The following is a 72,089-nucleotide window of genomic DNA, read 5'->3' as shown; positions in this document are numbered from 1 at the left end:
TGTCATTTTAGGGGGTTGTTGTCTGTGTATAAGTGTGTTTGTAAAATATCAGGAGACAGGGTCAAGGTGAGATGAGTAGCAGCATACGCACATACACACACATGCAATCTCATATTGTTAAAGCCAGTTGCCTGTGCAATCCATCACTAGAGGTGTGGCAATGAAGCAAATGGTTTTTGGGTGACAGTTGGGACTTGAGTTGCATGGTGACGGTTCACTGGTGCAAGGGCTGAAGCAGAGCTCTTCTAGATTTATCTGAGTTTTTTGAATGGTGTCACATCTTATTGTACCCGAAGACTGGGGTACGGAACAATGTCCTGCCCTTTCCCTGGCACACAGTCTACTTGCACAGAGTGCAGGTAGTAATACGCGTAATATGCAGATGTTCTTCGTCCTGTTTGAAGGCTGTCTTAAAATGTTCATTGTCTTGCTGTGCTAAGAAGATATGTCCTGTGCCATGAGTAAGGAGAAGCAGAACATGCACACAAGCATATGTTGCTATCTAAGCATGTTCATTCTGGAGTTCAAAGATGGTGGAAGCGGGAAAAGGTCAATACAAAATTGTATGGGTCTACTAGGAATTGGTCTTTCGTATCCGTCGAACATTACAATCAAACTATCCATCCCTTCAGGAAGTGCCTGATGGATAATAACATGTTGCCTCCTGGTTCAACAGTTCACTGAAATCTGGGTATTCCCTGCTGTGCTCTCAGGTTTAGTAGGAGAATAGCCTTCAAGGATGGGTAAGCATCTCAAAGAAGGAAAGAAGGAAAATCTAATCAGAAGAAAGCATGGAAGCAGGATTATTGTACATTTCATGAAGGTATATATAGTCTAAAGTACTGGAGGTATACAGTCCAGTCCCTAGTCTAGTTCAAAGGACTTCTTGGAATCCACTCTGGATAGTGTTCTACAATTCTTCGGCAGTGTCACAGGTGGCCTAAAAAACTCTGAGATTCATTTGATGCATGGTTCTGTAGAGGAGCAGGTGAACACCTTCTCCCTGGTCTCCGCCCCTTAGCACCATCCCATTCGAATGACAGATGAAGAGCCACAATTGGGAACCCATGCATGAATAATTGCAATATTCTGGTACCACGTTGAGTATATGAGAGGCGGTATGAACTCAGGCCACCATTTAGAGTGTACCCAAAAGCTGACATAGTGGAGGAATGCTACCAAGAAGGATGCCCCTTGCCGAACTGTCAAAATGCAGCCAGGAATAGAATGGAAGCATGTTAATCCAAAGTCTGACGATAGTAGTAGAATGTCATAAAGAAGATATAAGAACCTATGCTGAAAAGATATGAAAAAACATAAAGATGACAATGTAACTGGAGCACTAAGAGAAACATTTACCCAATGATCATGAACACAAAGAAGAATTAAGTCAATCACTGGTCAATAACTGTAAATACGCTGTAACGCAAGGTACAAAGAACATGTCGAAGCTTTCTCACAGAGGTATATTTTCAACGTTTAAGACGGCTCTTCAAAGAAAATAGATGAAGGTTTATGTCAATCAACCCAGCTACCTCAAAATACAAGCCTGTGATCCTGAAGTGAAAAGACAAAGAAGAAGCTGTTTTTCCCTTGCAAAATAAAGGAGTACATTTGCCTGAGACTAAAGATGCTATTTCAAGAGGTGAAGGCAAAGTACAAAGGAAGTCCAACGAGCAGATCATGTGCAAAGGACATATTTCTCAAGATTAAGAGGAACAAGAACATTTAGAGATGCCCAGTATAGGACCATTAAAAGTGTGCAAAGTTTATATGGGATAGAGTGAGCAAGTCTCTAAAGGCCAAGAAGAGCAACTGTGGCACAAGTCCTGTGCCTGTGCCCGGTACTCAGCCCAGCACCCGAGGAGCAGGAGCCCCTCACATCACTGCCAGAGCAGTGCCACCAGACGGAGCCTTCATGAAGCAGGCCAAGAGTATGCTACATAGTAGGTAAGCCACAGGGCTTCACCTTCCCTATTTTCTCATCCATGTCACAGCATTAGCAAAAGGTCAAGGATCGTGCTTAAATTGCTGCATTGACTGTTTGCTTTGTTTGGATTCTGCCCATTACTTGAGTGGTGTCCATTACCTTTGTTTTTCAGCCGTGCAGGCTGTGCCACCATTATATTGCATGCGGCATTTCACCATTTAAAGATGGCCGCCCCACCATTGTGAGCTTCCTCCCAGCTCTTGAGGAACTTCTACACGAACAAGCAGCCGCTTGATTGGCTGTTTGGCATCTTTATTCAACCTATGACGAACCGTGAGGCGTGAGTCGTCCCACGCTCTAAGGTCCAGTGTCAACAGTGCACAGAGCCAGAACCTATGCCCGTTCCCGCCTTATTACGCCTAGCCTCCTTGTGGACCTCTAACATTTGGTAAGTAGTACCTAACCCCTCACCCCACTCATCGTCAAAACCGGCTGCCAGTCTCCACCATTTGGTAGCCACCCCTGATTGAACCTGATAAATCCGCTAGTCTACTGTGTTTGTTGCTATTAGCTCTTCTTTCATGCCAGTCGGCTAAGATCATTACGTGCCACTCTGCAATCATTGATCGCATAACTGACGTGCCGGCCCATAATCGACCTGTGTCTATCTACCTACTGTACCCCTACTTATGACTGATCTGATCCATATGTGCACGTGCTAAGGATGCCGTACTGCATCATATTGTAAAGGTGTGACATTTATTTGCTAATATGTTACTTGCTACCGCTATCTAGCTCTGTAACTGTGTATCAATCCCCATGCTCTCTATGCACTCTTGCACACCCATAGCACTACCTAATAAGATCTATTATTGCTAAATGTGTTACCTTGCGCTACACTGTCATTCACTATTCCTACTTTGTGATTTGTACTATTTGCTTACCTAGGTTGTAACGTCACTATTCCAGACTGCGTACCCATTCATCCACTTAGGGAGGTTTGTAAATCACTAATATGCCTACCCTCAAATCTGTATGTGCGTACCTGACTGGTACCTCCTATTCCTGAATATTGTGCTTCCTGCTTCTGAATAGTTGTCGTTGGCCACCATTACACTGCCTTACCTGCCGCCGCCCCTGCTTGCACCAATCTCTTTAATCTAGTAACTTGCGCCTGTTAGTGTACAGCGCATCCATATTATCTAATGGATGGTTTCTCCGCCACTCGTGTGTTATAGCCTAGGTGCTAATGCACCTCTCACTCTATTATGGATTGACCGTGTCCCACCTGACTAGGGCGTTAATTTGAGCCTGATTCACTGAGCTCCCTTATTTCTACTAGTACCTTTACATTCCATCTTGTCAGATGCGTGCTAACACTCATTAATCTTATAATCACCACAGGCAGGAGTCTTACACATCATCACCTACAGCTGTAACATATCACTTTGGCCATAGGCATCCAACTCTGCACAGATTCATCCTGTGGTTGCCCACCATATGCTTCCAGCTCACACCACTATGTACTGGTGCTTCATTATCCTCCTTCATTTACCGTTCATCTCCACTAGACGCTGGACCTTTCAGACCCATCCACATACCGCCCACCATACATCTGCATTCACTACTGAAGTAGTCAACACCTACATTTTGAGGTTCAACAAAATGGTTTGTGCTAACCCATACCTTAATTATCCTGCACTCTGGTTACATCATTTCGCTACCAGACCAACACCAAATCAACCTTGCTCTACCACGAGCAGAAACCTCAGATTGAGCTCCATAGTCACCCCAATAAAAGGGTATTCATACCCTAAGGTACATGACAGCATACCTTCACCTCAAAATAATATTGGCAGCAACTCTGCTCAAATCAAACCACGTTCCTATAAACCTGGCACCACACTCAGAAATCTAAGATTAGGAGTTAGACTGTGTACTAAAACTCTTCGACCAAACTCATTGAAGAGAAATAAATATGCGCACCAGCATAACAATCCAGCTAACTTGGCTAATGTACCAGACATTAGTCCGGCCCCTAACACCCTGCATGATGCTCAACTATCCTCACAGAAAACACGCTCTAAGGACTCCTTTATCAAGGCAACCTTGGTGAATGCTAGATCCCTCCCAGCCCATGCATTGGACATTGCTGATTTCATAACTTCAGAAAAGCTCGACCTTCTTGCTGTTACGGAAACATGGTTAAATGCAGCATCAGGCCCCTCGTTGGCCTTAGCCATCCCACATGACTGCGCTATCGTCAGGTGTGAAAGAAATACCAACCAGGTGAAAGGAGGCGGTCTCGCCTTCATCTTTAAAAATACTATTGACATCAGAGTTATTCACAATGTGCAAATACCCTCTTCTGAATCTCTACCCATTAAATTACCTTTATCACCTAACCACACAGCAACAGTGCATTTTATCCACCGACCACCAGGACCCATTTCTACATTCCCCAAAGACATTGTGTCCCTTTTATCAACCAATGCCAAACCCAACTCGCAAAGTATTCTACTCAGTGACTTTAATTTACGGTTTAATGACCCCTTGAATATCAATGCCCTTGACTTGGCCAATACTCTATCAGATCTTGGTTATACCCACAACATTCATGAGCCCACAAATAATAAAGGAAGAACTCTTGACTGGCTCACTAACCTCAATTGCACAATTTATCTTATATCCAACGTACCTTGTATTTGGTCAAATCACCATAAAATAACCTTCTCTATCAAAGCCACCACACAATGTCCCACTACAAACATTGGCCCAGCCACCATCACCAGGAATAAGAAAGACATCACTACCGATAAACTCCTCCCTCTAATACTTCCCCCTTCTTAATAATACATCTTCTTCAGACCCCACAGTCCTAGTGGACACATAGAATCAGTCTATACTGAAGAATTGCGTAAACCTAAACCTCGTCACCTGAATTCCTGGTTCACCCCGCACCTAAGAGAGTTGCACAAAACAAAGAGAACTGCAGAAGCACACTGGAAAAAGTGTCCTTCAGCAACTAATAAAAGTTTGCTGAACTTAGCATCGTCTAACTACAAAGAGGCTGTCATCCTTGCTAAAAAAAGACACGTATAATTGGAATCTCCCATCGCCCCCATTGACAAATGTATTACGAATGCCCTATGGTGCACTAACATCCAGAAGGCTCTCCTGGATAAAATAGCTTTGCTACAATCTAAAATCAACGCTAAAAAATGCATGCTACTTTCTGACCCGGACTACAAACAAAATTCTATCAAGACCACTACCCCTGAGTTTGATTGTAAACCATCTATCTTCTCACCTCAGTCAACTTGGGAAGTGGAAAACATCATTAGGAAACTTAAGCCATCTAACGGCCAAGGTGACTCATGCCCCGCTCCTATTATCAAAGCAGCTGCACATGACCTTGCACCTTTTATCACTAACTTTATCAACGCCTCTTTTAAAACTGGATTAGTGCCTGACAACCTAAAAGACGCTTGGGTTATCCCTCTAATCAAAAAGCCCTCACTTGACCCAGCCAACCCGTCCAAATACAGGGCCATCACAACAGTGCCCTTTTTACTATAAATATTGGATGAAGCAGCATACCTGCTAATTCAGGCTAATCTCGAATCCAACAACTTGCTGGGACTCAGGCAATCCGGTTTCCGACCGAGACACGGCACGGAAACTGCCTTGATCGACCTCACAACCCAAATCCAAGTCTTAAAAGACAAGGGCAAATTAACCCTCCTACTACTGCTTGACCTCTCAGCAGCTTTTGATTTGGTCAGTCATCAAATGCTTTGCCACGATTTGAAAACAGCAGCACACTTCTCCGACTCAGCCACTACATAGATCAGCTCCTTCCTTGCTAACAGAACTATGAGGGTCTTCTCTCCTACAAACTCCGCTGACCCTCCCCTGTACCTTGTGGGGTCCAGCAAGGCTCGTGCGTTTCCCCTACGCTTTGCAATGTCTTTACAAAGCCTCTCTTCGACATCCTTGACTATCTGGGTGTTACATATACTAATTGTGTGGACAACACCCAGATACTCATTCCCATCACTGGAGACTACACAACTGACAGCAAAACCCTTAATGAAATCTACTCAGTGATACAAGCATGGATGGCACAACACGGACTTTGTCTAAACGACGATAAAACTGAGTTGATAATCCTTGGTACTCTTGCTAAACTGAACAAACTTAACACTGCCTTCAAATCTTTCACTATAGATGGCAACACTATCTTTGTCTCTAATAATACCAAAACACTTGGTATCTACCTTGACGCCACCTTATCCTTCACCAGACAAACTAACGCGGTGGTAACAGCATCGGCATACACCTGTAAATTAATCACCGCTTGCAGGCCTTTCATCACTACACCCAATTGCATCACGCTTGCCAGAACCTTGGTTCTGTCCAAAATTGATTACTGTAACCTTAACATCCCGACGAAGTCTCACATTTCTGACACCAGACGCAACCTGCGCTGGTTATTGGTTGAGCACAGAATTTCACTCAAAACACTTGCCCTAATACATAAAGTAAGGGCTAGCCTCGCTCCAGCATACCTTACTGACCAACTTTCTTCACATACATCCTCAAGAGCACTGAGAGCTACCCAAGCTCATACATTGTCCATTCTTAGATTCAAACTTCCAAACTCGGGGGGCGCTAGCTTCACAGTCCAGGCTTCCAAGTTATGGAACACGCTCCCTGCCTCCCTTAGATCAGAACCTTCCTTCCATCTATTTAAGTGCAATACTAAACATTGGCCTCAGGACTTGGACTCAGCGATAGCCTAGTTCTTTATAGTGACTTCAGAAGGCCTGATCATTCATACTAAATACTGTGTTTTGATTTAGTATACCGTGTACCATTGTCACTCTACTTGTCTCTATTACCTTACTTAACTTACGTTGATATTGAATGCTGTTACTGTTGTAAAATGTTCTTATAAGTTGTGTAACTTGGATATACATGAGCCCAGTTGCCCCAGGGCCAGGAGCACGTTATAAATAAGCCAACAAACAAGTGCACCCAGTATATTTGAATCAAATTTTGTTAAATGCACAGTTGAAATTGACAATTTTGTGGTATCTTAACACGTGGTGAAGAGTTTGCAAACAACGGCTATTCATTATACTTGAAACTAAGATAATTGTTTTCCTACACTCCCTTGAATTTTCCAGGACAGTGCATACTAGCAAGGTCAATCTTCAAACAGAGGACACTGGCATGAGGCCTACTGATGAGAGAAGGTAGACAAATTGTGAAAACAAGGGGAGAGCTGACCTCTCTCAAAGCACCTGGGTTTCGTTTCTATGTACGTGCTGCTAGTGAGCCGATTGTCCAAGGTTGGATTTGGGTTGCCAAACAATCAGAAAAGCCTGTCATGCACTTTTACATACAATGTCACAGATTACTATTTTGCTGCCATATCCTCTGCTGTAATTAGTGTACTTGTATGTAGAAGTACCTCAGACTGGTTCCTACAGAAAAGGGGCTGCCAATGAGAGACTAACACTCATGTATTCTATATGTAGACATGTTCCCCTAATCCAATGCCACCCCACGATAGGTATTTGAAATATGCCACGTAGGATGAGATCATAGATGACACATCTAGCATTATATAAGCTAAGTATAATCAAGAAGAGGTTGTGATCCTGCATAAATCAATTTGATGAATGACGATTAACCCTGCTTTTCTTCATTGAGTTAAAATCAGTATTTTACCATCTTTTTTGAGGCTGTCTCGTTATTTGGTCTGAGACATTTTATTGGTTATTCCATCTAGCACAATGAAGCTTCAAGGTGCTAGAGCACATTTCAGTTGCAGTGCAGATGGCTGAGGCCTAACCTAGTGCTCAGACTCCATGCCTATTGACGGCTCCCACCATGAGCCAGAGGATCGCAGAGTTTCCTGTTGAGAGCGGCACTTAAAGAATCACACAATCAACATACAGCCGGCAGGTCCCCCATTGATGAAATTCCTTTTCGGTCCCTGCAGGTGACCCGTGGACGAAGGGCGAACCCGTCGATTTTGGGACAGTCGATGCCGAGGGACTCGAGCTGAGTGATGGATGTAATTAGGCCATTGCAGCTGGTAAAAATATAGAGGGGGACTGTGATTGTGTTATGTTGTATATATATAAAATACATAAAGAGTAACTGGATTTTGGGGATTATAAAAGGAAGAGAGATAAGAATACCTCAAATTCACAGGTCCAAGAGGGATGGACAGGTCACACACTATAGCTCTATATTTGAGTATTAAGGATTCCTAAAGGCAGAGCCAATTATAAGAGCGTGTATCGGAGGGAGTAACAAAAAGAGAAGAGTTACATTTACTAAGACAGCAAAGGAGGATTTGTGTAAGGGGAATATATACATCATCTATTGAAAATCCACATATGTAAGGAGTATAATATGTTTGTATGAAGGATAATGTGTTTAATACAAATGACAAAAAATAAGAACTGATAGAAGAAATAAATAATTAAATAAAAAATGTGTTTTCCTTAAATTTATTGGACAAAGGATTGAGGTCAATGAAATAGCCAAAATATGAAGAAACCAAAATATAAGTATGGAAGACAGCTTAAAGATACTAAAAACCAAAGAACGATATAAAATAATCAAGAACCAAGAAGAATGGTGTCAATAGATTTTCTTTCAAAAAATTATAAACAAAGGTAGGGAAAATATTTAGATTTTCTGGAATATGAATGGTGATTGATGGTGCCTGCTTGAATATAGTAAAGCAATATATTTAATAAACTTGGAAGGAAGAAGCAAACATTGGGTAAGTATTGACAGTCTGAATTGACTTGTCATCATAGAAGAAACACCTCTCACACATTTATGCAGAACATTAAAAAGATATACAGCCAAAATTAGGCAGTATCATTCCCAAAGGATTAAAGGCATAACCAATAAGATATTAATTCCCTGACCTCCAGGAGGTTCGCTGTCAAGTACAGTATTATGTAATCTGGTGACGTATTTACATGCCACACATAACAGAAAGAAGCTAGAGAAAAGATTGGCAGTACTAGAGCTTTGAAACATGTACCAGAATGAGAAAGACTACTCAGTCTACGGAGATTGGATGCTTAATCAGCATAAAGGGGAAGATGTAATGCCTTCAGCTCCTCTTTTTCCTTCAGAGTAACAAGACATAGAGGATAAAGAGAAGGGATATTACACTCTAAAGGAATTGAAAGCAGCAGTAGGGTATCTTAAACCACCATATGAACCCCCTACCTATGAAAGTGAAGAGACTGAGGAAGAGAGTAAAAGCAGAGAACACAAATATATACAGACACACGATGAAAGTAAACAACGTGATGAGAAAAGGGACAGGCAGGATAAAAAGACAGAGATAGAGAAAGAGGGAGAGAAACAAAAAAAAAAGATACAGCTAAATGTACGGCAATAGTACAGAATGAATGGATGGGAGGACACATATTGCTTAAAATAGATGATAAAGCTATTGATGGGGTTTGAGAAAGAGAGGAAAGGGAAAAGTGCGATAAGAAAAAGAAAGATAAGAAAGCAGAGCGATTATACAAACAAGAAAGGGACAAAGAATGTAAGTGAAAAACAAAGAATGCAGGAAGCAAAAAGAGAGAGAGAGAGACTAGAAGAAGAGAAATGAGAGGAAGCAGAAGACCAAAGATTGAACATACGTAGGTTGCAAAGAAGGTGAGAGGAAGAGGAATTGAGGGAAATAAAGAGGAGAGAGGAATAAATCAGTAGAAGAAGGGGATTTAAAGATAATGAGATTGAATATCTATGCCGTAGAAGCATGATACCCATAGAAACCCAAAATTGAACAGAAGAGAAGAGAGGATCACAACCATCTGATGGAGGGTTGTGAGGATTATTAGACATGCCAACATGGAGAGAAGAAGACACAGAGACCATAGGGACAAGGATTGGGAAAATATATAGACAGATGAGGGATAAGGAAGCATATAGCACTCAAGAGGGTGAACAAGGAGCCTCCTTTAAAGAAACAGGAGGAAGATTAGATGTTATCAGAACAGACAATCATAGAACATTATCTTTAAGTAGGTTAGATCTTGATGATGAGGAAGAAGACTATAGTCATATGAGTTGAGGCGTAATAATGTCAGATGAAGAAAGGAAACAAAATGAGAGGATGTGAAAAGAGGGTGCATATGGATTTTCAAGAAAGTCAGGTGTAGATAAAGGGGTAAAATGGTCAGATTTGGAGGACCCTATAGGAAGAACTCCAGAAATAATACCATATACTGAACGACCGCAGGTACGATCGCACAGTACAGGGGATGCATCCCCTCCCAATCTGAGCAGACTAAGGGCCTTGCCAGGAAGAAAACAAACAGGTGATGATAATGCTGCCTGGAAAGCAAGGAGGGTTTGTAGGTATGACCAAAGACCAGGGTTTAACAATTCCCACTATTAGAGAAAGGAGGCGGCCGACCACAATATGTAGCATGCCCCCAGATGGATAAGGAACATTTAAAGTGTAAACTGCTGAGTTCAACTTCCAGTGTGGGAAAATGGATCAAAGAATTAGACGAAAGGACTTCAGGAATGACATTAGCTATACGCGATAAAAAAATCCTATTATCAGCTATCCTGGGGGAGAGAGCTGACAACATTTGAAAAGAGCATGGCATCCAAAAGTAACTGCGCAAAACACAATGCACGATGGAGCGCCGTTCAATAATTGTAGAGCAGACATATGGCGAGCACTTAGAGTACAATATCCAGATACATCAGATCAAATGGCGCGATAATGACTTGGAAGATGAAGGAGGATGTCGACCCCATTGATTTTATTCAGGATATTCAGGATAGATGGAGTTCGGAGACGCATGAACTGTGAAATTAAATGTTAGCATTATTTTATCACGTATTACGCCAAGGGCTGTCAGAGCCAGTTCAAATGCAGATAAAGAAACAGTTGCGAATGGAAGCAAAGCCATGGGCAGAGATACAATTGGCAATCATGCATTATTGAACAATTCTAAAAGAAAACAACAAGAAGAAAGCTGAGGGTAGAAAGCAAGAAGAGGCTAAATTGGTGCAGAATAATTTATTGAAGTTTGACATATAGGGAGCGGTGTTCACAATTAATGAGGGAAGCACGGTACAAGTAGTGTAGTTCCCACAGAAAAATAATATAGTCAATACTCAAGACCAGAATGGGTATAGTTTTATGCCAAGAAACAGAGGGAATGGGCCTTGAGGATGAGGAGGACGAGAAGGATTTCAAAACCCAGAAGGAAGGGGAGGATCTAATGGCAGACAGCCATTAATATGTTGGAGATCTGGGGCACACGTTTACCAGCTGTAGAGGGAGTGGGCCTTGAACGCTGTTATTTGATGAGGAGGATATAAAAGATCTAATTCTGAAATCCTCCACGTCAAGGGCAGCAGGTCCAAATGGCCTTAGATATCAAATTCTAAAAAGCGAGCCAAAACTATGGTCTTGGTTACTTTTCTGCCTCTTTGAAGAGATTTTGGAGAGCCGTGTGTTTCCAACATTATAGAAAACAGCTTTGGTCATTCCTCTATTTAAGGGAGGAGATCATCGAGCAGCAATAAACTACCATCCAATTGCTTTGCTCGACATTGATTGTAAAATATTCATGAAGGTGTTATTAAAGGAAATCTGAGCCTGGGTCGATAATCAGAAGATTCTGTCCCATTTCCAGACTGGCTTCAGAAGAGGCCTGTCAACAGCTCTAAATGGGTTGGTATTGAACCTGTCAAGTGAGCATACAAAGATTATGGGATCTCTCCCGTTGTATGCGACTTGGGCCAATTTGTCCAAAGCTTTCGACCAAGTGAATAGAAACCTGCGTTGGAACAATCTCAAGAGCTGGGGCATGCCAGATTCCTACTTTGCCATGTTGGAGGAACTGCAAAAAGATACCTCCATAAGAGTTAGGTTGGACGAATATGGTCATCTCTCTGAAACCATTAGGGTTGAGAGGGGGGGTCAGGCAGGGTTGTTTGGGGACCCCACTATTTTTCAATCTCTTTTTGGCAGACATGGGGATCTTCTTGGAGCCGTCCGCATTGGCCAGCCCAGAGTTAAACGGTAAGAGGGTCCATTGGCTGGCCTATGCGGACGACATTGTCCTGTTGGACAGAACAGCCATAGGTCTGCAGCGACTCTTGACAAAGTTAGGGGAGTATGCAGAACTAAACAACCTTATTATCAATTCGCTCAAGTCAAGAGTTGTGGATTTTAGGCATCCGCAGAGAAAGATTAATTTTTCTAATTGGTTCCTTGGGGGCCAATCGATCGAAAGAGTTGAGGTGGTGAAGTATTTAGGCTACAACATCTATGCCTCTCCAGCCCGGCATAAAGTGAAAGCAGATGTGGCCGTAAAAGCATCCCAGCTGGCCACTCAAATGCTAAAATTGAATATTAAGTATTGCAAGTTCTCACTTTTACCACAATATAAATTCTATATAGTAAAATACAGGTGTCTGTAATACTCTACGGTTTGGAGACAAAGCCGCTTCTCTGGTCTTCATACTGGAATGTGGTGGAGGGTCGAATTTGGAAGAAGTCACTGGGTCTGCCTCATTGTACTCAGGGACTGGATCCTAAGATTCGAGATTGGCCTCAAATCATTACATTGCATGGCAAACTGGAAGCTGGAATCACTTTATAGGGAGGTAATCATGGGAAAGAGCTGCACGCTATATAGGGACATTAGATCCTTTTTGAATTAATCAAAGTCACCTATGTTGTCTGACCTAGAAAAAAGAGTAAAGGAACTGCTGGAGAAAGTAAATCTAGATGCCGACACTTTAACCTCAAACCCGTAATGGTAAAAGGAAGACTGGAATTAAGTGAGTGGATGGAAACCATTGCAAGGGTAAGAGAGACACCATTTGTAAACCCTTTCCTCTTGGCAGAAAAAAAAAACAACTTGGTTGCCTTTCCAGCTAGCTCTTAAAATCCCCAGACAGGGCAGTAAGGAATGATTTCCTCAGGATCAGGTTAAACATGGTTCACTGCGGAGAAGTACTAACAAGGAGGAAATGGGGAGAGATGGCTATAAGACTGTGTAACGTGTGTGTCCTTCCATCTAACCAAACATTAAGACATTTATTGATGGAGTGTGAGGGAACATGGTCATACAGAATGCAGTGGCAGAATACTTTTGCGATTACTTGGTTTCCGGACTTAATACAGTTTTAACAGCCTCAACAGTTGGGTTTTAAAAATTGCAAAAATAATGGAATAATGTTTTCTTTGGAGTAGCAACTGTGAACTACTGGAAATTAGCTCATTTAATTAAATTATTCATTCCTTCTTTTTTCTTCCTCTTTTTCTTTTGATAAATGTATTCATTGTGGAAAAGTGTATATTATCTTTATCTTCTTCTCTTATTTTTTGTTTGTTAGATCATTTACTTTTATAGCTCTGCAGTCATTACTCCTCGATTTTGTTGTTGTGTGTTATTTTTAATTCTGTGTTTTGTAAAGGTTCATGCCAGAACCGTATAAAAATTAAAAAAAATTAAAAAAAATAATAATATGTTGGAATTGTGAAAAATGGGACTTATGGCTAGAGCATGTAGAAGCAGAGGAGGCATGGAACAACAGAACTGGCAAACTCCAAGAGGGGACATCAAAAATGCTCCACAATACAATGCAGATTCACACGGATATTATGCCAAAGATCAAACGCAAAATCAGGCATATGCGCCACGGATGCAGCAGTGTCAGCAAATGCCAGACACAAAGATCACAACCCCAGCAATTCCAGCAAGCACCAATGCAGACACAATCATTACAAGGGCAACAACAGCAAGCACCTATGCAAAAACAACAGGCACCCACTCAACAAATAGAATACATCCCACTGCAACAGATAGGAGCATCACAATGACAAATGGACATGGGAGCTTCACAAGTAGTAAAACCCAAATTATAGAGTGTGACTCTGTTGGGATGGAATCCTTTCACAGGTATGGGGATGAATTTAAACCCACAATAGGACAGCCCACAGGATGACCTGATGTGTTCATTACTATTTGTAAGACCAGACCCCCAAGAGGAACCAAGGGTCAAGGTGATGTTAGGGTGCAAGACGCTTGAATTTCTTGTAGACACTGGAGTGACTCGTTCCTTTGTCCATGAGGGAAAATATCCAATGACATGCATTGTGTGAATACCCAGGGATTTTATGTGGTAAAGAATTTAGATCCATTTACAAACAAATTACCCATTTCTATAGGAGAACACAACTGCTATACTCTAAACAGACACTGGTAAACATATTAGGATGTGATTTAATGACAAAGCTTAATATGATGATATATTTAACTGACAAAGGTATAGTGTATACAACCCCAGTGATATATTATATGAATGTGAGGGAATTTGTATTAGCCTTTACAGGAAAGAAGGCATTACAGGGAGTCCCTCTAGATGAGGAGGTATTTTTATATTGAGTGACTGTTTTATTATCATGGTTACCTAAATTGGCAGGTGCATTATTAAGGATAGCTGATCAATTTTTGTTCAGGCCAGAAATTCCTATGGATGATGAGGAAGGTCAAATTATTCCAATGGAATTAGAAGCAGCAGTGATAAGAGAAGAACGGGTGTTGCATCATGGGACAGATGACGAGGGAAGGGGATGGAGAATGGTGCTAGCCCTAAATGAAGGATATAGACTGACAGACTTGACAGATGAACAACTGTTTAGGGATGACTATTCAGAAAATGATTTTTTTCATGATAAGTCTCACTTATTGGGATTCAAGTTGAGAACATAGAGATGCAACAGAGAATGCCATTGGTGAAAAAGAAACTGCCATTTTTTCAGGAAGACTTGCAAAAATTCCCAAGTATTTAAGTATTTTATGGATCACAAGTCCTTACGACGTGGGCCTATTGAAAGGAGCAGAAGCAGTGAGAATTAAGTTTAAACCAGGACATATTTTGCTGCATGCAAAACAGTACCCGATGTCCAGAGAAGTGGATGACGGGATATTCTAAACTATATCTGCCCTAATTAAACAAGGCATTCTAGTACCATCAGATTTTCCATGTAACACATCTGTGTACCCTGTCCAAAAATCAATAGGGAGTTGTGGAGATTTATAAAAGATCTTCACACCCTAAATAATATAGTCAAAACAGAGTTTCCTTTAGTTCCAAACCCTGCAACAATAATGTGCAATATTCTGTCAAAGGTCAGGTATTTTACAGTTATTGATTTGAAAAATGCATTTTATCAATTCACCTGGATGCAGACTCACAGGATTTGACTTCCTTTACATATAGAACGATTTCACCTGAAACAAACTCTTTTGTCCCAGGGGTACTGTAAATCCCCTTCAATTTTGAATAGAGTTCTTCAGATAGACTTGGGAAAGGTTCAGCTCGAAAGCATCATAATTCAATATGTGGATGACATTTTAGTGTGCAGTGAGATAGAAGAAAATGTAGTGAGGAGTCTGTCAAACTTATTATGATACTTGCAGAGAAAGGTTATACACTAGACAAGGAAAAATTACAATATTGTCGAGAAGATGTATTATATATAGGACAGTTAATCTTGCGTGAAAGAACAAAAGTGACAGCTGAAAGAGCAGAAGCCATTATGGGAACTCTACAGCCAAAAACACTGAGACAAATGCAGCAATTTTTAGCTCTATGCAATTGGTGCAGGGCCTGGGTCTTTGACTCCAGTACATCTATTTGACCACTTTTAAAAGCGCTTAAAGAGGCACAGGTGACTAAAACTAAATTAGTGTGGACAGATGATATGAATGAAGGATTTAATGAATTAAAAAATGTGATTAGAACAGCTCCTGCACTAGTGATTCCAAATTATAGTGAAGAGTTTTACATATTTTTCCATTCAAATGGAGAAGTCATGATAGCAGGCCTTACACAGAAAACAACATTGGGACATGGTCCTAAAACATTAGCTTATTACAGTGGGATTTTAGATCCAGTTATGAAAGGACACTATCCCTGCAAACGATCTCTGGCAGCTGCTGTATTTGTCATAGAAAATGATTGTGTATAATTATGGGGTGTTCTGTAACCCTATTTGTAGTGCATGCATTATTTGCAGTTCTAGAAAAACCCAACATTACATTGACTACCCAAAGAGCACCAGGACATGAGTTAATAATCTCAAACCCTGCGATTAAAGTTCAGTGTAACACAGTGAATTCAGCAAAATGCACATGTGCATGACTGTGTTACATATACTGTATGCTATAATGATATTCCCCATGTTAGCGAGAATGCTGCAGGAAGGGGGAAGTGGTTTTCAATGATGGTCCATCTAGAATTCACAAAACAAATGGGAGTGAGACATACAGGATGATCAGCAGTAAAGAGGACCCGACTGGGTACATTTGAAGTATTGATAAGCAGAAGATTGCCATCAACCTATTTAGTCTAGGCTGCAGAATTATCCATGCTTATTGATGCGGTACGATATTTTGAGGATGAGGAAGTGACAGTGTAGTCTTACGCCGCCTATGTGATGTCAAGTGCACACGCAGGCCTACCACATTGGAAAAGGAGGGGCTTCCTCTGTGCAGACGGCACTCCAATGGAACATGCAGGGCTGTTAGACAAACTAATGAAACTTTAATCTTTCCAGAAACCATAGCCATTGTGTGAAGCGCACAGCACATTCAAAAAGAACATATTTAATCCCTTGTGGGAATGAAGACACAGACTTAGAGGCCGAACATGCCGCATATTATTCAACCATATTTATAAATGAGATGAAAGATACAAAGAAAGCGGCAGGGCAATGCATTTTGGTTAAAGAAGGGTTTAACATGGCATCCATTGTATAATTAATTGAGATACAAGGACGAGTATCACAAGAAGAAAATGGAAAAAGCGGGGGTGTACTTTATCCCGCACTGGGACAATTTGGAGGCAGGTCAGTACAGGAAAGCCAGTTGTGCCTCTAGTGTTGTGGAGAGTAGCACTGGAGCAGCTCCATTACCCAGCGCATGTAACTCGAGAGAATCTAGCTGCTTCAAAAGCAGAATACTGGTTCATTCTGAACCTCAGTGAACACACGGCACAGTTCATTGTAAACTGTATTGTGTGCCAGACATTTACGGCAGGACACACTTTACAAACAGTGAGAGGAGACATTCCTAGACCTAATGGCCCCTTCCAACATCTGCATATAGATCATGTGGATATGCCGCAAACATTTAATGGTTATCGATACATGTTAGTTGAAGTTAGTCCCTTTTCTAAATGGATCGAAGCAGGTCCATACATGCATCCTGATGCTGCATGCACTGCAAGGTTTCTAGTCTGCAAAGTATTTCCAAAATGCAGGTGTATGTGAAATTTTGCGATCCAACAATAGGCCGCACTTTGAAAATATAGTCTCACTCTTAGGTATCAAGCATAAGTTTGCTTCAGCCTATGACCCGCAAGTCAATAGGATATGTGTTCAAATAAATGGTCTTTTGAAAGAGAGAACAGCAAAGCTTAAATAAAATGAAAGAAGGGATGGCTGCATTGCCTACCACTTGCATTGTGTGCATTATGCTATCAACCTGTTTCAGGTGACCATTTAACACCCGATGAGTTGGGTGACTGGATGCAATATGAGAACTCTTCTCACCCCCCAAAACAAGGGCAAATACAGATGCCCACAATGTAGCGAAGGATTTAGGTGACTATATTTATGATTATTTGAAAACAATGACTCAAAGTATCAAGAATTAACAGGAGGGGTCAAAGTGAATAAAACTGACAGTTTGCCTATTAGTTTGGAAGAAACATTAAAACCTCCAGTGCTTTATCCAGGGGACCAGGTGCTAGTAAGAATGTTTGTGCGCACCTGGAATAAAACTCGATTCAATGGACCTTACGAGGTTGAGGGAGTAAGTCCTACTGCCGCGAAGCTCAAAGGTCGGCGTGCTTGGGTCCATCTGCATGATATCAAGCCCTAGAAGGGTGAAGTATTGACCTCTCCTGCACCTACCCACAGTGAACCAAGTATCTCCAGTGAAGCATGTACCTCCAGTAAAGCAAGAGAAGAGTGACAATGAATAACAACATGATCCATGACCAAGAATACAGCTAAAGAAAGCAAAGCATTTTTAGATTATGGTTGTCTTATGAACTGGTTAATTTACAGTGATCTTGGAACATTTACTATAGACAAGCCTAAATAGACAATGAGAGAAGAGTTTGAGCTCTGAAAAAAAAAGAAAGCAAGAAAACATTTCTGATCTTAATTCCTGATACCCTTCATTATATTGGTATATACATTTTTAGTTATTCTTTTTTCCTACATTTCTCAAACATATCCAGCTTTGATTCAATGATTAATATACATGGTTGCATTCCTGGAGAACCCTAAGAACAATTGGATTGTTTGGAGAATGATAATTGAAACAATACTCCAATTTCTGATATAACATTGATTTAAAAAGAGGTAACACATTTGCATATTCATGTAATGGAGAGATTTCAACATTTTAGAGAGATATTGCATGTAGAAAATTTATTGGTTTCCACGGCATATTGTTGATAGTGTCAATTGGCACTCTGGTTTGTACTTTTCTCATTATTATGGCACTGCAAAAAGTTATTTAAAAAATGATACAAGTATGGAGGGGGAGAATAGAACATCTACTATTATCCACACTATAAGCCCTGGTAGCTTGTTATATTATATAATATAACTAGAAGGTTATTTCACTTTAAAAGAAATGATGATGAAAACCATGAAGGTATATAGATGTACCTTGAGAATTTGGTTCATTTAAAAAATCACCTATGGTATCAGCACATGTAAGAGGTGGGAAGGATACGTCAGATGAAAACCTCCATGTCTATTCCTTAATACCTTATACTTTGCAAACATCTAAAATATTAATATCTACATACGTATCAGTACAAAAGACACACTATTTGCCACACCTTGCATTTTTCCTAACTAGAGGACAATTCCAGGGTCAAACAGCATCCCTAGTATGGATGAACAAGGAAACATCCCAAAGAGAAGATGATTATGAGCAAGCAACAAAGTTGAGAGAGAATAATGATATGATGCATTTGATACTGATATAAGAACAGCCTGGCGTAAATGGAGCAGTAATCAAGATTGAAGATATAAAGATATGATGCATCTGATACTGATATATGAACAACCTGGAGTAAATGACGCAGGAATCAAGATTGAAGAAAATAAAATGCCAAATTGCCATGGTAAAAATGAAGAAGAGCTACAGATATGTTGGGAAAGAGGACAATTACAAATTAAAGGGACAGTGCTCACTACTGATGGATGGGTTGGAGGAATGGTTGTGTGCAGAGCAAGAGCTATGACAGGACAATTGGACGTAGTTGTGATAAACGAGGAAAAAGAAAGTAAAGATCAATGGCCTAAAATTGTGAAGCTGTTGACTTGGGTTGAGGATGAGGGGGGACCATTGCAGATACTCCCCCTGAAGAATGCATCTGTATGTTTCAGAAACAATGGCACAGTGAAAGTGGGAGAAAATCACAAGTGTGCTCGACTTTTGATGTACCAGGCATAAATGAATTAACTGCAGTACTGATGGACCATTTTTGGGCATCTGGATCAAGAGTATATAAAGCTACCACCAACATGGGTAGGAATTTGTTCACTGATACTGGTCAGCATACCAGCCTTGGTAGTTCCACAGTGACCTACAGATTACAGAACTCCTTATGACGGATGCATACCAGAGGACGAGAAGATCTCTACATCCAAGATGACAAAAAAGAGAGAATTACATCTCAGAAAAATCAGTAGAAGCCTATTAAGACATTCCAGATGAGCACAAATTATTCAGCAGAACAGCAGTTACCTTTACATCTATATTTGTGCCAGGTATACAAACTGTGGTAAATGCTAAGTGGCTCCAGATTACCAGATCGGGGCTACTGCAGATGATTAATACAAAAATAAAAGGATTTAATCCAATCCGAGAAGAATTGAGGGCAATAAGGCTTATGGCCCTCCAGAACAGATATGTCTTGGACTTAATTACAGCAATAGAAGGAGGCATGTGCGGCAAGGTCAGGCCTTCTTGCTGTACTTTTATACCTTTCCATGATGAAGAAAATGGAACACTGACAGAAGCAATAACTACGCTAACAGACCTGCACACAAAGATGGTGAAAGAAGTCAATGCAATTGAAAATAATGATTGGTTTACATTTTTGTTTCATGGATTCCAACTTGGCTGGTAAATGCTTTCAAAAGGCTTGGATGAATACTAGTGTCTATATTGCTAGGATTCTGTCTAATCAGGATCATTGTGGCACAATTTAAAAAGACAGCCAAGAAAGCTATTGGAATGAAGATAATGATTGACATTGATACTGTAACTGGTGAACAAGTGCAAAGTGAAGCCAGTATTAATGAGAAGATAAAAACGTACCCTTGCACCTCCAGGAACTAACTTCTATTATCCTAGGATCGGAAGAACTATGTGGGACGATGTATTCTGTGCAACAGCATGAGATTGTCGCCTGATTTACCTGCAATATGGATGAACATATAAAGAATGCTGGTCACCTTAGGAGGGTGACAAAGATATGGGTCCCGAAGAAACACAAATATGATGAAATGATAGAAGATGAAGCAGCAATTGCAGAAGAGGAGGCAATGAGTTTGGACAAGAACACAACCAAGGGGTCAATGTAGAGGAGCAGGTGGACACCTTCTCCCTGGTCTCCACCCATTCGCACTATCCCATTGGAATGACAAATGAAGAGCCAAAATTGGGAACCCATGCATGAATCCTTGCAATATTCCTGTACCACGTTGAGTATATGAGAGACAGCATGCACTCAGGCAACCATTTAGAGTGTACCCACAAGCTGAAATAGTGGAGGAATGCCACCAAGACGGATGCCCCTTGCTGAGCTGTCAAAATGCAGCAATGAACGGAATGGATGTACGTTAAAACAAAGTATGATGATAGTAAAAGAATGTCATAAATAAGATATAAGAACATATGCTGAAACAATATGAAAACACTTAAAGATGACGATGATAGAGTAATCATGAACACAAAGAACACAAAGAAGAATGAAGTGTACAAGTTTTCTCATAGTTGTATATATTCAATGTTTAGGACGACCATTAGAAGGAAACGGATGACGGTTTATGTCAATCAACTCAGCTACCTCAAAATACGAGCCCAGGATCCTGAAGTGAAAAGACGATGAAGAAGCTGTTTTTCCCTTGCAAAATAAATGAGTACATTGACTTGAGACCAATAATATTTTTTCGAGAGATGAAGGCAAAGTACAAAGGGAGTCCAAAGAGCATATCATGTTCAAAGGACATATTTCTCAGGATTAGGAGGAACAAGAACATTTACAAATGCCAAGTATAGGACAATTAAAAGTGTGCAATGTTTATATGGGATAAACTGAGTAAGTCTCTAAAGGCCAAGAAGAGCAACTGAACACAGTATAATTGAATCAAATAGTGTTAAATACACTGTTGAAATGGACACATTAGTGGTCTCTTAACACGTGATGAAGAGCTTGCAAACAAAGGATATTCATTAGGCTTGAAACTAAGATAATTGTATGCCTACAATCCCTTGAATGTTCCCGGGATAGTGCAGACTGGCAAAGTCAATCTTCAAACAGAGCACATTGGCATGAGGCCTACCGATGAGAGAGGGTAGACTAATTGGGAAAACAAGTGGAGTGCTGACGTATCTCAAAGCACTTGGGTTTCGTTTCTATGGATGTGCTACTAGCGAGCCGAATGTCCAAGGTTGGCTTTTGGTGGCCATCCAATCAGAAAACCCTGCCATGCACTTTTACATACAATGTTGCAAATTACTATTTACTGCCATATGCGCTGCTGTACTCAGTGTACTATGTATGTAGAAGTAGCTCAGGGTGTGTCCTACAGACAAGGGGCCACCAACGAGAGACTAACGTTAATGTATTCTATATGTAGACATTTTCCCCTAATCCAATCCCACCCATTGATAGGTTTTTGTAATATGCCATGTGGGATGACATCATAGATGTCGCATCTAGCATTATATAAGCTAAGTATAATAAAGAAGATGTTCTGATCCTGCATAAAAAAAAAGAAATTGATGAATGGTGATTTACCCTGCGTTTCTTCATTGAGATAAAATAATTATTTTTCCATCTTCTTTGAGTCTGTCTGGTTATTTGGTCTGAGACATTTTATTGGTAATTCCATCTAGCACAAAGACACTTCAAGGTGCTGGAGCAAAGTTCAAAGGATTTTATTTTCAGATTTCTTTGGTAGTAGCAGTATGGTGGAATAACTGCTGGGTGATACATTTAAAGGGGTCTTCCAGCTGGCCCCTCACCTTCACGGGATTCCAACCAAACTCAAGAAAAAAGTTAGAGATCAGTAAAACCCTACAATCTAGACTAATCTCTCTACCATGGAAGGGCCTGAAGGTTGAGGCCTTCTCTACCTAAGTCCTTCCAGTAGGGTACCCTACTTTAATCCTGTTACAATGATGGTTTCCACAAAGAAATGGTCTCAGCAGGAGACTCCTAGAAAAGCTGGCCATCTCTCAGCGTAACCTTCATTCTGATTCTGTTGGCCATCTCCATGATCACCAGTCTAGCTTCATAGCTGCCAGAAGAACGGAAACTACTCTGCTGAACATCTGTGAAGATCTGCTCTCCAACCTTGACTCTAACATTCCCTCTGTCCTCATCCTACTTGATCTCTCTTCTGCCTTTGACATGGTTATCCATACCATCCTGCTCAACCGTCTCCATGATAACCTGGGTATCATTGATCAGGCTCTGGCCCGGCTGATCTCTTTCCTCTGTGATAGACCCTGCAACGGCCAAACTTGGGTCCTTCATATCATCTATCTCCATCTCTACCTGTTGTGTTCCCCAGGTATCTAACCTCTCGCCCTGGCTTTTCATCCAATACCTGGCAACTATCACCCACTGCATTGCCATTTTGTGCTCAAATTTCCAGTGCTACGCTAACGACACTCAACTCATGTTAAGGCTGCCCTTGGCCACCTCCTCTGCCTCTCTCATCTCTGATTGCCTAACTGCCATTCAAGATTGGTGTGCCGCCAATGAGCTTTGTGTGAATGCCAGCAAGACAGCGATCCTCCACATCGGCACACCTTCACCATGCTTTCCCCTCACTCTCTGGCTGGCCTCCATTGGCCCTCCTCCTATCCCCACCTGTGAAGCTGAGAACCTTGGGGTCATCTATAACTCCACACTTTCCTTCTCCGCCCACATCTCTGATGTCTTTAAAAAATCAAACTTTCTACTGCACCTCCTCAGAGGTACTCTGCCTTTCCTCTCCTTCCCCAAGATGCTCACTGTTTCCCAAGCTCTGGTTCACTCTAGGTTGGACTATTGTAACAGCCTCTTTCTAAATCTACCTGCCTCTACTCACCGTCCTTTGCAACTAATCCAGAACAGGACTGCAAGACTTGTTCTTGGCCTCAAGCCCTAGGATCATATCTCTCCAGCTCTGACATCTCTCCATTGGCTCCCAGTGGATGCAAGGATTAAATTCAAAACCATCTGCATTATGCACAAGACTTTCTGGGGCCTGGGTCCTAAATACCTTCAGCTCTCCCTCTGCAAATACCTCCCCTCTCGAGCTCTTCGCTCCTCTACCTCTAACCCCCTCAGGGTCAGTCGTTTTTCAAAGAAACGAGCTGGGGTAGATCTCTGTCTTCAGCTGGGTCCTCCCTCTGCAACAGCCTCCCAGCCACTCTAAAACTTGAGGAGAACCATCTCCAGTTTGGAAGCACCTCAAGACCTTCCTCTTTTCTTCTGCCCTTGCTCCCCCTCTCCCCTGCTGATCTGTTTCTGTCTTGGCACCATTCACACCTAGCCACCCTCTGTCCCCTGGACCCAGGTACCTGCTCACCCTGACACCCTCGTGCACAGCCTCCTGGCCACCCCTCGCACTGTGGACTGTAGCTGTACCCATACAGTCCCCCACACCACACTTTTCTTCTCTTTCTGCACTTATCAGACTTACCCAGTCTGCTGCCTTAAACACAGAACTTGCCACTTGCTGGCTGCACTGGCTGCACTACCACAATGTATTGCCTCTATTATCTATTTATTTTATTTATTATTATGTATCTCTTCTCCTCTGCTCCGCACTTTCCACTCTCCCCCTTCCATGCACTTTTCCCCTTTCCCTTTCACATGCACTTGCACGTTATCAATGCCACTGGGCCTAGTACGATCGTTGTTTTGTTCTCCCGTTCCCCTCCCTTGCCTTGTCACACTCTGAAACACTTGTGTATGAGCACGATATACATAAATTATCATATCATAGCCACTCTGTTGTGCAATCTCACCCTCACTCATGTTCCCCCCTGCTCTCACGTCTCCCTATTCTTCTACTCTCCTTCTAATCCATCCCCATCCCTTCTTCCTACCTGTTCTAATTTTCCTTTTTTACCTCTGATCTTCCGCTCCTGTTCCCACTTCTTCCTTGCAGTGCATAGTCCCTCTCTCCTTCTTCTCACTCACCTTCCCTAACTTCAGCACCTACTTGTTGGAATTAGTTCCTTCCCCAGTAGTAGTCAGTAGTAGACATAAAAAGATGTTCTAGTCTGTTTCATTTTTCTACTCCTCCCTCAACTAAATTCTATTAGTACCTGGGGTTGCGGGGGGTAGCCTCCCAGCCAATGAGGGGGCTCGGAACAGGGGAATTACCACATGGTAATCCCCGCACTACGAGCCTGCTCACGGCTGGAGGCCATCATCTTCCCCCGCCGGGGAATCAGGGAAGCGGTCCCCTTTCCCTACCCTCCCTAACCCTCCACAGATTCCCCCACCCCTTCCCTCCACGTACCTTTCGTTTTCGCTCTTCTTCGGGAGTGGACACGCTGGAAACACTTCGGTCTCCTGTGCGTCCAACCCCCATCTGCGACACAACACCATGGAAAGAAAGAAGGGACTACGTGTAGTTCTGTGACTATGGGCACCAGGGTATTACCTGAAGTGGTAACACCCCCCCTGCTCGGGGCTTATTGCTTAATTAATTGTCTATCTCTAAGTCAAGTACAACATAGTCCCTCAACAGCTCCATCAACCTCCTGCCTCTGTTTAAAAATCTGAATCCTAATTTTAACCATATATTCCCTGTTTCTACTATTTTAGCTTGAATCACCTAAAATACCCCATCCAAATCACAGACAAAATTCAGAAAATCCTGACTCTTCCAAAATGCCCACTATCCGGGTGATGCAAATTGAGTTTTACAAACAGCATATGATGTCCTACACACTATAAATTAAACCATAGCACATACTATAGCACTAATCCACAACCCTTGATTTACTATTAAAGTGAGTCGTGTGCAGTAATGTTTTCATGTGAGTTAAAGTTCAAATGTAGTGTGATGAATTTTGTTAGCATTACGTTTGTAGACTTTACTTTTGTGGTCTTTAGGTTCAGTGTTTTTACTTTAACATTGGAAGTCCCAAAGCTTGTAGACTTCACTTTTGTAAAGGTAATACCCTTAACTATTGTATGCATAAAAATATGTCCACTGATCTATAAGTACTAACACAGAGAGTCTTAAATACAATGGGCCTCATAATGAGTTTGGCTGTAAATCTAAATGCAGCGATTTACTGCCAAAATCATGTGCATTACCAAGGGTTTATGAGTGGTGGGATGCTGGAGTAAATCAACATTTTGGGAACTGATAGTAGGCAGTGCTCCAGATAGGATTTTGAGGTGGGAGTATTTTACTCTCCATTTTTAACCTTTGAGAGTAAATGTGATTTTAAGAGAGTACAAATGTCTTTTCTGCTTTGCAAGAGAGTAAAATGTATGTGACATCCGGCCGACGTGTGAAAAAAAATGTATGGAAATCATTACTATGTGGCAGCTTTCTGCATTGTGACAGAATACACCTTTCATTATTTCTGGCCATTTGATCTCTCCTGTATATATTTAAATGTTGAAATCACAAGAAACTAGCCAATTACATAGTAAAGCATACATGAATTGAATTATATTGTGTGTTTTGAAATTCAATAGCAATATTGTCTTTTGATGTTTAATGAAAGTCCTAATTTCCTTGAGCTATTACTACCTAATGGTGTGCCAGTGTTATGATAAAACAGTGCAGAGAGGCAAGGACTCCATGCTAAATTCTATATCTAATTTAGTGGTGACATGGTTATTTATATAGCTCTCTTGGCAAAGCGCTGTACATAGAACATATTTATCACAATTACCACCAACCATAGTCGGTTCTCCTTTATCAACCTCGAAAGGATGAAAGGCTGAAATGGACTTGCCGGGATTTGAAACCTCAACCCACAGATCAAACACAGATTGCAGCAACGAGTTCTCAACCGGCTGAGCTATCTTATTGGCTAGCTTCCTTCAGAGATTGGTTAAATGAGTATCGACTGAGGTATAATAATCACAGTGCCTAAATGTATGACAAACCATTTATGAAGCGCTACATAAAGTTAAATACCTATTTGGATCATCACAGGGACAGGTTTTGCTGAGTTTCTATTTCAATTACCAATGTAACTCATTTGTTTATTTTTGAACAGCGCTTGCACTTTCTTGAGAGACAGGTATTGGATGTTTTATTTGTAGTCTTGAAGATTTGAGAGGCTAGAACACCTGTGATCGGTGTAATGACAACTACTCACCCTTGAGCAAAGACTCTGCTGCCACCGACCATTTATAGTAATGTACCCCCATTGACTGCAAGGTTGAATGGATGTAAACTAGACTGTGCATAGTCATCATTTTACACACTGTTTTTATAATTAGACTGTAAATTATATTATAAGTGTAAAAATGTACTACCTACACATGATTATGCACACAACACCGGAACTCTGAAAAATACAATTGTGCAATACTGGTTTGCTTTCACTGGAGAAAAAGCATAACTTGTAAAAAAAGAAAAAAGAAAACAATTTTCTATTGCAACTTAGTTTTCCATCTAATTAATTATACAATCCTAAAATTCTAGGAAAACGTGCACAGTGCTTCTGAAGCTGAATGGAAAGAAACCATTCCTTTTATCAGTGTGCAGATTATTTTTTGAAAGGCTTCAGAGAAATACATTCTGTTTCAGAGGTGGTTTGCAATTAAACCCTGTAGATAAAAATCACAAGAAGCCTTCTGGTTTCTGTCAAGTAACCTGACCTTTGCACTGCCCTCTGCTCTAAACCTGTGTGTAAATGTACCCAGGAAAATAATAAAGCTGTTGTATTTACAAGATTTTCATGGGTGAAAAGGCCAAGTACTCGCCTTATCTGGAGCCCTGATAGTAGGGAATGTTTGCTGAATTAACTGTGAGCTATAATTCTATGGGGAAAATACTCAAATTCTAAGAGGTAAAGAGGAGGATTCACATCCAGCCATTTGCTGGTGGAGAATACTCCACTTTACTTCCATACTTGGAATTGTGTTGACAACCATGGTTTTAAACCCTGTTGTAAAATTGCCTTTCTGTCTCTCAAACAAGGATAGAAATACTGTTTGTGTTTACATTTCACTGTGATGGCCCCTTTCAGGCACTGTCAATGTGAAATGTGCTCCCAGCACCCACGTGGTGGATGGGCGCATGTCATACATTAGTTTTGTTTTTTGTTTGTTTTTTTGCATTTACATAGCGCTACATACCCTCAGGCATCTGAGCGCTGCGTGTGGTGCTCATTTATCGAACTCGTAAGGATTACAGGCCGAGTGTGGCCCTGTCGGCATGCAAACCTGCGTTGGAATGCTCTGCACAGATGTCAAAGCGAGCGCTCTACTCACTGTGCTATCTGACCGGCTGTGATGGGAATGTATGCAAGGGACCTGGCCAGTGCATTTTTTGCAATGCCATGCATCCCCCGTGGAATGTTCAGGTCCCGTTTGGATGTAGTCCTCTCTGCTCTGAAACCATTACATGGAAACATGTTCTTCCATGATTGGCTGGATTCTGCACTCGTGAAGCGGCTGTGACTCCTAAACCCGAGTCTGAGCTCGCCGTTCTGCGCCTTCCCGCTCCTTCTGCCTCTGAGCTCTGCATCCTTCGTAAGAGGCCGTCACCGCAGCCCCGCCTTTTCTCGGGGCCTTGATTGCTTTTTCTTCATCTGTTGCTGGGAGGGATCAGCTCCTTCATGCGCAGATAAGGTATCAGGCGACAGAGGGATCAGCATCCAACACATAAATCTGCAACTAATCCCAGGCGATCAATAGTTTTCATTAAGAGGCGGCGAGGGCCGCCATTAGACGTGAAATCTGTTTGGCTTTGACACCTTGATGAAGTTGTTAGGATCAGAGGCTCAAGTCGTTGAAAGATAAATAAAGAGCCCTCTGAGACGGAGGTGCCAGTTATTAGGCAAAACGATGGCAATATTCCGCTCGATGTTAGCTTGCAACAAGATGGCGGATAATTGTGAAAGACCGCGCGCTGTGTCTGCGGCTGCGGAAGCAGGGAAGCAGGTAGACTGGCCCATTCAATGTGCTCGAAGCAGACAAACTGCGCTGCCCCGAACAGCTGGTACCTCCCTGGCCGCCAATCTGTCTAGTCATGAGTATTTTTGCTTCATCTCCAGTGGAAAAAAAGAAGTGTTTATCCTCAACAGGGGCCAGAATATCTAACGTTTGCACCAGTGCTGAACATTGGGCAAACGCGTAGATAGAGCGGAATGGAGCAAAATGCTTTTGCCAACATTTCTATTATCTAAAAATGTTTGCACCAAGGCCAAAAGAAATCAGACTGATCGTCGTACTCTGCTAAATAAATTGAAAAGAAATGTGAGTATTAAAACAAAAAAATGTCTGATTAATGTTGCCCTATTGAAAACATGCATAGCTCTCAACTCACACGCTTTTGGCGGGTGTCACCCGCCTTGTAAACAGCTGCCTCACCCGCCAAGCCTCCTCCACGCCCATTCGTTTCAATGAGCCTCTCACCCGCCAAAAATAAAATCGGGTGTTTTCACCCGCCATTGCCACATAAATGGTTGAGAGCTATGAACATGTATAGATAATAGGGATCGGGGTGAAACCTGTTTGCTCTGTTCTGTATCATCAAAGCAGCAACCGTGATGCTAAATTGATGTGCTACGTTTTTTTTAAACAAAAACAAAGAATTAATAATGTGGACCCCGAAAGGGGAGGCACTGGCACAACATTACATGTGGAAGAAGCGGGTGTGTCAATGTTTTTGCCAGTTTGCCAATGTCGTTTCCATGGCGAATGCCACAAGACAGTGAACATAAAACTGTCATGGAATTTCTACTTTTTGTAATTCGACATTTTTTGTTTGATGCAAACTGTTGCGCTCCAATGCCTGAAGTGGTCCTGACCTACAGCTAACTGGACCACGTGCTATTGTGGAGAGAAGTTTCTCCTCTTACATAACATTCAAATGCTCACACATAAAATTGGGACCAGACATATATGCATAGAGAATAGCTCAACAACAACTTTGCTTGGAATGATAAGGCTGCAACCAGCTCGATATTACACAATTAGAGGGTGTCTATTATGTGGAACCCCCCGACCCCGTGAAGAGAGTCTCGTTTTTAATCGGCTAACAAGATGGTGACACATCATCAACTAGGCCCGTTTTTTCCCCTTGTTTTTTTCTTTTTTTTTCTTGGGAGGGGCGGTGAGCAAGCCCAACAACCCACCTGTTACTACTCCTGACTAGTCCCACACACCCTCCTCAAACTTGCCAATGGTGAATTCCATCGTTCCTTAGTGTTCATACTTTTCTCCTTGTAGACAGACACATAGAAATTACAACCGTCCAGAAAAGCTGGGCCACCATGTGCGTCAAGTTGTACAACCTACCCATATTTGGTTACACATTTATTTACACATCTCTAAGACATAGCTCGTCTCTCTAGGGGCAAGGGCAGGAAAAAAGAGTGCCTGGCACCCCACAGACCTGGCGGCATGCAGCTGTCTCTTGACATATGTCTGGCGTACCACTGGTGACACAGCAGAATATGTACAGGGCAGGAGGACTGGTGCTCCGCCCTTCCTAGGGGACCATTGTCAACCACAAGCCACTGCTACAGAGGACAGACCCAGAGCAGAATATGATGTATAAGGTCAAATAGTGTGTAGCTGGTTAATCTGTGTGATGTGAAGTGAATCCATCATTGTGCCCTTATGTGTTCAGGAAACCATTAAACAGCTGGCTTGTGCTATGAAATGTTTAGCAAATCCAGGGACCCCGTAGTTTGAGTAGGACAATGAGTGCTGCTTGAAATTAGCAAATGTATTTCTGCTCCCAGAAGTCACGAGTTGTCTTCCTTCAGGCATCTCGTCCTGTTATTAGTTTTGGATAGGCCGCCTACAACCGGAACTATTGCATTAGAGTACACATAGGGAGACATGGCATATGAGGGCACAAAGCTTGTAGGTGTTGTTTGGCTATTTATCCACCCATTGACTGCCCATGTCCATAATCCATTTGGCCATTACCACCTACTTCCTACCCCCACCCGCCCAAAACGCACCCTCCTGGAATCTCCTTGAGCTCATCTTAATCAGGCCTTACCATCAAAATGCATCAGCATCATGAGCTCAACTGCCTTACGGTGTTTCAGCCTTCTGAGAGTTCATGAATTAATTGGAGCTGTAAATGCGTTACTAGTGGAATAAAATATCTTAACCAGGACTGCCTAGATCCAATTGATTTATAAATACTTATGGTCCGATTAATGGAAAAGTGTGCATTGATCCTGCAAAGCCTACATGCTACGAACGACTTTGCGTGGCCCTACGCGCAGTTTTCCAATGCACGCCCCGTGTATTCATGGATTCAAATGGGCATTCAAACCCAACCCTCAAAGAAAACTGATCTGCGCGAGGATTGCCCACACAATGACCCGCCGCAAACCAAAAACAAAGCCATACACCTAGCATTCCGCAAACCTGCACATCCAACACTGACCCAACATCCAGCACTCCGATGACACTGCGCAAGGTCCCACCTAACGAAAGGCTGCACCCCTGCGATCCTGCGTGAGAACTCCCGTATGTAATGACTGCACCACTGCCAATCTGCTCAAGGCCCCACGTAACTAACGACTACACCCCTGCCAATCTGCATGAGGTCCCACGCAACTAACGGCTGAACCCCTACAATCCTTTGCGAGCACCTGAAAAGTAACAGCTGCATCCCTGCCAATCTGCGTGAGGTCCTACGTAACTAACAGCTGAACCCCTGCAATCCTGAGTGAGCACCTGGCAAATAATGGCTGCACCCCTGCCAAACTGCATGAGGTCCCACATAACTAACGGCTGAACACCTGCAATCCTGCGCAAGCACCCCTCTAATGGCTGCAATCCTGTGTTCCTTCCACCCTACTCCCAACGCAACCAAATTGCTTCCATATTCCCCAACTGAACAACAGCCCCCTGACAGCCAGACACCACCCAACAGCCCCCCTCGAGCCCAGGGAACACCACCAGCACCCTCACTTCTGCCAATACCCCCAGGCAGCCCCCTCGAGCCCAGACACCACCCACCAGCCCGTCCACCTTCTGAAACAACCCACCACTGCCCCTCGAGCCCAGACACCACCCACCATGCGCCCTCACCTCTGCCAATACCCCCAAGCAGCCCCCTCAAGCAGACACCACCCTTCAGCCCCCCTCAAGCCCAGACACCACCCACCAGCCCCCTCACCTCTGCCAATACCCCCAAGCAGCCCCCTCAAGCCCAGACACCACCCTCCAGCCCCTCCACCTTCTGAAACAACTCACCAGCCCCCCTCGAGCCCAGTCACCACGCACCATGCGCCCTCACTTCTGCCAATACCTCCAGGCAGCCCCATCATTCAGAGACACCGCCCACCAGCCCCCCGCAAGCCCAGGCACCACCCGCCAGTCCCCTGCATCTCTGCCAATACCCCCCAGGCAGCCCCTTCAAGTACAAACACCAACCACCAGCCCCTCTCAACACTGCCAATACATCCAGGCAGCCCCTCAGGTCCTAACACCACCCACGAGCCCCCCTCACCTCCACCAATACCCCTGGAAGCACTCTTAAGCCCAGACACCACCCACCATTCCCCCTCACCTATGTTGTCAATACCCTCAGACATCTCCCTCAAGTCCAGACACCACCCACCAGCTCCCCTCACCTCCGCCAGCGCCTAATGTCTGGCACCACTCACCAGCCCCCACTCACCACCAACACCACCGTAGACAGCCCCTCAGGTCCTGACACCACCCACCAGACCCCGTCCCCATGACACCACTCACCAGCCCCCCTCACCTCCAACACCACCGCAGGCAGCCCCTCAGGTCCTGACACCACGTACCAGCCCCCCTCACCTCTGCCAATACCCCCAGGCAGCCCCTTCGTGCCCAGGCACCACCCACCAGCCCCCCCACCTCTGCCAATACCCCCAGGGACCATCCGGTCCAGACACCAGCCACCAGCCCCCCTCACAATGACACCATTCCACCCTGACCCTTCCACATAACACCCCTACCAGTCCAATGTAGACCTACAATTTACCTCAACTGCCACCAACATGAAGCACACCAGACACATATCCACCTCTCAACTGAACAACTGGGGGCCCTGATGCAGAATCCATGTCCATAGCTCATCACAGGACTCCCTGGACTGCAACATGACAGCAGAATGGAGCCCCAGCAACACTGTGAACGCACCACATACATGCAACATAGTAAACCGATGTAATGCAATGTCACTTATCATTGTGCCCATGTGCTACTGCCATTGCCTCAACGTGCTGCAAATCAATGAGTGAAGGGAGTTAGGTTGAAAAGCATAGCAATCAAAGGCCCTGCAACTAACACAAGTTGAAAAGGCATGTGTTTTGGGTGATGTGAAGGATGTCTGAGAATGTGTGAGTGAAGGAGATGGATGATGTGCACAGCCTGACTTAAAAAGCTGAAATGTGAAGATGGCAGATGTGCAGCATGACATAAGACCATTCACTGGGTGGTAGCTGATGTGCATGGGTGGGTGGCCATGCAACTGGAGGGCCACAACTACTGAATAACGACTGTAAAAGCAATGAGGGTATTCACACATTCCCAGTGAGGGCCCCCAACCCACTTGACAGTCACAGAAAAAATGCATAACCGAATCAAAGTAAACCAAATGCAGCACCAACATCTATGTGATCAAGAAGCTCAAATATGTATTTGAAATATTTACACTATCAAAAACTGCTAGGTGGCAGGGGGAAATGTCCAAGCTCAAAAATTAACAAAAGTCAAAAAAGAAAATCCACAAAATCAACAATATACCTAGTTAGTAGGCTCAATAGTCTCTCATTGCCACCTCCAGGCAGAGTCACATTCATAGCAATCCACATGGAGGCGGGCCACCGTCCTCTCATGGATGGCTTGCAGACTCTCCAACATCCTCCCCTCCACCCCCTCCTCTCTGCATGCCTCCTTCAGGATAGAAACCTGCCTCAGTGTCCTCTCCACCCCCTCTGCCCTGGCTCTAGCAAACCGTGTCATCTTGTCCTGCTGCCTCTCTGTCATTAGCTGCATTCTAAAGTCCACTCGGACGCACACCATCTGCCTGATCCTCCTACACTGTGCAGTTACCCCAACCGCCTGGATGTTGCAAACTGGGGTGGGGGGTACTGTACCAGCACTGTCCTGAGGTGCCAGCTGTCCCACCGATGCCTGTTCCTGTGTTGGGGCCATGGGCAGGCACAGTGATCACTCCTTCTGTATTTGGTGGGAGTTCCACCGGATTGCGAGACATGCTTACAACCAGACTGGGCGGTGTCGGTGGGATAGGAGTAGAGGGGCCCTGGATGGGAACTGGCAGGGAAGGCCCCCCAGAGGACGACTGGGGCACAGAGGTGGCAGTGGAGGAGGGGGCAGATGAAAGTGCCAGCACACAGAGACTATCCCAGAGTAGTGCAGAAGTCAGCTGGCCCAGGTAAAGGCACATCGATTTGTGATGATATGAGAGCTTGGAACGAATAGCTCTCAGATCATCACAAATTCTGGCCTTGCAACACTATCCAGCATGGTGTTCGACATCTCAGGGGTGATCTCCATGGCCCCAAAGCAGGGCTCAGTCTGGGTGGAGGCATACATGATTTTGGTCAGTGCTACAGCAGATGGAGCAGGGACAGGAGGTTGGGTAGCTCCCTCCACGGTGCACTGCACATCCTCATGTCCCTTGCACAGGGGTGCAGCCTGAACATCATCCTGGATGCCCCTACCAGACCCTGTGTGCTTGCCTTCATCTACCTGTTCCTCCACCACCACCTCAATCTCCCTGGATGACTCCAGAGAGCCTTCCTCTCTGGAAAGCCCCTCCATTTCCACTCCCTTGCCCAAAGCCAGTGAGGAGTCCCCCAGCACAACAACCTCTGGGAGTTACCGCAAGCAGCTCCGCCCAATGTTCCTTGTGCTCCCCCAGCCAACTCTCCCTCAGATGAGGTGATCTCACCTGTGGCTGACTGGGGTATGTCTTTGGTCTGGTGGCTCGGGCCCTGCCCTTCTCCTCCACAGCAATGCCTCCACCCTCTTCATCAGCTGCAGCAACTGTGGAAAATGGTACAAAGCAAATTGACATTAGTAATCATCATCAATGAACACAATATTAACATCACCAAACATGCAGCATGTTTCATACAGGAACTGACACAAACACAATGCACACACACACATGTACATGCCTAAGCAAACTGCATATGTGAAGGATGAATCACAGTCATGACAAACGCAAATGTCAACCAAACACAAAGTTGAATGGCCACCAACACATCACCAAAAACTTTCAATGCCACAATATCAATGACCAATCAACACAAGTATGACATGCAGCCATGGGCATGGGAACAGCACCTGGACACCTGCCCACACAAACACAGTCACCAACATGCACATGCGGCAGCATGACCTGCAAGCAACCAACATGTACTGTGCATGTACCACACATATCAGGGAACAAATTCCACATGTAATATGGGCCAGCATACTTATATTGCATGTACACACATACACTTGGGCTCCAAATTCAGTGGGATGAGATGTCACATCCCTGTCCCGGAGATGTCAATGCATCAATTTGACATACACAGACATCCATGCACGTGTCACACTCAGCAGACGTGTCTGCACGGGTGCACTGTCAAGTGTGCCACACATGGAGCTGTCCATCATGCACATTATTCACATTCCCGTAGCATAGTATGTCTGCATCCGTACTGTCCAAGCACTTGTACCATTATTTCACACAGCAAGTGCCAGAGTACGAGTCATTGTTTAAAAAATGTGCCAATACCCATGCAAATGGCAGTGTGCAATGTCTGATACCACATAGGCCCAGCAATGGCATAAGAAAGCAAACTGCTGCCTCTCACACAACACACAATCTGCAAACAGGATGTGGCATCTCCAAACATGCATGCTACACATTCGCTGTAGAGCATAGATCCACGTGGGTACTCACCAGCAGCCTCCAGATGACTTCTCAAGGCCAGGATCTGGGAGTAAAGCTCCAGATAGAGACTTGCAAGTACCTACAACTCTCCCTTGGTGAACCAGTAGCAGCCGGAATGGTACACCACCACAATGGGTTCACTGGTGAGGGCTGCCACCACCTTGGAATGGGTACAGGCCTTGAAGTCGTCCCAACGCTTCTGGACCTTGGTCTTTATGCCCTCTGCCACTCCCTCTGCATTGATGGCAGCTGTGATGTTGTCCCAGATCTTCAGACTTGCATCGTTGCCCAGCTGTATTGCTGGGTTGAAGAAGGCATTATAGATGCCCGGGAACCTGATTCCACCAGGATGCCAACTTTGGTGGTGATGAATTCGACAGCTCTCTCCCATGACCTGGGGGTGCTGCACTCCTCAGAGGATGTAGATGGGGCAGACATGGCACCTCGTAGGCAGGTATGGATTTCCTGGGTCCTGTCTAGGTGCTGTGGAGCTGTGGTGGTTTTGGCAGGTGGAAGTCCCAAGTACAGAAGTGGTGGTAACAGGCCCAACACAGGGGTACAGGCAATAGTACGACAGCTAGCACTCTAAAACAGTGCTGGACACAGGCAGGCACTCACACTCATCCAGGCAGCAGCAGATTAGGGGCGAGTGAGGCAAAGCAGGGCCGTAGGAGGCCAGAACAGCAGTTTACAGGCAGGAGGAACTGTGGTGTGTGTCTCGCATTTGCAGCAGCCAATAACAGAGTAAAGGCCCTCAATGCGTAAGTTATGTCCTTTGCGCAGGAAAGCAGTGCAGGGACGCAGAATGCCTACTCGGCACACCTACGTGGCTCATGGCAATTATGGTGTAATATAAGGCGAGCGACACGCATCGCTGTGCGTGTGAAGGTACGATCCAAACGAGTATCGCATTTGTATTTGAGGGTGCTACACAAGCTGTTTCCTTCAGGTATTGTGTACCACATTATTTTGTGGGGGTTGCCTCTGTGCATACGCGCATGGATTCTTTGACTTTTTGAGGCCTATGGTGTGTCACGTATGCATATCTTGAATCTCGGGGTGCCTCTGGCTATCGCATACAGAATATTTTGCTTTTTGGAAGCTTTCCACTAGCGCATACGCATTATTTGAATTTAGGGGTGCCTCTGCATCATATTTTTGTCTTTGGGGTACATTGTTGCCTTGCTGGACCACACATCTACGTCACACTTCACGTAGACTGTACCCTTCCTCATTTTGCCCAGAACAATATCTCAGAAGTTTATCCTTTAAACCTGAAACATAAGTAGAAAGGCCCAAGAGGGAAAGGAAACAGACGGGGTCGGGGACATGGTGAGGACACATCTGCCGCAGCCCCAGGAGGACATCAGTGGTCGAAGTGAGCCGGAGCGGTCGGGAGCGGTCGGAAGCAGTTGGGAGCGGTGCTCCTCTACTTTTTTAAATTACCTTTTACAGCTCCCATACTTTTATTTTAAAGAGAAACCATTCCGGAACGGTTTCGTTTTAAAATAAAAGTGTAGGAAGAACTTGAAACTTACACTTTCAGTGCACTGCACTGAACGTTCCCTTGAACAGCAGGTTCAAGTGTTTGGGGGGGTGCATTGTGTGTGGGAGGGGATGTAGTGATGGGGTTTGTGGGGAGTAGGGGCAGGCCAGCAGGGAACATAGCTCCACTACTTCTTTTCGTACACCTCGACCACTGGAGGACATGACTAGCCCCAGGCTAAAGGTTGCCTGGCAAATGGATTCCAAAGTGGTCGTAGACAGACAGGTGAGGCACCACTGCCTAGGGCCCCTTGGGCCAAGAAGGGACTTCCTGCAGAGCAGGAAGAGGCTTCAACCCAAGACTCGGCACAGGAGATGGTTCAGCAGGAGAAGATGCAGTTCACTGATATGGAGCTCCAGTCCCTCAATGACTGCCTGATTTATCACTATCATGAGATGTGCCAGTATGCAGGGAGCACCCATACACCCGCACACTGGATGGTGCATTGGCAGCAGGTCACAGACCTCATCAAGGCCTTGGTGTGGAGATGCACACTGCTGAACAAGTTCAGAAGTGGTGGAATATTCTCACACGTAGGACAAAGCGCAAGCACAATGTCAACCTGGCCACTGGAGGGGGCCCATCAGAGGAGGAGCTGCTGACACAGCATGAAGTGGCCACGAGTCAACTCATCATCCTTTAGTAAGAGCAAGGCATGGGAGGCCTGGAGAACTATGAGGACACATCTGGTGAGTGGCATTACTTGTGCATTGTATATTCGCCATTCATGTAAGACACAACATATATGTGTAGTGGTACATCTGGCTACAGTTGTCTGACATCCTTGGGTAATGCATGTTTGGTAACTTTAAAACACATATCCCACCGCAGCCACACAAAAATCTATAGCCAGCCAACTAGGAACAATGAATCTACATCAACTAATCAAAGGAGCAACCCACACGGCAGGACATACAATACAAGCAGTCTTTGCCAACAAAAAAAACTCATTACCACAGCGCCACCAAATCAGATCCTCTGGATCCACCAGCTCATCATTCCCTTCATAATCACAATGGCCTTTCAAATAAACAAGCAACAGGACAAGCCACTGATCATCATGAAAAGAAATTGGAGAACCATCAAAAAATCCAACCTAACTGAGCTACTGGAATTCAGCGAACCAAAATCAACAAATATGGACGAATATGACCGTGACAAAAAAAATAGATCTACTCCACAACTATGTACCGAGAGACCCCGTTTCCGGCACATAGAGTCGGGATTTGCTCCGCAGTACTTTAAGGCGAGATAGCTGCACCTTGGGATGGATGGGGGTGCAGGTTTTCTTACTCCAACACCAATTAATAAGGACAGCTCAATGGTTTGGCAAAGAGGAGTCTGTTTAATGACAAGTACAAAAATCGGGGAAACATGGAAATAGACAGTGGTGCGACAGCCCGTCTCGCTGCAACTCCCACAAACTTCATACAAAACTTAATTTTTATACTCAAGATGCGTCATAATCTGACGTGTAAAACTCAAAGGTTAACATGCAATTCTATTGGTTGGATAAAGGTAACTTTAATATAGGTGCTATATCTGTATATGGTAACGGAGTGAGGGGATTGGGTAAACACTGTCAGGTGGGCATCTAAGCCCTTCCTTCAAAATTACTACTATAGACGTCACTAAAAGTACGACGTCTCATTGGTTCTACTAACGATAGGACCCTAGATCAAGATTATTTGGTCCATTGTGATTGGGTTGGCATCAACCTCATGCAAAAATCTCCACTTTGCTTAGCAGCATGCAGAACGGTCAACCAGATGCAGGGTGTCCCCCAATTCACCCTGCCTTCCTTCAATCAATCATCACTTTATGGGCTATGTGTTAATTAGTTCACTGTGGTTGGCCTCCAAACTTCATCTTCTGTCTGACAAAAATTCTGATATCTCTGTCTGGGCCGGTGCCAAGAGTAGGTGTGAAACTGCACCTCTTCTCGCTCGGCTGGTCACATGCTAACACATCATGAATTTACCTTGTTTCTTTCAATTTGTGCATTTGATTTTTGTTTCACCCTGCCACCTGCCTTCTCCTTCTTATCTCGTTCCTTCAGTAACAGGACATTCTGTTCTTGGCTCCAATTAAAAGTAGCTACTGTTCATCTCTTCTATTGATATGAGCTTGGCTTCCCTGGCACACGCTGCCTCCGTCGAGTTTTGATTCAGCCTTTTTCCTCCTGTTACTAAAATATGAAATTTTTGCTTTTGGCCTAAAATAACCTGGGTTGGTTCAGACGTTCATGCAAAGTGGATTTTCACTTGTATAACATGCTTCATTTTGAGGTAGCTAGTGTACCATGGCGCTTGCCGCTCTATTCTACTACTTAGCATAGCAAGCTGCAGTGTTTTCTTTAGTTTTCTTGCGGTTAAAAGCATATGTACAGGCGTTAGCTGGTTGAATATCTTCATCATGCTTTCAGCTTAAGCTCCCTTGTATTTCAACAATGTTCTCTTATTTTAGTTTCCCGATATCTTTATTCATGGCATTTTCATCTCATTGTGTCATCCTTGGGTCGTCATATCTTCTATGGGTGCGTTAGTCCAGATCCTCGTGATGTCACCATTTGTCTGTCTTCCATTAAGGACTTTTTGGTTTCTTCCTGTACAGTACTTAAACAATCTTCATTTCGTTTCATTTGCTGGTATGGTTTTCTTAATGGGTACCTTACTGCCCGTGGTTGTCTGGTTATTGGTACTTCAATAGGTGTTGTTCTTCTAATAGGTACTGGCCAGAGCCCTACTGCGGCTCTCTGCTGGTTTATCTGCTCATCATACGTCACATATTTCAGTGTGAATGTTCCTGGTATTTCAAAATGGGCGACTGGAGTGCAGGCTATATTTGGGACCTCCTCAACAACTAGATCCCAACAACAATTGACGAGATCGCCAAAGAAAAACCTTTTACCCCCTCTCACTAAAGGGCAATGGCAAAATGGTTCTCCCCACTACTCAGTGCCACGAAAAGGAAAAACCGGAAACTGGAACTAGAATGGAGGATCAAAAATGACTGAAAAATTGTGAAAAAAAACTGAAAAATTATAATTTCAACAGATTACCCACTCATACAAAAAGGAAATACAAAAAGCAAAAAGGAAATACTATGACAACCGAATCTTCAAAGCACCAAACACCCAAAAAGAACTCTTTAAAACCATAAATGAAATAAAAAATACACTGGGCTGCAGCGACATACCAATAATATTGAAGAAACTATGCAATGATTGCGCAGACCAGTTAAAAAACAAAATCATTACCATCCAACAAACCATACAAACCATACAAAATAGACCATGCCAGCAGAATATGGAAGCCACCCACCCATCCGAGGAATTCACAAACAAACTCTGAAGCATCCCCCAAATATCAGCGGAGACATTCGTCAAACTGGTAACTGAAAGCAACAAAAAAGGCTCCCCCGCATTTCCTTGCCCCCCAGACATATACAAATCAATCCTCTCACAACGAACACCCATGGAATACCAAAGAAACTTCTTCAACCTTTCAATCTCAACAGGAAAAGTGCGACAATCCTTCAAATCAGCATACCTCAGGCCGCTCCTCAAAGATACAGTAGGAAACATAGAAGACCTCTCCAAATACAGACCGATCTCCAACATCCCGTACCAAGCTAAACTGTTTGAAACGTACATATACAGAACAACCCACGAATTCATAGAAGAGCATCACCGACTAGACCAGGAACAAGTAGGCTGTAGACCAATGAGAGGAACGGAATCAGCACTGCTTTCAATATGGGATGACCTAAAGGTTAACACAGATTCAGACAATAGTACCGCTTTGATACTTCTAGACCTCTCTGCGGCATTTGACACAGTTAACCACAACATCCTCATCACAAGATTGGAATAAATTGGAATCACTGACCACGCCTTACTATGGATCAAATCCTTCCTAACAATCCAACCCAAGACAATCCTCATGCAGAGTACCACAAGGATCATCCTTCTCCCCGTTATTATTCAACAGCTACCTGTCTCAACTATTCAAGATCAGCAAGACACAGCCTCACCTGTTACAACTATGCTGATGATACACAAAGAGTCTACAAAATGCAAGGCAGTGCATCAGTGCCCACAGACCACTGCTTCCAGGAGCAGGTGTGATGTTGATGCAGTAACACTTGTATGGTGCAAGGGGTTACTCCATTCCCATGCTGTATAGCAGCTGATGGTAGGTTGTCATGCAGAGGTTTTCATTCGTGCAGTCTGAAAATGACATGTCCGTAGTTGGTCCATGTGAGATGTTATGAAAGACGATGAGTGTGCCTGTCTGCATACCATTCATGTATGTGCATGGTAGCTGTTCAAAGATATCAATCATCTTCAAATTAGAAGCAACTGGCCGATATTAAAGGCTTGTATGTGTCCATCAGTTGACACATGACAGGCACATACCTTGTCACTAGTATGATTGTGCTGAACACTCGCACGGACGTTGGCCTGTCTGTGTACTTGATACATGCATACTTGTCCATACTTTTGTCATCTGTTTGGTAAGATGAAACATGCCAGTTACATTGCCCACTCAGATGTGTCATAATGGCTCAGTTGCTCCTTGTGTCATGTGATTAGTATTTGAGGGGGTGCTCATTTTCAGTCCGAGCATGCACAGTCATGGATAATGACCCATCATTGTGGGATGATGTTCATAGACAGGGACTGCAACACAAACGAGAACACCTATTCCAGAGACATTAAAATAGGGATTGATTGTTGCACCCTCCTGGACCTTGTACGACCTTCATCACTATGTCCAAAAAAGGTGTCTCAGGATATGTTTTATGGGCTCCACATTTGCACATACACAGCCTCCCCACCAGCATGGGTGGGGTGTGAGCAAAAGGCAGGGCCATAATACTGTTATGCGGATGACAGGCAGTTCTCATCCAAACCTCACTCCTCTGCCTCCCCCTCTTCTTCTCTCATTCTTGACTGCCTGTTTGCTATGCAGTCATGGTGTACTCATAACGATCTTTGCCTCAATACCAGTAAGACAGGGAATGCTCTCATTGGGACTCCTGACCCCTCTTTCCCTCCCACATTCTGGCCACGCTCCATGGGCCCACTCCCCTCTCCGTCTTGTGAGTCAAAAACCTAGGTGTCATCTTCGACTCCTCTCTTCTTCTCTCTTCACATCACAGACCTTGCCTAGAAGGGCCACTTTCAGCTGCACCTCCTCTGAGGCATTCTCCCTTTCCTCATCTCCCACCAGAACCTCTATGTCTCCAGAGTGCTGCTCCTCTCTAGGCTGGACTACTGCAACAATTACTTTCTCAATCTGCCAAATTCCCCCTTTGCCCACTTCAAATAATCCAAAACAGTACAGCGTGACTTTTCCTTGGCCTCATGTGTAGGGACCACATATCTCCAGCCCTGCAATCCCTCCCCAGGCTCCCGGCTGCTGCTATGATCAAATGCATGATGCTCTGCATCATCTACAAAGCTTTCTAGAGATTTGGTCCCCTCTTCATCCATCTCTCCCTCCCTAAAACCTCCCTGCTAGAGCCCTTCGGTCATCTAGCTCTAACTCTCTGCAGAACAGATGCTTTTCAAAGCAGTGAGTGTGGGGTAGGTCTCTCTCCTGAACAGGTGCCTCCCTCTTGATCAGCCTACCTGCCCCTCTCAGACTTCAGCTGGATCACCTACTGTTCCTGGTGTTTTTCAAGACCTTCCTTTTCTCTTCATCATTCGCTCTCCCCCTCCCCTGCTTATGTCCCCGTATTGCTCTTTTATGTATGTATGTATTGTCATTTATAGAGCGCAAACCAAGGTCAACAAGGCATCTGTGCGCTAAAGAAGATAGAGGAGACAGGAGGGAGAAAATGAAGAAAAAGCAGAACAGGGAAGTTAGACACCGAACAGCATGGTCTTTAGTTGGTTCCTTAAACCAAGAAGGTCTGGGAAGTTATGGAGTGACGACGGGAGAGTGTTACAGAGCTAAGGGGCCAAGATCAAAGCGGAGTGGCCCTTGATCTGGATTTTTGGCAACGCAGGCTTTGAGGAGATTTTTATCACTGGAGCGGAACCTATGAGCGATAATGTAGGCTTTCAGCTTCTGCCATAAAACGAAAAGGCCTGAGAAGTGAATGGCCCAGTGAACAATGCACAAGATCTTAAATTCAATCTGTCTCCTAACAGGTAGACAGTGGAGTTTACCTGAATAGCGAGGTGATATGCTCAGATCTGGTTGCCCCCAAGGCTAGGCGGGCTGCAGCGTTCTGCAAAATCTGAAGCCTTCAATCAGATAGTGTTGTTGCCCTTATTAGACACCATTGCAATAATCAGTGGGTCCCATTGTAGATGAGGTGACAACAGTGGCATGACAGGCAGAGGGGAGGAATGTCAGGACTTTCTTAAGCAGTTTCAATCTGTGAAAACCTGGCCTGCAGACTGAAGCAATCTGAGCCTCTCTGGCTCCTGAGGGTAACATTTTAACCCCCAGGCTTTTTACACTGGGTCCAAGTAGAGGAAGGATCCCTAGCGGCTTCAGCCAGAAAGAAGAGTTCCAAAACATGTTAGGGTCTGGGGTGCCAAAGACCTGGACTTCAGTCTTACTTCCATTCAATTTGAGGCTCTTTTTGGCCATCCAAGTTGAGACTGCTGATAGGCAGTTCTTGAGATTAGATGAGGGAACCAGGGATTGTGAGTCAAGATGAAAAAACTGTTGAGTGTCATCAGCATAGGTGTAAAAATGGATACAAGAAGATGTTATTAGATCAGCGAGGGGACGGAGATATAGGTTAAAAAGCAGGGGAGAGAGGGAGGTACCCTGGGGAACACCACAGGTGATTGCATAAGGAGCAGAATAAAAAGGATATGATGAAACAGTTTGCTGAAGATCACATAAAAAGGAAATAAACCATTCAAGAGGCATGCCTCTGAAGCCTGCCAGGACCAGTCGCTGGACCATCATGGTGTGATCTATTGCATTAACGGGCGCAGGGAGGTCAAGAAAAATCAAACACACCAACCTCTCCATGGTCCTGACACAATGCAAATCATCAAGAACCGAAATCATTACCAATTTGGTTTCCATGGTAGGTTTAAAACCTGCTTGGCAGCCATGCTAAATATCATTGGCTTCAAGGAAAAGAGACCACTGGGGTGTAACAACGGTTTCCATATTTCTGATAACAGCCGGAGTAGTGATATCAGGCGATAGTTGCCTAGAAGGGATGGATCCAGGTGAGGCTTCTTCAGAAGTGGAGACACAACAGTATGCTTAATCGTGGAAGGGATAACACCATGAGAGAAACACTGGCATAACGGGGGGACCTGCACCCCCTGTGGTGCAGGGGTCCCGCCACAACATTTCCTTGGAGGCAGGCCCCCTTGGACTAAAAAACAGTTTTTTTCTTTGAATCACTCTGCCTTCATGAATAAATTATGTCTGTTACAGTGTAAGAGACATGTTTTTTCATGAAGGCAGAGTGACTAAAAAAAAAAAATCATCCGCGCCCACCCTATGACATGGAGGCCTCTACGTTGGAGGCCTCCATGTCATTTGGTGGCAAGCTCTATCACTTCAAAAAGAAATAGTTTTTTTTTGAAGTTACTCTGCCTTCATAAAGAAATTATTTCCTTTATGGTTCAATCCGTGACGGAAATCATTTCTTTATGAATTTGGAGTGACTTAAAAAATAAATAATTTCCTTTTGAATTAATAGGACTCCCCTCAACCCCATGATGTGTGTGTGTGTGTGACTATATGGTGAAAGGGTGGTCAATAAAATGTATGGGTGACTGGGTGTTTGTGTCGAGTGTATGGTGAAAGGGTGTACACTTTACTGTATTAGTGGCTACCTGGGTGTGCCTATATGGTGAAATGATGCACACTTAAATGTATAGGTGGCTGCCTGTGTGAGTGTATGGTGAAAGGGTGCACAATTACATGTATGGGTGGCTGGGTGTGCGTTTCTAGTGTATGGTGAAAGGGTGTACACTTTACTGTATTAGTGGCTACCTGGGTGTTCCTGAATGATGAAAGGGTGCACACCAAAATGCATAGGTGGCTGCCTGTGTGAGGGTATGGTGAAAGGGCTCACAATGAAATGTGTAGGGGGCTGCCTGTGTGAGTGTATGGTGAAAGGGTGCATACTTAAATGTATGGGTGGCAGTCTGGGTGTACATGTAGGGTGAAAGGGTGCACACTTAAATGTATGGGTGGCTTCCTGGTTGTGCCTGTAAGGTGAAAGGGTACACACTTAAATCTATGGGTGGTTGGGTGCTCATGTGTGTGTATGGTGAATGGTGTGTGCTTGTGTTGAGGGGCGCAACAAAACCTACATTTCGAGGGGGTGCTAACCCTTCAAATGTTGGGAGAGGAGCTACATTCACAGGTGGTGGGGGAGGGGCAAACTTATTTGTGTGGGGCATCTGACATCTTTATGCATTCTAATGAGACTATTCCAGTGCAGCTTCAATGTTACAAGCAAATAACTTCCTCCTTAAAGTCTGAAAGCACCCACTTATGGATGGCTGTGAGAATAAGCAGTCTCTTGTCCCCTCTCTACCCTTCCAATCACTTCCCTGGCATGCATGTACTAAACCCACTTCAAGATTTCAATTGCCGAATTAATGATGCATTTGAATGCAGGTACTAACGGTGAAATGCTTTACGTTAGTAATTGCTGGGCCTTTGTTAACAGTGAAACCCTGGGTCCATTTAACATCTTTGTCCTGTTCTGTCCGGCAATGGCTCTGTAGGTCAGCAAGGTCGAGTCAACATAAACCAAAATTACAATGGTGGGGGGATGAAGGGGGAGGGCTGAAGCCCAGTCAGCTCAATGGTGTTGCACCACTACTTGTGTTTAATCCTATGGTTACTTATTGGTAATCTTCATTATTCATAGCCTATTCTTCCTCGTCCCAGTACTTGTGTATGAGGCACTTTGACTCATACACAAGTACTGGGATGAGGTAGAGCGAAATGGAGGTAATGCCTGGCTTAGTTATCAGCAATCTTCATTACTCATAGTCCCACTAATCCTCTTCCCAGTACATATCTACGAGGCAAGGAGACTCATACTCAGGCTATAGGACAAGGAAGAGGGATGTGGAGGTAATTCTGGTGCGAGAAGCTGATTTGTTGGTTGCAGCAGGGTGTGGGGGGAGAGGGGATGTGTGTGGTGATGGGGGTGATGGGGTTTGTGCAATAAATCATAATGGTCATCCATGTCCAGGCTAAGCAGGTATAATATGTGGTATTAGTGGCTAGAGAGGCATTTTGGTGCAGCCAGTCTAGTCATTTCTTAGTTTGGCTTGACCTTTTTTTCTTAACTGGGCCCCTCTGATAAAGCAGTCCTGCTAAGTGTAATTACCTGGCTAGGCTGGTATTTGGGTGCTTCCAGTCTACCAGTTTCTTACTGCAGCATTGTATATTTTTCTGGGCCTTTGTTATAAAATAACCATTATGTGTTATTGCTTCAACTGGCATTTTGGTGCAACCAGTCTAGGTATGTCTAAATATGGTCTGGGGTGCTTTACTGTAATATGTGCTTACTTGTCTAGACTGGTCTACATTGGGCATCCGGTTGGACATGTTTTCACTGTGGCATGGCATTTTTAATAGCAAAGCATTATATTAATTAAAGCATTAATGTTCCTGTGCACGTGCATGCATTGAATTTTTGGATTTGGTTTTACCCTACAAAACAATTGCAAATGCTTTGGCCATTTAGCCATTTTACTCAGAAAGTGTGCGGTATAATGCATTAAAACACATATGTATATCTTTCTCCTAGTGCAGCATGCAGTGTAGGCCTGCAACAGCACGTTAATGCGTATTGCGCAAGCGTGGACATCTAGACCGGCCCAGACTTCAGTGTGACCCGTGATTTTTTGCCGAGTTTGGGTGGGTCCCCTCAGCATGGCTTGCGGGGGGGCACCCACATTTTGTGTTACACCATTGGAGAGAAGGAATGATTGACAGCTGAAGTGAGTAAAGGAATGCAGTCTGCGGGAAGATTTTGCAAGAGCTGAAGAGGAATGGGATCCGCGGGCGAGCAGATTTCAGATGGAGAAGAACTTTAGAGAGCATCTTTAGAGAGCACCTTGTTCTGTGGATTCACCCACAGAACAAGGATCCTCAGTGTATTTGCTAGGTCCACTGGCTGAATTTTAATGATGTTCTCCTGGTAAAAGGTAGTGATGTCATTGCACGTTGCTTGAGAGCAAGTCGGATTGAGTAACGGGAGGCAGGTAGAAAGTTCTTTAACAATCTTGTGCAATTCGCAAGAAGGACAATTGGATGTTAAAATGTGGTCTGCATAGTGAGAAGATTTACTTGACTTGATAGCTTTGTGGTAAGGCAGTTTTGTAAAGCGTGCCGGAGTCACAGTCATATGTCAGCCTCCATTTCCATTCAGTGCGAGATGCTGCTTGGTTGAGGCTCAAAAGTTGAGGTGTGTACCACAGCGCTGAAAGCCACCTGTTTTCTTCTTGACTGGCTGCCTGGTTCCTTTGGAGTCTTACAGGACACCACACCCCTGCCAGTCCAGTCTACCTTTGCACTTGGTCTCACTTGACCCCCCAAACCTGCAATTGCCCTTCCGCCGCCCCCCCCCCGCACTAGACGGGCTGAGCCTGCACCCGTGTGGCCCTTACATCCCTCTACCTTTCACTCAGCTCAAGGACCTTCTGTCCTCTGCACTTTGTGCTTTTTCTGGCTCTCTATACCTGGCCACCCCTGGCACTGGCTATTTCTCATGGGCCCGTCCACCCTGACTGGCACTTCCCCCCTCCCCCCTGCACTCCTTACACTGCACTTGCATGATCCGAATATCACAAGCCCTAGTAGGAACGGTTTCGTTTTTGTATTCCCTGTTTCCCCACCCTCATGTCGTGGTGTGCCTCGAAACACATTGTGTATAGGCACATTATGAAAACCCTATTTGAATTAGAAAATGAAAGCTTCTACTGACAGTGCTGGCATCTGCATCTCCACTCAGTGCTGGCCTGCTGCATCGCAATGCCCCGTGTGCAGTACTTGTCCCTGGGTTGTGTGCTGACCTGACAGTTGCATGGACCATCGCTCATTGTTTAGGCCACTTTTGTGGGTCAATGTGTCCACTGACAGCATGGGCAGGAATGGGGGGTGCCACAAATCAACAAAAGACATTCATCCATGGAATACAGCTCATGGTGTGGCAACTCATGATGTTTGATGCATGTGTGCCCTGGCATTTTGTGTTGGTCTGCACTTTGATGCACATGTTCAACTTTTGTCTTGAAACACATGACTCAAAATGTCCTTCTCTGATGCACCTGATGAAGAGGAGGAGAAGGAAGAACAGATTCTGGTATGTCAGTCCACCAGTGGAGGCCGTGGTGTTAGTCCCTGTGAAACCCCACTGATGCTCCAGATGAGCATCACTCGTGCTCCGGCCTAGTCAGACTCTTCTGACTCTGGTGAAATGGATGCTGAACCACATGTGTATGCCTCACAGAGACAAAGGTGAATGCCCCAATGGGTAGATCAGATGGGGCCATTGAGTCTGCAACTGTGAAGCTGGTTTCACAAGGCCAGTCAGTGATGGACCCCTCGTCTGCAGTGGTTATGACAGCAAGGCCACCCTCCCATGAGTTGGCATCAGGTTCCTGGGCTGATGTCCAATGGAGGGTTGCAGACTTGCAGCCAATGACAGGGAAACTGCAACAATGGGTATGGTCTCTTGCATCAGGCCGCTGTGGGCCCCAATGGGTGTGTGCAGGCTGGAGAGACAGTGTGGGAGCAGCAAATGTTGCTTGCCACCATACGACATGGCAAAGTGTTGGACAAATGTGCAGAGGGCATGGATCAAATGGCCAAGAAGATGACCCCACTAGCGGCCCGGGAAGCACAACGGCTACAGGTCATGGGGTCCTGAAGCCACTCCCACAGACTGGGCGTAGAGGCGAACATCAAGGGCCGACGGGTTGATCTGAAGTGTCTGCAGGAGTCCCTGCATACAGATGTTTAGGCACATAGAGAAGCAATGAGGCATGAGACTCAGGCATTTTATACTACATATCCCCAGGAGATGGAGAGCTTGAGAACTGACCTGCATGATCCACTCACAGCCACATGGACACTCCTCCACGAGAAGATGGATTCCTGCAGGCAGACACTGTCCCAGCAACTCAATGCATCATGCATAAGTGCACATACAGACTCTGTGGCCATTTGAGAGGAAGTTCATTGAGATCTCACCACCATGAGTGTGCTGATGCATGCAACTGTGTCACGGTTGGCCCTGGCCAGTGAAGACTGGACCCTGGCAATGCATGAATTGAATCCATCAACAGAAACAACCAGCAGGTCAGCCACAGGATGGGCGTCCAGCACACCCACACCTCCTGAACTACTGTTGTCATGATGCCGATGTGCCGATGGAGGACATTTATTTTCACACTCGTGAATATTGACATGCTCCCTCCCACTCCAGGGTTGACTTTTCTTCCCCCCAGTCAGGATGGATCTTTTTTTCTTTTCACCTGACTGGTGTGGTCTGATTTTTAATATTTTTGACCCTTTGTTCAGCATTGACCCTTTTTTCTTATCTTTCTATACCCCTGTGCAGGATGGAGGCATGTGTTGTTTTTTCACCCAGTTCAAGATGGACTCATTTTCATGTATTTTTTGTTTCCTTGAGAGATGTGCTGTATGATGAGTGCAGTGGTGGACATGCAGCCATGCACATTGGTGTCAACTGCAATGGTTGCTGTGGGGACGTCAGGATGACATGTACAGGTAGCAATGGGATGATGGAATATTGACACATATGTGCTTCATGCTTCTTTGCAACTATGGCTGGTGTATTGCTATGTCCAATGTGCAGTAATCCTAATTCATCCGGTGACTGCACTCCATGTGAGGTTCACCCTGCACCCTTTCACGTACCAAGTCCCCATGCCCTCTGCCAGACACTGACACTCCATTCATGAATTTGGAGGTGCAGTTTCCTTGGAGGTGATGAGGGAATTACATCAGGTCAGCTCTGTCAGCAGATAAGAATGTGAACTGTCTGTTGTGAAATGGCTGTATTATTGGTCACCACGGTCTTTGTTTGCATTCCACATATTTGGTAGCTGCGGGTGTGATCGTTGAGTCATGGTAAATGTCACTGCAGATGTATGTCTGTCCACATGCATGCGTGTGTATGTGCATTTCCACTTCAATGCATGTGCATTGTATTTGAGGATGCACTTAAACCACTGATAACACAATTGGAAGGGATTGTGTAGCACTTGTCACACAAAGGTCAATGCCAGGATTTACCACATTGTAGATCTACATGCTAATTTAAGAAATGAATCCTCTGTGCATCTGTGCTCTGTGTATTTTGGTTCTTTAACACTTGCCTCACTGACTGTACTCCCCATGACCCATGTTTCCTACAGGGCCCTGCAGGTGTACTCCCTGTGCACTCTACTCTTTGACCTGTGCACTGCCCACTCCACTCTCGTATAGGCTCACATGACATGTCATGCTACTATTCCACACTTGACACAAACGTCCATTGTCTGGTCTTCACATCTTCGGCTGCTCCGCTTCATGGCGTTAACTCTGGTGACATAGGCGTTGGTATTTGTTTACACTGATTCCACAGGACAGGTTTGTCACACTTGCTAAATGTAAGGTTGCACAGCTATGCACATGTGTAGCCCTGACGGACTGCTCCTGTGTTCCCCAATCAGGTCACAGGTCATTGTTTATTTCTCTCTGTTGTGTCCACCTGGATGTATTGCATGATTTTTTTCTGACATTACTTGTTGATCAAATCCACCAGTGTGAGTGACTGCATGGTGTGTGTGTGCCCATTGTGGGCCCATGCATGTGGTACATCATCCACTCCCCCAGCTTGTCTTCATCTGTTGTCCTTGTAGGTTTTGCCAGTGCACCCTGGGATACATGCACACTTCTTGGGACCGTCTCACACAGGGTGGGTGATCTGTTGGAGTGTAAGTGAACAGCTGCATATTGTCCTAAGGCCCATTTACAGTGATGTTCAACGGGGGGGGTAGTGGTTGGTGCAGGGTAAGCGTATGTGGTTGTAGGCACTTCTTTAAAGGGATTAAGTACACATGGGCCTCGTTATGCTTTGCTTGCAATGCTGGGTTATGCATGTTGTTTCTTTGATGTGTAGCTGCTGATTGACCTTTCACAGGTGGCCCTTCTTTGCCAGTCTACCCTTCTCCATCACCCACTTTTGTCCTTCACCGCCCACTGCATGTGCTACGTTTCCATCTATGTGCCTTCAAGGGTATCGGACCACGCTGCTTCTTTCACAGGTGCTTATGTATCTGTCGTCCTTTCTTGGCCACCTTCTCTCTGACCTCACGTCAGACATATCCATCCTCATCTCACCACCAGCCAGTCTCCTCCTTGCACCACATTTCAGCTATCCCCCTCTCTCTCCACTCCACTGCTAGGCAATCATCACTCTGTGTCCTGTCTCCCTCTTGCCCTCTGTAATCCTTCAACACTGGGTGGTCCATGGCAATGTCCTTGGTCCATACGGGAGTTGTCAGGGCTGTCCAGTATATTTATATTGATGCAATGCATGTCTTTGCAAGTTCAAAATGTTTTATCAGATGGGATGCAGTGGATGCAAGACAGGTGGGTACCTTGTACAGTTATGTCAAAGGCACTCAGTGTGGCACTTATGTTGTTGTTGGTGGCAGGGAGTCTGCCACTGTGTGGGGTTAGTTTTCTTTTTCTTGTACTGAGGTGAGTGGGTCCAGCTTCATGGGTGCATGTGACACATGGTGATTGTATGCTGGTGTGTCTATGCATGCTGTCTTATCAAGACAATCGGGGTGGCACTGGATGCGGGGTAATTGTTGTGAAGAAAGCTGTCACTGTAGGGTGTTAATTGGTGAGTTGTCATGAGGGTGGCAGGTCCAGCTGTATGTGTGCAGGGATATATGGTGATGAGAGTGATGGTGAGTGTTTCCTTGCATTTTTTGCACATGGCTTGCCTGCCATGTGGATTCACGTTCACTGAGTTTTTCTAGTCATGTATACCCAGGTAGGCAGTTCAATCTTCTTCCTTCTGCCCCTTCTGAGAGTGTTTCTCTGAGACATATCCACACACACCACAGCATTGAAGGCCTTTAGGGGATGCCATATTCACCACAGACACCAGGCAATCGCCATTGGCCAGGTGTTGTTGTTTGACATATGTGAACATGTACCATGTACGGTATACCAGGATATATATTGCAGCATGTTGACAGCTGCTCAGTGCATCTCCACTCTCCCTTCAGTTACGAGCACATTTGTCCCTGTTCAATCCAGTCTCTGTGAATTCTGCCTTTCCTTGCTCTTGCTTGTTGCCTGCTCCCTTTTGTGTGGCAGAGTCCTTGGCCTCTGTTTCTCATTACTTTCCCATGTCTGCTTGTCTCTTTCATGCCAGTTGGTTTTGTGCCTGCCTTCCTGTATGACTGCTGCCTCTCTGAACATCTGCCTTCTGCCGGATACTGTCCTCGGTTAAATTGCTGATTTGTTTGCATCCCATCATCTTGGGCTTTACATCATCGGCTCCCATGCAAGTGTTTACTGCACTGTCCCACTGTCCCGTTAATCAGGGGAAACCATCTTGTGGTATTGGTAGTACTTCCAAAGAGATGCTGGGTTTCCAACCTCTCAGTGATCTCTTTTTAGGAACCCTCTCAGTGTCATACTGACTGAGTGTTCACAATGTCCCATCACCATGACAAGGGGTAAGTGGTACCTAGTCCTTCACTATATGGCTCTCTGGGGAGCAGGCCGTGTAAGGGTTGTGGGTGGGTAAGGTGTCCCAGTGTGGGTAGTTTTCATTCCATTGGCATGATGTGGGAGGATCTGGCTGCATTGGTGCATGGACACATGGTGATGTGTGGCTGGTGAGTTTTTGTTTGCATTTGTTGCATGGCACTCAGGAAGGCAGATATTGCTGTGTTATTGGGTGCATGGATATGTGGCCTGCCCTGACCTTGTTTTGTTTTTCTCTACAGAGTCATGCTGCTGGAGAAGATGGCTGCTGCAATCGAAGGGGACGTTACTGTTGTATGCGTGTTCACGACACATCATCACAGTTGGGTGGGCTACAAGCATACATAGGGGGTTCATCCATGCATTCCATGGTGCAGCTGGTGCAGGATCACAAAGTAAAAGCTGTGAGGTTAGATGTGCATCTTTATTGCAGTGCTGTTGCATTTCTCAAAGTCTGCATGACTATTTTGTTGTGAATGTGTATTGCGTGCATATTTGTTGTCAGAGAATGGGTGGCCATTCGACCTGTACATGGTTTGGAACACGCAGAGGGGTGCAGGGAAGTAATCACATGTGTTTGTTGCTAATGTCCATTTCGTACTGCGCCTTCCTACTTGTGTTCTCGTGTATGTAGTTAGGGGTCTACGTGCAGAATTGCTGTTGGTGTCCATGTAACAGTGGTCATAGATTTTGTTGTTTGTGTTGTGTGCTTTTGGGTGTAATACATGGACACTCTTGTTTCTAGTTGCTATGACTGTGTTGGTAATTTGTGCACAGGCCATCAGATTAGTGGTGTATCAGCCACTTCCACTCCATTGAAATTGGCACATACCCATGTCAAATGATAATAGGGAGTGTATATACTCCCTAACAATATATTTATGCAACAAGGCATGTGGAATCTTGCACCCCTGCTTTTACCCTCACAATGACATACATTTGTTTGGCCCAGTTGTGCATGTAATGCCACATGGGTCCATTACTATTTCAATGGCCAGAATTAGAGAGGTAAACATGTATCTTTTAATGTGATACATGACTAGGTGCAGAGGAATGTATGTTTCCCTAGAAATTGCAGCTTTTAAGTTGTGGCCTGTTTTTACTCACTTCTGCATTACTCTCATTGTGAATTGGACTTACATTTTTAGTCCCTATGTAATCATTTTACTTCCTACTGTTGAAAATTGGTAGTACAATACTACCACTTGCAAATCGTGTCTGGTGTACTGTTTATGCATATTATTTTATGTCTACTGGACGCACACATTTTGCCTCTCCCAAACACACATTCTCAGGGTGTTGTTGTGGGCATGGAGGATTGGCCATGATTCATCATTGAATGGCACTGTGGTCTCGCTGTGTGTGCTCCACAGGGGCAGGTTTCTAGGTGAAGTAGGTTTGTACCAGCTGGGTGCATGCATCCTCTCCACATGACCTTTGGCCAGCCAAGGGCAGTGCTGGTGCCTGTGGGTGAGGGTGGTGTCCCACCTATATTTCCACTGGTACGCCATGCCGTGTGGCGACATTGTGCAGTACACATGCTGCCACTATGATTTTACAGACTACTGGTGGGGCATATAGCAAAACCCCACCAGAGTGGTCAAGGGAGTGGAAATGTGACCTCAGCAGCCCGCATGTGCACTCCACTATAGCCCTAGCGGCTACATATGCTGAATTGTATCTTACCTCAGCTGGTGTGGCAGGATTACAGTACAGTGTCATCATGTATGGTGATAGTGGGTAGGCACAGTCTCCTGCACATGTGTACGTGGCTGTTATTGTCATTTATTGTCATGATCTGTTGTTCATTGTGTCACATGCATGCATGTGCGTGACAGTTCATACTCTCTGATGAGCCATGTATTGCCATATTTTCCAGATGTCAGGGCCCGGTGGATTGGTGACTGGTGGTAGATGTAGCTGTCATGCGTACTGCCAGAGAAATTGGCATACACTTCCATGATAAGTCCATTAGCTTCACACGCTACCTGCACATTAATAGAGTGCCAGTGCTTGCTGTTGCAGTAGATGTGCTCCATCAATCAGGTGAGGCGTAGTGCTACATGTGTAGTCAATTGCACATAGTACTTGTGGTAAGTGTGCTACTGCATAGAATTCCTGGCACACTCTTTGCTCTCCTCCACTGTTTGAGGCATATACATGTACCTGCACACACATGCACATGATGTTATGCATGCCAATACCTGATGAAGACAGTGGGATTGTGTGGCCTGCAGAATTCCACCAACTATTGCCATGGTTCACTGGAAGGAAACAATTGCAATGAAATGAAGTGCAGTCAACACTTTCCCCAGGAGGGTATGGTCCATGTAGAATATGGTGGGTGATGTTGGGTCATCTTCCCACTTCCTGGAAAGGTCTAGAATTACATCAGGGGAACCAGTACCCCCCATGGTGGATCTGCTTTGCCTTTACCTAATCCAACTGGTGGCAGTTCATACTAAGGAGAGATTAATGAGGCAAGCCTGCTGAGAACGCTTGGTTGTCGGCCAGACAACAGGAACATGGGACTAACACCTATGCAGTGTGTCACTTGAAGCTAGTTCACACCACTCTGGTTGAAAGGAAGTAAAATGCATGTCTGTGTGCACTATTTACCATAGGCAAACCCCTGCAGAGCTGACCCATTTCCGAGGGGAGAAGAATATGATGTGAGGGCGACAAGAAGTCTGCCCTTGCCACATACTTAAAGGAAGATCTGCACTTTTTAAATCAAGAGTCACAGAGGGCTCAGTTAACCAGAGAGACACTTTGATCTACAGCAGACAGGAAGATGGGTGGGACTTAGGTATATGTTGTCACCCCTCACCTTTTCCTGTTGCAGAGCACTCTATTCCTGACCTCATGCATAACAGAAGATGGTTAGTGGGTACACAGGATTGGTTCATTAAGGTGGGCTTAGCCTGCCCCAATCACTGGTGCTCGTTTGGCTTTAAAAGAGATATGAACCCCTCACTTAGAGATAATTCGATGATTTTCCCAGGAGCAAAAAGAAGGACTCTTTTAGACCCGGGCTGAAGGCACAGTCTACCTTACATTTTCCACTAGTGAAGGAAGGCCAGGTGTTCCAATAGGGAAGCAAGGTCTCTCCCCTAAACATCTCCCAGGGAACAGAGGGAGATACCGGACACAGAGGACCCATCCAGCAGCTCCAGGACTGGTACCCAGCCAGCACACAGCATGCCCTGCTAGATTCTGCCAGCAAGCTTCCTAGGTGGGAAATGCCGGAGAGTATCTGAAGTAAGGTCCAGGCTGTTGCCTGCAATCACTCTCCTAAGCTTTGAGCCATCTGCCTGGAAAGGACAATACGAGCCCTGCGAAGAAGATAGGAGGAGTGCCACACAAGCATCATCCAGTGTCCATCTTTTAAGGACAATTTCGAGACAGTCGAGTCCTCAAACTGCATCTGGCACCAGAGCCGTCCAAGGCACCTCGACCAGCATTCCAGATCCGCCAACCAGCATAGAGAAAGATTCTTGGCCCGGAGCCACCGTGCCGGACAACCTGAAGATAACTGTCCAGCCTCGCTTGTCGAACTGCCTGCCACCTGGTACCCGCAGCTGTCTCCCACCACTAACTCTTTCACAAGGGTTGCGGAGCACCCTTGAACCACCTTGATGCTGTCGAGCACCACAAACTTCTTTAGCACCAGGCACATTGTGGTTCTGCCCACCTGTTCCTTCTCCGAAGGCCCCTACAGACAGTTACAACCCTTTGTCCCTTTGGTGCTGGAACTGAATACCCTTGATCAGTAAGACTGATTACTTTACCGACTACCTTCATGTCAGTGTCCAGCGTGCATCCCTTTCCTTCGTGAAACTGTCTATCCTCTGTGTTCCTTTACAGGGTGGGTTGTATTTTGTAGTGTGCTAGAATTGTCTGTCGTAGTAATAATAAAGTAGATATTTGTATACAACCTTGACTGGATAGTCCCTTTTGCCATTGGTTAATAATTGTATTTTTGCTGTGTTGCAACTAACCAACGATTCACAACCTGCCGTTCCGTCCACATTACCAAAATTGGAAAAGAAGGTCTTATAATTCACTTGTATTCCAATCTGTTTGGCTCCCTTCTGGTATACTAAGGGGTGGGGCTGATTGATGATTTAGAAACCGATATTCCCATGGTGCCCCGGAAGTGTATTTGTCACAAGGACTAAGCTTCTTCAGACTTTGCTGGGTAAAGCAGCGCCCTCTCCCTCCTCCTCTCTCCACCACCCGCAGTTCCAGTAATGTAGTCTTCAGGGCCCACCCTGCAGAAGAAAAGTGGAGCCAAACATGCATCTGCTGTGCTCTCAGCACACCAGCTGCAGAACCATGTTTCGCCAAGTGGGCTTTACCTGTTACCATTGGTGTCCTTTGATGGAGCAGGGATTGATTTGGAAAGCCTGGGACATTACTTTTCAAAAATGTTTCTTTGTTATTAGCAGTGCCTATTTCGACTGAAAACACACACAGAGCTCCAGTTATCTACCCAATTTCCTATTAGGCAACTAAACCGATCAATAATGCAACTCCCCTTGTAAAGGTTAGTTTTCAGCTATGCTATCTGCTAGTTTGATATGCAGAAAACAATGCCTCGAATATAGATACTCAAACTTTCTCAACGCAAGCCCCCCTACCCCCACCTCTACTGACTTTATGAGCCACTCACACTTGCAACTTGGCACAGTGTGAGCTCTCTGTTCAGATGCAATCTCTGCTGCTGTTTAGATGAAGGGAGGGAGAGGTGGTCTGGCAATGACTGATGGGAGGTGCAGTCTCAGACGTCTTCCTGCAACAACTTGTTGCAAAAGCTCTGGCGCACTAAAATCTAAGGAAGGCCTAGCTCAACCACTGCCTGACTCACCAATGTCAGTACAAGTGTCAGTTCGATTGGACTTCAGACACGCTTTGGCCTGTGTCCACCACGCGCAAGGATATATTCTGCCCTATGTAAAGTGACACTTCCTCCAAAGCATGGCAGGGCAGAGTCGACATTTGTAAGGCCAAAATGTCTCCTCTAATTGCCTAACTGTGGCATGGGCTCTAGTGTCTGCAGACTGAGGCAATCTTGTGTACGGTTTCTTAACTGCGTCACTGCTTTCACAGGCTCTGGCTGCCGCAACTGGTTCACTTCCCCTTACACAGTTCATGTCCCCTTTGTGGCTGCCATCTCTTGTATGTATATTGGTTTCCTCATATGGCATTTGCCTAGCTGCCTTGTTGGCGGCCGAATCCTCTGCAGTTACTGACACTGGGTGTTCTTTTTCTCGGGGTGTGGCAGTCACATTTTTTGCATTCACTTGCATTCTATATTACTTTCCTGGGATGCGGATGTCATGCTTGGTTTATGCTACAGAAAAAAACCCTCTCCTATTAGGGAGCTCAATGCAGCCCACCATTTGCATTTTCACACAGTCATTATCAAAACCACTCCCCCCTCCCCCAATGAATAGTGTGTTTAATTTTCCAACAATAACCTTGTGTATAAATGTTTGGGGAAAGAAAACTAAGGACATTTCCGACGCTACATTGTGAATGCTGTAACATCCGGTGTGTTGTAGAGATAATGCGAATGGAGGGCAGGCGCAATCGGTTAACGTCAAACGTGCCTTTTTATCATCTGTGTGGCCTATAAAATCATGTGCCTATTAGTTGACTTTTGAAAGGGCACGTGCCTATGAAGGAGATGCTGTTTTAAAAGTGCCTTGTTTGGTTGGACTTTCGGACGCGTTCAGCGTTTCACTGTGAGTGTAAAGGGCGGACGTTGTGTGGCAGTGACCCAGGATTATAAAATTGCCAGCCAGCGCAGAGGGTGGGCGGAACCTTGTGGCGAGGGTTCATCTGGAGTATAGACACCAAGCCGAAGAAGAGGAGATTTTAAGCCACCTTCGAAAAATTAATGAGCAATTAAAAGTTACTCCAGTGCGCGAGCATGGCCCTTGTGTCTTGGGTTCTGTCCTCTCTGCTGACCTACCTCCGTGACAGACGCTTATGAAGGGACAAGGCCTGGCTCTTGGGATTCCTCGTGTGGATAGTGGTCTCTGATTATGCTGCTACAATGGAGATGTTTTCTTCACCCAAGGTCAGCTCCTTTCTGTGAAATCAACGCTTCTTGTAATCCAGCACGAGACCGCTGTGCGTTCATCGTATGAATGTATCATTTCCGAGACCATTGCTGCTTGGACCTCACTGTGTGTTGGGGCCAGGCAGCCAGGTCACCAACCAGATGCCAGATCACTGCACAGAAGCCCGGCTCCACACTGCAGTGTTCCAAAGAAAATAAATAAATAAAGGTATTCAAAGAGGTCCTGTCCACCTGGTCCATCTTAAAGAATTACTTTGAAACGCCCTCTAGGAAACATATCCACAAAATAACACTTTGCAGCTCAAATCTATGCCCGAGCACCCTTGTGTGCAAGCCAAGAGTGCCCTTTATTTTAAGGTCTGCTTTCTCTGCATGTTCCCTTATAGGGATGGGTCAGTGGTGTTTCTATTCATTGTGTTCATTTTTGTTAGTTTAAATAAAGATCAAAATGTTATTGAAAACAATGAAGTACTACTGAGGCTCACAAAGCTGCCAGGATCATATCCCTTCAGGTCGTGGGATATGCAAGGACATCCTGACAGAAAAGGGATCCAACCACATGATGCACCAGGCAATCATGCATAGCATCTTCAGTTCCTTAATTCAAATGAAGCAATGCGAGCAGAATATGCAATTGCACCAGCTGAGACATTGCCACCTGAAACTTCAGCTCCTGAGGGCAGGCTGGCTGATACCGCCTACATCAACACCCATAGAATTCTCACTTTGAAGCCTGGCAAGTTAACATTGACTGGTACCTGACAAACAGGCACCCCACCCTCAGATTACACGAGTCAACACTGTCTGAAAACAAAGACAAACCTTGAAACTGCACCCAACTCCTCAGAGCCCAGGCCGACATGCAGCTGCATTATCGCCAGCATGTATTACACTTTATTTATTTATTTATTGTGCTTTGTAAGGCGCTTTAACATGAAGAAATTGTGTTTCAAAGCGCCCACAGGACAAAGGGGAGGGAACATGGGAACAAAGGCAAATAGAATAAACAGATGAACAGGAAAGGGACAGTCCTACTAGGCCTTGTGAGCATTCAAGTGCAGGGAGAGATGGAAGGGACAGGAAAGGGGGTTAGTGCAATGTACTCAGTACATTAAGTAGGGCGGTAAATTGGATGGTCATCATTAGGGGGCATGGCCTAAGTACGAATGCTTACGTCACTCCCCCCAACAAACCCCCTTCCCCAGCCCTTCTATTCCAGGAGCCGTGGTTAAATAAATGTTGTTTATGTTGCTTTTGTTTAATTCTTATAACACACCGTAGCCCACAGGCATCATGGTGCACATGAACCATAAAAGACAAAACCACCAACGATACTAACAGACTTATAGGGGCAGAAGCTACAGAATGGAGAGATTACCAGGCCAAAGGTATAAACATTGCTGAATCAAGGCTTATAAGTAAATAGTAACATCTTGAGTCATTTGCGGAATGTGTGTGTGTGTGGAGGCTCCTCTCTGTACACATCTCTACTGGGAAATCATTCCAGGCAAGAGTGGCTATAAACGGGAAGGACAGACCCCTATCCCGAGTTCTTTTGATCTTTGGGCAGATGAGACGGTAAGTATTGTTACATCTTGTTGATCTCCCCTGTGTTTGCACAGTGAGACAGTTTTTCAAGTAGCTTGGTGCATGAGCGTGTAGGCATTTGCTTGGCTAAACGGCTGCCTGAGAGGTCAGTGTGGCTGGGGTTAGTCAGGGCGAGCCCCGGCAGGGCTCCAACTCGGTTGCCCATCTCGGAGACTCCCACGTAAAGCCCTCAATGTACTCCTCAGGAATCTGCTTGTAATTACCACTTGATGGAAACAACTACATGCTGGAACAATCCATTGAAAGTGCCTCGCTCAATCATTAACTGTACAATGACTTCACACTTTTTCACAAACATAGTCGAAAAGTAAAGGGTAAAGGTGATGTCTCCTGTGTTTGACGCTTTACTTTTTCACTATGTGGTGGAAAAATTATACATTGCAGAGAGAGAACCTTTTGCACTTAAGTGCAAATGGAAGTGGTGCCTTCCTTGCAATTTAGCTTGCTATCAAATACTCCCCTCCCTCAATTGAGACTATGCCTGCAGATAATACAAATTAGGTGACTAAACAGCCATCACATTAGTGCTACCAAGATTTGAAAGCTCCAAAATCCTCTATCCTGGTACCCTGGGATACTAGCTGAACCATCAACAAACAGTACACAACTCAGCAGAAAGTCTACTCTTTAAACTGGAAGGAGTAGAACACAACAACCCAACACTATGAACGCTCCAATGGCGACCAGTCAAATGCAGAATCCAGTTCAAAACCCTCTGTACGGCTTATCATTCCTTAAACGGTAAAGTTCCAGAAACCTGTGCAGAAGGGCATCTCATACTTACCTGTCATATTGCTTCGATCCAGCAATGTGGCTCTAGTAACAGTTCATACAACGCCTTGTCATCTAGAAGTCAATCACTAACTTGTCCATATAATAGGAAGAGGGTGAGATGGGAGAGTCTAGACCTTTACTTACTTTACTATATTATTTTATAACACACACTAGTGGCAAGAGAGCATAAGGGTGCAGATAAAGACATATAGGGCCTCATTATAAGTGTGCTGGTCCGGTAACAATGGTGCCGGTAAGCTTACCGGATGAGCACACTACAACTCAGGCTCAGATATGGCGTGGGGAACGGCACTGGCTCGCAGAGTTTCACAGAAGCAATGGGGAATGGGGACTTACAAAATTACCGACGCCTGACTTCCCGGCCACTGGGGTTGTAATACCCCGGTGTTACCGGGAAGTCAGGAGCCTGTAGTTATTTTTGAATGTGGTGGCAAGCTGCCATTATCAACGGCAGGCTCACAGCCAGACTCGTAATGAGGCTCATAGACATGATAAACTCCAAACGGCCACAAGTCAGAAATACCAGCACTTTCAGTGGGGGCACACTATCTAAACATGAATGTCTTGAAGCAATGTTTAAATAGTTCTTTAGAGTCGATCTTTCTAAGATCAGGGGGATCGAATTCCATGCCATGGGTGCTGCTGCATAGAAAGCACCTTTACTGACCATGGTCATCTTGGTCCTGGGCACCACAAGGAGATTAACCTTGTTAGTTCTCAAGGACTTGATACGTTTTTTCTTTTTTTTTTTTTTTTAGCATTTCTGACAGGTGAGATGGACTCTTGCCAGAGAGGCAGTTATGAGTGATGGATAGTAGACGAAAATAAATTCTATCTTCTATCGGTAGCCAGTGCAGCTTTATTCTAGCTTTAGGTACACGTGCTCTTCTATTGAGACCCACAACTGCTCTCACTTCACTCTTCTGAATAATTTGAAGCCTAGCACAGTCCCCCTTGCTAATGCCAACCAAAAGACTACCACAATAGTCGATTTTCGTGCCAATGATAGCTCTAGCTACTGTAGCACAGCTTTTCTCATTCAATAATGGGCATATCGGTAATCGGAGTATGCTAAAGTACGCCAAGGTAGAGATATGTTTATTAACTTGAGCCTGCATGTTTAATGTGCGATCTAGAATCTCTCAAAGGGTCCTCACTTTTTGTTGGATAATAATTTTACATCCTGCCAGCAATATATGTTGATATGCTGGATCAAGATTCAGGATTCTAGTTGGTGAGCCCACTACCTTGAGTTTGGTCTTTTCATCAATTAATTCCAATCCAGTCGGTATCATCCATTTTTGAATCAATTTATATGCCTCATTGATCTTAGTAACATCATCCACACATACACCGCAAAAGGAAATCATGCGTTGAGTGCCATCTGTCTGATTAGTAAATCAAATTCCCCTCTCTTCAAGCAGATTGAATAACAGGACAGTAAAAATATTGTACAAAGACGGTGAGAGGCAGGCCTCCCGTGGGACCCCCAAAGTAAACGTTCTAGGCCGGCCTCTGAATCCATGCTACAGACTCTCACTTGTCTGTCATTCAGAAAGGATTTGACCCATGCTGCAGCATCAGAAGAGATGTTTGCACAATTTTAGAGAGAATTTCAACATTGTCATAGAAATTACACACTAAAACTACATTGGGCCTCATTATGAGTATGCCGGTTCGGTAACAACGGTGCCAGTAAGCTATCGGCATTGTTGTTACCGGACCGGCACACTCCGAGTTCTGCCAGCGGGTGCCTTTCTGCCCGCCAGGTCTGACCTGGGGGACGGAAAGGCACCCGCTCGCAGACTTTGACAGATACACCGGCACTGTTGCACACAGTGCTGGTGTATCGTTCTCCCCATTCCCATTGAGTCCTGTGAAAAAGCATAACTATGGCGGCAGCCTGCCGTTTTTACCAGCACGGCTACAGCCAGAGTTATAATGAGGCCCATTGTCTTCAATAGCAATACCATCCATCAATTTAGAGCTATTGCCAAAGTAACCAAGCTTGCCCCTATTATGCCAACTTCTGGGATCGGACTCAAATTTGGCATTCCAATGCAACTACATGAAAAGACAATGTAGCTGTGTGGCTCAGATACATTGATGACCTATTCCTACTCTGGAAATAAAACTATCAACATTTGTCATCATTTATTTCCTACTAAAATGCAATTCTTAGATTGTGAAAATAAAAGAACAGGACTTCACAAAGAGAAGGTGATGGCAGGTTGGTGAACATGGTGAAAGACAGAAGGGGAGAAGTGCCAAAGGGGAGAGGAAGGGAGAAGTGCAGTTAACTCAATAAGTGCAGCCAGTGGGTGGCTCATAAGTGCAGAGAGAAGGGACTGTAGGTTTGCAGGTACAGACCCTTAAGTGCTGGGGGAGCCCAGAGGCAGTTTGAGGGCAACTGGACATGCAGGAGCCTGGGCCCGAGTTCAGAGGGTGTCCATGTGACCAGTGTGTGGATCAGTCAGGTATGTCAGCAGGGTAGAGGAAGAGAGAAAGCAGAAGCAAAAAGGAAGGTCTTGAGTTGCTTCCGGAACCAATGTGGTTCTGCTCAAGTTTGAGAGAGGCAGGGATCTGTTCCAGAGGGAGGCCCCAGCCGAGGAGAGAGATCAGCCCCAACACTCTACTTGGAGAAGTGTCTGACCCTCAGAGAGTTGGAGGTGGATGAGCGGAGAGCTGGAGATAGAAGATGTTTTGGAAGAGAAAGCTGGGGGTAGAGTGGTCTCAGGCCCCAGAATGTCTTGTGGGTGATGCAGATGGTCTTGAACTTGATCTTTGCAGCCACGGGGAACCAGTGATGAGATTTCAGGGCTGGAGGGATACGATTCCTGGGCCTGAGGCCAAGGACAAGTCTTGCAGTATTGTTCTGGATAAGTTGTACAGATCGAAGAGTAGAGGCAGGCAGACTAAGAAAAAGGTTTTTGCAGTAGTCCAGCCTAGAGAGGACCAGAGCTATCGAGACACTGAGCTTCTGGGGGAAAGTGAGAAAAGGAAGAATACATCTGAGGAGGTTCAGGTGATATTTTGACTTCTTAGAGATGTCAGAGATGTGAGGAGAGAAGAAGAGGGTCGAGTTGAAGATGCAACCAAGGTTCTTAGCCTCAAAGAAAGGATCAGGAAGAGGGCCCACAAGGGGCGACCAGAGAGAGAGAGGAAAGGAGGGAGCAGGTGTCCCAATGAGGAGGATCTCATTCTTACTGGCATTAAGGCAGAGATTATTGGCGGCACACCATTCCTGAATTGCTGCCAGACAGTCTGATATGAGAGAAGGAGCAGAGGGGAGCCTGAAAGAGAGCTGGGTGTTACCCGCATAACACTGAAATTTGGAACAGAAAGTAGCGATGTGTTGGTCAAGAGGTGCCAGGTAGTGCTTGAAAAGCCAGGGAGAGAGGTTAGATCCCATGGAAACACTACACGTACAGAGAGAGAGATAGAAGGGAAGAAAGACCCCAGTTGGACATGAGAGGGTCGGTTGGTGAGAAAGGAGTTCAACTAGGCCAGGTCCTGATCAGTGATACCCAGGTTGTCATATAGGCGTTTGAGCAGGTTGGTATGGTTGACCGTGTCTAAAGAAGAGGATAGATCGTGAAGAATGAGGACAGAAGGGGGATTTGAGTTAGGATTGAAGAGCAGGTCTTCACAGATGTTCAGGAGAGCCATTTCCTTGCTTCTGGCAGATCTGAAGCCATACTGGTGGTCGTGGAGACAACCAACAGATTCAGTATAGAGATTAAGCTGGAAGATGTCCAGCTTTTCCAGTAGTTTGTCCTTGAAAGGAGTGATGGAGATTGGTTAGCAGCAGGAGAGGAAAGACCGGCGAGGGGGAGTTCAAGTGGCAAAGGAGTGAGCACAGAAATCAGCCAAGGGTGTCAATATGGTCCTTGGTGGTTCTGGATGATCAGGGGAAAACCTGCTTTTATGAGACTTTCATAGATCAGACTTGTCTAGAAACATTTTCATGGGTGAACAAGAGAAAGGAGGAGAAAAGCAGAGGAGAGATGCCCTTAGACGACATGAGTGGTAGAAGAGGAGGAAGAAGAGAAAGAGGAAGAGAGGGTTGACAGAATGTCCCGTTTTAGTTTTAGTGGTGAAATGGGAAGCCAAGGCCATGAAGAAGGCCTGGGAGGTAATAGGAGAGGTTTAGACTGCAGCAGAATTGCCCAGCTCATTGCAGATTTTGAAAAGTTCGGCCGAGTTGTAAGATGCTGCAGAGACACAGGCTTGGATGTGGGCTCTCTTCTTAGAGAGGACAAAGTCTGTACTGCCTTTGGAGCAGGCAGCAGGCCAGTTTGTCAGGGGGTGTGTTTGATGTCCTACCACTTCCTCTCCACCACCCCACACTTACGTTTAAGGGTGGTGAGGTTGGAATCGTACAAAGAGTTGCCCTTGGATTGGACTTAAAGCAGATCCTTATAAAATGGTCAAGGACATCCAAACTGTTAGAGATAGAGAGATGAAGGTTATAGAGGGCTGTGGCAGGGTGTGTTTCAGACAAGGGTACATGAAGCAGAGAGAACGTATCAGCAAAAGCCTCAACTAACACACGCTTCATGGGTCGGATGACCGAGAAGGTAGGTGGCAGTGCTGGAGTCGGCTTGGCCTGGGGGTTAGAGAGAGAGAGGTGGGAAGAAAGAAGAAAGTGATCACTCCAAGAGAGATGAGTGGTGAGAGGGTTAGAGAAGGAGACATCAGAACATCCAGAGTGTGCCCTGCAGAGTGAGTCATGCCAGAGGGAAGAATAGAGAGAGAGAGAATTGCAGAGGTTGGGAAGAGTCCCGAAGAAGGGCTGGTAGCATCCAAGTGGATTTTCAGGTCTCCGAGGTGGAGCAGTTGAGAGGTATAAGCAAAGAGGGATGAGCAGAGGTCAGCCCACTCATAGAGGAACAGGGTTACCTGGCCAGCAGCCTGTAGATAGTGGCCACAATGAGGCCAGGTGAGATAGAGATCCTGCAGGCCAGGCATTCAAAGTAGGAGTAGTCCTGCATTGGAATGATAGAAGCAGGGATCCACTTAGGGGAAATCAAGGAACTACTGGTAAATTCAGCAGGTAACAATATTTCTTGGAACCCTAAAAACATTGGTTGTGTTAATGATGCAATATCAAGGTGTCTGGCTGAGACTTCGTTCCAATGGAAAATTCACACCTTCTCAGTACACTCATCCAAACCTTTTGTACACGACTTTCTAGAATATACTGTAGGCAATCTTTTCATGAATAAAGGGTCAAAATCTAAACGCATTCAGGTTTATGACCAAGAGGTTATCGACAGAAAAAGGAAAATGAGAACTCAAATTTTTAATTTATTTTATTTTATTGTGATATTCTGGTTAAATAACCCTTTCAACAAATGTTTTAATTAATAAACATGATATATACATAATAATAATGGACAAATAAAACCATGATTTTACATGATACATAGCTAGAAATCGTTATAATGATAAACTATAATACAATTCATAGCTTAACATTTCAACACAACCTAAAAAGCAATAATCTACAGGTTTCATAAAGATCCTATTGTCATACCACTGCAGATACAACGCCTATTTTTCTTTAAATTCTTCTCTGTTTTATAAAACAATATTGGCCAATTCACAAGATTTTAATAATCTCTATGTGCAATTATAGCAATTCTTGGTTGTTGGTCCATATTTGAAAAACCACACAATGTAAAGTGTTTTGACCGCCCTGAATACATGCAAGCCCATACATGGTCATAGGTAAAGTTCTCGATTTTAAACCTCAATACACCATAAGCCTTTTTATGATTTTCGACTAATGTTGTGCACACAGTGAGCAGATGCTTAGGGGTTTCAGCCTCCAAATTACATCATCTACAAAGTCTAAGAGCATACGGTGTCCCTGTCCTTGCACCTACATGAGAAAAAATAGGGAGCAATTCCAATCTTAAATTCATTACAAACCTTTGCACCTAATATCAAACAGTTTGGTTAGCTAAAGACAGTGAACATCCACTGGTAATCCCTGCATCACATATAATTCAAACCTTTTCACTTTTTTTCCATAACCCCAATTGGGTCTTTGGGAAAAACCTGAAAACCAATCACCTCAAAGAATTGTTATACATCCCCTACCCACTCCCCTAAGGGGTTATTGACCCGATCTTTTGATAACAGGTTATTGAAGTTGGCAAAGAAAGAATCCTTATCATCCTTCTTGTCTAACATTCGGAGGAAGAAAATTCCCATTCTTATTTTCAATTTTGTTTTGAGTGATATTAATCCTAATTCGCAATTAATCACCTATGTTGGGGTATTTCCCGGTAACCCCGATGCTCTTTTTCAAAGTGTTCCCTCCAGTTTCTTAACCCACATTCTTTCTTTATTCGTAAAGATTTCAACTCCATAGGCCAAACAAGGTAAAATGAAGGTTTTAAATAATTGAACATGGGTTTCGATTGAATTTCCTGTGTTCTGTCTGATCAACTTAAGGATAGCTACAAACCGTTGCTCAACCTTTTGTCGAACAAAGTTTTCGAGGGCTTTTATACTCATGGACTTAGATATGTAGACCCACAGGTATATCTAGCAATTGACAACTTCAAAGACTTTGTTGTCCATATTTCATCTAAATTGCTTTCTTCCCCTTTTATATGGAGCAATAGCCCTAATTTATATTTTATTGTAGTTAATGCTCAAATTGTGTATCCAGGAATACTCACATAGGCAATTCATCCTGCGTTGTAAACCAATCGGAGTGCGGTCAATCAGGAGGGTATCATCAGCATAGGCAAGCCGACTTACGAATTCATGTTCAATTGTTGGTGGAAAGGTACAAATATCCTTCATATGCTGCCCCATATCTGCAACATATAAACTGTATAACATTGGTGCAAATGGGCATCCCTCTTTTAACCCTAAATTAGTTTTTATGTTACCACTGAGTGTACCTGTCACTATGTGGGATTAAATGATCACACACACGGTCTGAGGTAAAACACACCTTAATATCTTCTTTTTCAAAGTAACTCAATGAACTCCTCCATGAGGAAAAAGGATACTGGTAGCTGCCGTTTCTTGCCAGGAGCACACTGTCTGCTCCAAGACTAGGACATGTGGCTTCTTGTGATGATATTTTAAATGTCTTGGCCCAAGTTGCATGAGTGCTCTCCTCCCCTTCCGGTATCAGAATGTAGCTCAGTGGTGTTGAACAAAAATGTCAATAGTCTTTGAAAAGTTCAATTGTTGCGGTGCAGTGCATAAAACACGTTGTTCTAGCTTATCTGATCCTTTCCCCAGAAATCTTGTTTATTTTTGGTTCATAAGTGGTTTCTGACACTGTGAGACATACACTGCTTGTTCTTCAGTTTCATTGACTTAGTCCATGCAGCATTCGCACACCCATTTAAGCCATTATCGCTGGCAAACAAACGTTCACTCTCCAGGAGGCTTTTTTCCCACTCTATCAATGTTTCTTTTCATCAAGAATTCTCCTCTCTCCCCCTTTCGTTAACTTAGACAAGCACGTTCAGTGTGCTGTCGGGACTTTCACAGGCTTACTTGTGAATCCGGACGGCAGCAGCTCGGCACTTCGTCCCGTCTTGAAACGGACAGCTTTCCTCTACGTCCGTGTTACGGGCCATTCACGAACAGCTGTTGGGGCTCTACCACAGACTCGCTGCTCATAGGCCTCCTGATCCGCCGCTCCCACAGCCTTCTTTCATGGCTCCTCCTCTTTCTTTCTTGAAAGTCACCGTCCGTTCCGCTGATCGGCGAGGCTCCCAATGTTGGAGACTCGTCCGCAGGCACTCCTCGACTCCCTCAGCTCGGACTTCTCCCTCTTTCTCGAAACTCCAACTGCCTCGCCGACCAGTTGCTCGAGCCGGAATTCAGCGCTCATACGGCTGCTTTCCTTCCTACTGTCTTTCCGCACAGCTCTCCAGCTTCACACAACGAACAAAAGTTAACTAGCGCAACAGCGCTTTATAACAACCAAATTAACGTGTTTTTTCTTTTTTCTTTTTAAAATAAGCCCATTCATAACAGACAGCGTCTTCTTCAGCCAGCTGGGCGGTCTCCTAGCAACCAACATACAGAGAGTTGGAAAAAAGGACCTCTCTCAAACCACCTTCAGCCCTGTCTCCCTGGAAACTAGCAGATCGTCCCTCATTCCTGCATCACCCCTTCTTATTCCCCACCTGCGAATCATCACAGTACCCTGCTGATTTAAACGCACTGAGTCACTGTGTCTGAATAAAGCTCTTGAATTAAATATAAGACAATCAGACTCAAGTTCCACTCCTGAAGTTTAGCCCACAATCTCTCCCTGTCTACAGTATCAAAGGCACTCTTACAATCTATAAAACATATATAAAGGGCATCATGTTCCCTCTTCTTGATTTGACGCACAAACAAATCCAAAGACCAAAGGTTTGACAAGGAGCTTAGCTAAGAGGTTGTATTTTTTTAATCCACCCTTTCATTTCCACTAGTAGGGTCTGAGAAAATATTTCACACCTGCATCTGTCATAGCTAAGAAGGTGATCATTTCCAGGATTATCTCTAGACCCTTTTTTAAATTCAGGTAGATATGGATGCTTTCCAGCTAACGGGTATAAAGCCTGTGTTTATGGCATTTTCGAAGGGATGAGATTAAAATGTGCCTCAATATTCAGGTTTATGTTTATATATTAAATTGAGTATTCCATCAGGGCCTGGGGCCCTGGAGTGCTAACATTTCCTGATAATCACTTTGATTGTCTCTATCTCAATGTCTAACAGACCCCCATTTCTCCTCTATTGTAGACTTTTTAAGTAGGTTCACTGTCACAAGCTTTATAATATAGATCAACTATATATCTCATCCAGTCTCTTTCAGATATAGGGTTGACTTCAATCCCCACTCTTGAATTAATGGTTATCTGAGATTCATAAAAGTTCCAAAATGTACCACCATCAGCATAGCATAGAGCCATAGTAAACCATTGTATGGTGCTTATCGACAAATTATGTCTTTTGAGAACATTTTTATATTTAGTCTTCAATTGAGCTTTTTTTTCCTCCTTTGTTTTAGCATCCACATCAGTTGATCTTTTCATTTTTTCAGTGCTCAAACACATTTACATTTTTTGCTTGCTACAATTGGATCAAAACACCTTTTTTATTATTATCATTTTAACCCAGGAACCATTCCCAGATTTTTGGGTGACAGTTTTTGCATTCTCTGATGACCACACGAATATATCAGATAACACTTTTTCTTTAGCTATCTCAATTGGACAAAGTGAATCAAAGAAAGCTATGTAACACTCAATGATTTTAACAGACCAATATATTCTATTATCAGTCAGGTTCACCATTACCTCACCCACTATCCTTTTTATCATTGACAGACAGAAGGCAATGATGAATTTCTTTACCACATGATTGCTCAGAGGAGTGGGAGTTATTTGCAGTTTTCCAATAAATTGGCACAATGCAAACAAAAATAGAATATAATCAATCTGTGACCTGTAATTCCTAGCACATCAAGTATAAGGTTGACCACCAAACTCCCAGTTACCAGGATACAGATGCAATGAGCCATTGGAGTTAACAAAGGCATCCCATGGATTCTCATTGCTCAGCAAGTTCTTATAATCTAAAACAAGATTAGCTTTCAGATCATTGAGGCCTCCCTTTGGTGAAATCTAGAGTAATTGAGGTCACCAAGAATTAAGAACAAAGCACCAACATCAGTTTTAGACCAATCCCACAAAACCTTATCTAGATCTGAGATAATTTGTAAAGAATGTATATTATTGGGAGGATTATAGACATTCATGATAAGCATTTTGTTGTATACAATTGCCAAACATTTGAGGATTCCCCCCAGCGTATGAGTGGAGGACGAGATAAATGTATATTCTGAGATGGACAGTTTCAATCTCGCCCCCAAGAATAAGACCCCCCCCCCCCGAGGGTCTCCCCAATATACTGTGTCTAGCCTGTCATTGGATAATTTGGTAGCCATCCATCTTAAACTCAACCAACCAACATGTTTCTTGTAGGGCCAGAATATCAGCCTCTAACAGAAAGGCCATTCCTGCATGGTTAGATAGAAAAGAATGAAATTGCCTGGTAGTCCAGGTGAAACACTCAGAAAGCCCCCCACCCCAGCATTACTTCAGTCAATTGTCTCACAAATTTCCCCTAGCTTACTAACAGGGTCCTCTCTACCCATACAGGAATACTCTCCGTTAGGCCCTTGACAATTTGGTAAACTATTTTATCAAGGTCCATATCTGTGCCAGGTTTAGAGGTTTCCCTATTCTTCATCTGTTTCGGTGTTATGGGAGGCATTATTTCTTCAAATCTAGATACCTTGTATCCAAGCTCCGGAAATTGTGGTGCATAGGATAGAATACATTCCGTAATTGGGGAAACTAGGTGTACAATCACCCAATTGGGGTCATAGGCAGACTTAGGGACCTCCACTCTTGTTAGATCATGAGTCCTGATAGCCTTAAGGTTGGATATTTGATGGAAGAGTTCCAATACGTTGGATCTATTTAAAAACAGGCTTTCTATAGAAGCAAACATGTTGCTAATTTGAATCTTCTTAGACATCAATTCTGGGTGGCAAAGTATGTCCTTTATACTGACTAGACTGGATTTGGTGGACTCCCACGTCAGATTAGTCTTCACAGAATCCTGGGTGGGTGAAGAACCCATCTGTCGGCTGATGTCCCAGTCTCCAAGATCCTCTGGGAGGATTAATGTTGGCATTTATTCCATTATTTTTCTTTACTCAGCCAGGGTTCAAGTCTACCTTGTTTTATCTCTTTGGTAGATACCACTGATTTAAACCCCTTTCACGACTTTCCAGTCTAATACCAGGATGGACCCCATCTGAAGCCTCGCTCTCTTCCACC

Source organism: Ambystoma mexicanum, chromosome 2q (assembly GCF_040938575.1).
Source record: "Ambystoma mexicanum isolate Mex_15411 chromosome 2q, UKY_AmexF1_1, whole genome shotgun sequence".
In the NCBI taxonomy this organism is placed as follows: domain Eukaryota; kingdom Metazoa; phylum Chordata; class Amphibia; order Caudata; family Ambystomatidae; genus Ambystoma; species Ambystoma mexicanum.
The sequence above is the reverse complement of the archived record's forward strand: the minus strand, read 5'-3'. Positions refer to the sequence as shown.